Consider the following 72,089-nt stretch of genomic DNA (forward strand, 5'->3'; position numbering starts at 1 on the left):
TACAGTTATGAAGTAGCAACAATAATAATTTTATGGTTGGTGGTCACCACAACATGAGGAACTGTATTAAAGGGTTGTGGCATTAGGAAGGTTGAGAACCACTGGTGTAGAGTCATACTATTTATTAAAATCCAGATATTGGACCAGAATTGTAAGAAGCATAATAAATATCAATTCTTTGTTTTAAAATAATTACTACCATTAATCCTATAATTCCTCATAAGCCTGCAAGGTCAGTACATTTTGATACAATTATTTACAAAGACAGTTTCTCTAATCAAAAATATACCTTTCTTTTCAGAAAATATAATTCCAACACAAGATAAATTTTGAAAAACCGCCAGACACAAATGCATAAACTCTATTTTACATAATCTGTATTCTGTCTTCCCCCAAATCATATATATATATATATATTTGATTAATCCTCTCCAGAGGATATTTTTCCATTGATTTTTAGAGAGAGTGGAAGGGAGGAAGGGAGGAGGGATAGAGAGAGAGAGAGACATAGGTGTGAGAGAGACACATCGATCAGTTGCCTCCTGCACAGGCCCTAACAAGAGCCAGGGATCCAACCTGCAAGCCAGGTATATGCCCTTGACCTTGAATCAAACCCACAGCCCTTCAGTCCACGGGCCATACCGACCAGAGCTAAATCAAATATTTTTTAAAGTGAAAGTATATTTTCACAAACTTAATAATCACTCACTTAACCTTGTTTAATTAAATAAGATGATAAAGAAAAATATTTTAGATAAATAATTTTGGACCCAATAAAATGCTATGTTTCTCACTGTCTCTGTCTCTGTCCTTGTGTCTATGTCTTTCTCTCTCTCACTGTCTTCCTCTCTCGCTCTCTGTCACATGCACATGCACACATCATAAAAATGGCATAATTCTACCCTGTCAGCTGCAGTCCTTGCTTAAGACTAACATTCTAGGGAAATAGCAATGAATGTAAACAGTCATGGTTCAGTGGTGGTACTATTACATTTTAATAATAGTGAAAACAAAATAATTTCAGAATAGAAAATAGAAGTAGTTGACTAAATTTTACTGTTTATTAAACAAACAATAAAATAACACTGTAGGTATATTTATAAGTATGGTCATATTTTTGATAATATGTTCAATAAAGACATCACACTACAGGATGAAATGCAAAGAATGATCAATTTAAAATAAACATGTGTATGTGTATATATATGAGTATGTGTATATATGAGAAGTTTCACTTACAATTGACAGTTGATAAGACTGTGTATGGTTACATGTAATTATTTGTATTACTGATTATGTTTTGTAACTTTTCCAGTAGCAATTATATCTAACCAAACATGGACCATAATAATTATTTTTAGATTTTGTCTATAAAGATGTAGACTAACTAAATCCTTGAAAGAAATACATGACCAAAATTATAAAATATTCTAGTTAGGTAATGAAAATACATTTCAGTAATCAATATTTACTTGAATTAAAATCTGGTACCAATATTATTATACAAAAATTTACATGTTAATCAAAATGAAGTGACATTGTTTACCATACTTTCATATAAAGTAGCAGTACTAAGGTTTATCCTCAGAAATAACTTTTGATTTTTCTATATCCAATTTTTTCTTAGAATATATTTGTGGATTTTACTATATTTATATGTTCATATAGTAATTTTTAGTGTGTCTATGAAAGCATTTTAATGTTGATTTTATGTTTTATTAACATTCATTTTTTTCTGTGTTGCTAAATGTTCTAACTTATCAAAGGAGCAAGTTAAGAAAAGCCTGAAAATTGAGATAAAAGTAAATTTAAAATAGTAACATTAATCTGATGATTTGTAGAAACATGTGGAAATGAGGTTTCATAATTTGCAGGACACTCAGATTGTTCAAAATTTGGGCTAGATAACAGAAAATACATTGTTTCAAACACAATTCCCTTTTTTATTACTCTAAACAATCTTTTATTAGTGAATAAAATAATAGTGATATATGTGTCTGGAAAGGGTTAACTGCTTTAACCATGACCAGATTTAAAAAAAAAAACTTTTTTGAGACTATTATTGACATAAAAATATATGTACATATTTCATGTATAAAACTTGATGAGTTTGAAGATATGTACACACCTGTGAAACCATCATCATAATCTATGCCATAAATATATACTTCCTAAGTTTTTATTTTTAGCTGTATGATTTGTAAAAACTGAACAGCCTCCAAAGAGATTGGTGCCAACTATGTAATCTTTCTCCTTGGCAAATAACTATTAACAGTTCTGTACGAAGTGCTTTGTAGACATAAAGTCTTAACATTAAATTATTTAAAACCTTATTTATTTATATTGTTTGACTTTTTACTCATTGTTTCAGATGTGCTTGTACTAAATTTTATTTTAATTTAATAATTTGTTCAAGCAATTTTTCTCACATTCATTCTTTAGCAAGAAGTACTAAAAATGTATGTTGCTGGATATCACTCCGTAACATTGCATTTTTATTGTGGAAGATTTTTTTCCCTAAAGAACCTATTATACATAACTTCCAACTAATTTCTTCATCTGTAGCATTTTTATCATATACAGGTACCAATTAACTATAGGTACAATTAAATTCTTAAACAATTTATGGCAAATGTTATTTGTATCTTTTTGTAACTCAAGGCAATATAATTTTGAAAAGTAAATAAATATGTTGTGACCTCTTAGGTTCCTTTCAGCTGTAAACATTATCCTTTCTATAGTATAAACACTAAGGTGTTGGCAAAGGTTGAGAAAAAGATGTACAAAGTTTGGGGAAATTTGCTATTTTTTTTTAAATCAGTTGACATATTTTTCAAAACTGTTAGAATATTTTAAGTTAGAGTAAGTCTTAACAATAATATGAGTTATCCCCAGTCTGCCATTGACCTCTAACATCATGCCATTTTCTAGTTCTCTTGGGGTTTCCATAACTATTTCCTAGAGGAGTGGGGGTCCAATACCTTAGGCAAAAGTCATCCACACACAAAAAACTGCTGTGGCTGTTACAGCACTGCTCTAGAATTCCCTCCAGGTACAATTAATTGGGTGAACCCTTAAAAAATGCTATTCTGATAACTGAATTTTTTTAGGGTTGATAAAAAGTGAGAGTGATGTTTTTTCACCACAAAGAGTATGTAATGAATAAAAAGATAATTATTGCTTCAAGGTATTCACTTAATTTTTTTTTTTTTTTTTACTTTTCTAATCCATTTACATCAATGTGACCAATCCATATGTTTAATATTAGATATTTAGTATATATCTTGGACAATGTTTTCCAAGATATAAACTGAAGTTCTATTCAAATAAATAATGATAAAGCTTTTGTTTTGCAGATCATTTTTAAAACAGCTTCCTCTTTCAGGCCCTTGGGATGATTCTCAGGTAATTTATTCTGCTCATCAAGGCTACTGAAAGACATTGATGTCTTTAATTCCTAAATGGCTTTTTCAGCAACAAATTGAACAACTTTTTGCCTATTTTGGAGTAAGGCCCATTTTATAATAGCATAAATTTGATGTATATTTTATGAGATGATCTTTCAGAAAAGCTCAGATTTTCAAATATATATGTAGAACAAAGAGAAAAATATTTACAAAGTCTTAATAGAGTAGAATAATTAATGTTTCTGGTATTTTTATTATGGTTTAATGACAACTATTAATAAATAAGATTATCATGAGTATAAAAATAAATGCTTTGTTTCTCATTTATAATAACATATTTATTTTTCTGTTTTGAAATATAGTCATCCAAGGATTAAGGTATTTCCAAAAGTCCCCTTTGGGTTTAAGAAAACCAAAGACACCAATGAAAAGAAAATGAAAGTAATATACGATTAATATGTTTTTATTTAGATAAAAAAAGATTATAACTTTTTCATTTTACTTGTGATTTCTTCAGCTATGTAATTTAGTCTCAAAGCAATTAATTATTAAAATTTAAAATAAATTGTGTGGATAAACACAGAATTAGTGCTTATTGAATGTGGCTTCCTCATTTGTATTTTACACTCTTTCTATTTTTTTTCCATAATTATGTCATTCTTATTAATCATCTGGTAACTATTTTACTTGATTTTTTTTTTTTTGCCTGTACTTAAAATCTAATTTTAACAATTGATGTGTGGGTTCTATTTATTTACCCCTCTGCTTACCACATATTACCTTCTTTACTTTCTCTATTACCTATCTTTGTTAATAAAAACATCTTTTCATACAGTTACTGTTGTGTATATTTTTAAACATATCTTTATTGTTGAATGTATTACAGATGTTCCTCATTTTTCCCCCATTGTCCCCCTCCTCCCCACTCCCGCCCCTCTCCTGCCTTTCCCCACACTGTTGTCTGTGTCCATTGGTTATGCATATACACATATAAGTTCTTTGGTTTATTTCTTCCAACCTCCTAATCCCCCCTTCCCTTCCCTTTGAGGTTTGTCAGTCTATCAACCAATTTGTACTTCTTAATCCCTTCACCTTTTTCATCCATTCCCCCAACCCCCCTCCCATCTGGCAACCAACAAAATATTCTCTGTATCTATAAGTCTGTTTCTGTTCTGCTTGTTCATTTTGTTTGTACATTCAGTTGTCAATAAATATGTATTCATTGCCATTTTGTTTGTTCATATTTTTTATCTATTTCTTCAAGAAGAACCTTCAACATTTCATATAATAATGGTTTGGTGGTGATGAACTCCTTTAGCTTTTCCTTGTCTGGGCAACTCTCTATATGGCCATCAATTCTAAATGTCAGCTTTGCAAGATAGCATAATCTTGGTTGTACGTTCTTGCTTTTCATCACTCTGAATATTTCTTGCCACTTTCTTCTGGCCTGCAAAGCTTCTTTTGCGAAATCAGCTGACCATCCTATGGGAACTCCCTTGTAGGTAACTAACTGCTTTTCTCTTGCTGCTTTTAAGATTCTTTCTTTGTATTTAACCTTTGGCATTTTGATGATGAAGTGTCTTGGTATGGGCCTCTTGGGGTTCATCTTGTTTGGGATTCTTTGTGCTTCCTGGACTTGTATGTCTGTTTCCTTCACCAAGTTAGGGAGTTTCCTGTTATTATTGCCTCAAATATGTTTTTGATTTCTTGTTCTTTTTCTTCTCCTTCTGGCACCCCCAAGATGCAAATGTTGGCACACTTTGTCCCAGAGGCTCCTTGCATTATCCTCATACTATACAAAGAGATTTTGGCTTAGACAAGATACAGTTTTATTTCACTCTCATATAGAAGTTGAGAAGTTGCTAGTCCAGGTTAGTAAAGAAGCTCTGCTCTATATGATCATTCATGCTCAAGTTGAGGGGTGGGTGTTCTTCCTTTGCATGGTTAATCAGGGATCTCCATCACATTGGTTGTTCAGGCTATAGGAAGAGAGAGTGAAAGTACAGGCAGGCAATTTTATTTTAACAAGACACCAAAAATGTTAAATAATATTCCCTTTGCATTCTATTTATTAGATATTAGTCAAAGAGCCACACAATGTTATGTACAAGAAGGTGCACAATAGCCTTGAGGGATATTACATTAGCTATCTGCTATGTCAAGTTAGATATTTTTGAGTAATAAAATGTTGATTCTCTTTTAATTTAAACATTGAATAAACTATTTTAATTATTCCTACCTACATGTTAAATTAAATATTTCTCATCTTTTCTTTGAACCTTCGTGCACTGTTGGTGGGATTGTAAATTGGTAGAGCCACTATATACAACCGTATGGAGAATCTTCAAAAATTAAAAAATAAAACTACCATATGACCATATTAATTAATAATATTAATTTCACTTTTGAGAATATAACCAAAGGACATAAAAACACTAGCTTGAAAAAATATTTGTACCCTTGTGTTTATTTACAATAACCAAGACATGAGAACAACCATCAATAGGTAAATGAATAAAAAGTTTGCTATATATTTATACAATGGAATATTATTCAGGCTTTAAAAATGAAAATCCTACCATTTGCAACATGGATGGACCTTAAAGTCATTCTGTATTATGCTAAGTAAAATAAATCAGACAGAGACAAATGTTGTACCATCTTATTTATATGTGGAATAATAATAATAATAATAATAAAACAAAATCTCAAACTCATAGAAAAAAAAAGATCAGACTTAGACTCGTGGTTAACCAAAAGTGGAGGTTTCAAGATTTCAGTTGTAAAATAATAAGTACTAAGGATATGAAGTATAACATGATGGCTATAACACTGCTGTATGATATATAGGAACATTCTTAAGGCAGTAAATCATAAGTATTCTTATCACAAGAGAGAGTTATCTTCTTTTTTTTATTCCATCTGTATGAGATGACAGATGTTAGCTAAATCTACTGTGGTAAACATTTTACAAAATATTAAATCAAACCATCTTGCTGTATACCTCAAACTTATACACTAATGTATGTCAAATATTTGTCAGTAAAACTAGAAAATAAATTAATGCCAACCTTTTCTATTATATCCAGTAAAAATAGCTTTTAAAAATGGCAGAAATTGCATATAGTAAGTGCTTAAAACAATGTTTGTTGTTATTTTTATGATAATGATTACATGATGTTGCTCAAAAAAGGGCAAAAGGAAACAACTATTTATTTAATATATAGTGGGCCATGGCAATTCAATAATCTTGTTGCAAGAAATCTAAAAAAAAGCTGGAAAAATGACAAAATATATAGCTTGTAAAGGTGTGAGAAAGCAGTAAGAATCAGATGAATCAAAATTCCACAGTTGACTGAACTATTCAGAGAAGGTTGGTGATCAGTAGATATTTTTCCTGGGATATTTGTTCACTCGGTGCCGATGTTTTGACAGTCAGTGGAAATTTGTCCTCTGAAAGAAAAATGAGGAAAACTCTCAGTGGTCTTGTGGGATTACAGTTAAATATTAAAAGATTAAAAGGCCTCAAACACACAGCCATATTTCCGCAATGGATCTTCACTGAATTCTGGGGTTGCATAGAAGACTGAACCATTAGGCCATAATAACGGTAATATTTCAAAAGTCTTTCAGTGTTCAGGAAACAAAATGGATGGTGGCCTGACTCAAGGACACAGCCAATTTTGCCTTGAAGTTTTTGCCACATCTTGAAAGTATATCAGACACAAGTTATAAAGCTCTGAAGGTCTGATATGCAAAGAGCTTGGATATTATCACCCCTGACAGCAACAACAAAAAAGCTGTAAAATACAGATGTCAAATTGCAATGTTGTACCCCTGAAACTTATATAATAGTATAAACCAATGTTATATCAATATTTTAAAAGGAAAAATCTGTACAAATAGAAATCAACAAATCTTTTCAGATCTATCAGAGAATTGAAGTCACAAGGCAAGCTATCACTCCCAAAAAAGGCTGCACTAACACAATCACAGCTTACTGGAGACAGAGTCATTACTGGAGCATGGCAGGACTGGTTAGTTTGTATTATGTGTTATTGAGTCAGTTCAAAGTCCTTGCTTTCCTATGAGTGAGTGATGTCTACAATGCCCTGTCTTCAACAGCCCTGTTCACTCTCTGTAGACTTCTGTTATGGAGTCAATCCATCCTTATTTTGTCTTCCTCTTTTCCTGCCACTTCTATTTTCCCCAACATTGTTGTTTTTTCTCAGAGCCCTGTCCTCTCATGACGTGCCTCAAATAGGAGAGCTTCAGTTTTGTAATTTTGCCTCCATTGATGTTCCAGGATTAATTTGCTCTAAAACCCATTCTTGTTCATTTTTCTGGTGGTCCAGGTTGCCCATAGAGCTCTTCTCCAAGACCATATTTCAAAAGAATATATTGTTTTGCTATCAGCCTTCTTCATGTCTGGCTTTCACAACCATACGTGATAACCGGGAATATGAGAGTATGGATGATCTTAGCCTTGGTTTCTAAGGACACACCTTTGCTCTTGGTGATTTTTCCTAGTTCTCCCATTGCTGACCTTCTGAGTATTAAAGGAGAATTTTAGGGTTTAAATACTTTAAAACTTAAACAGTTAGCCAGACCAGTGGCACAGTGGATTGAGCGTCGCCCCATGTACTATGAGGTCACTGGTTTGATTCTCGGTCAGGGCACATGCCCAGGTTGCAGGCTTGATCCCTAAAATGAGGCAACTGATTAATTGTCAGTGATTGAGCATGAACTAGCTTGAGAGATTAAAAACCCTGGGGTTCAGCCTTGTTTGATGGGGGGCACAAATTTGAATTTTATCTTAAGGACTCCCACCAAATTGTCTGGATAAAGATTAGAGAAAATCTTTTTGTTCTTCCAGCAAGGAGGTGAAGGGGAAGAAGCCAGTTTAAAATATACTCAGAGCCTTCTCTGCTTTATAAACTATTTTGTAAGAACATAATTAACTTCAGTTTTACAAGAGCCTAAATGGCAAGGATGTGGAGGAGCAGAAATCATAAATCATTGAAAAGGAAATGAGCTACCAAGCCACAAAAAAGCATGGCAGAAACATAAATAAATATTGTTAAGTGAAAAAATTTAGTTTGACAAGTCAACATACTATATGATTCCAAAAATATGATATTATGGAAAAAAGAAACACTATAGCAACAGTAAAAATGTCAGTGTTTACCAGTAGTTTAGGAAGAGGGAAGAAGATAAATAGGTGGACACAGAAAATTCTTAGGGCAGTGAAATTATTTTCTGTGTGATACTGTAGTGTTGGATAGATGATATAATATATTTGTCAAAACCCAAACAACTGTACAATACAAAAAGTGATACCTAATGTAATCCATGGACTTTAATTAATCTACAGACAGTAAACTTTATTCATCAATTATAACAAATTTATCACATTAATGAAAGACATCAATAAGGGAAATACCGTGCATAGAGGTGACAGGTGGTATATGATAGCTCTAATTTCTGCTCAATTTTTCTGTGAATCTAAAACTGCTTTAAAACAATAAAATCTATTAATTAATCAAAAACAAAACAAGACAACACAAAAAAACCTCTGAACAAAAGAACTGAATTGCCATCAATCTTTCAATGGTGAGGATAAAAGACCCACAAGGCTCACTGTAAAAACTCTAAAAGAGCAATGCCCTAGAAACAGAGATGAACCAGACACACTTTAAATATTAACAAAGATAATGCAGTCACGATCCCTCACAACCCTTGGTTGGATGAATTGCTTAGCACCCAATTCCACCGCCTAACATAGGAAAACAAATACAATCTCAGGTGCAAGATTGAATTATCTGGAGGCTTTACAGTTGTTATATGCGCAATAACCAGGTATCATAAAAATTACTTGACATGCAAAATTAAGAATATATGACTAATAGTGAAGAAAAATCAATTACTAAATATATCCGATTGTTATTTATATAGATGGTGTTTTGTTTTGTTTTTAACACTCTTTAACTGCTCTTTCTGCTTTGTCTTTTATTTTAGAATTTGTGACCCCAAAGTAATTCCTTTGTCAATATTTTCAGGGAGAGATTATATCAAGAACTTAATGTTCAACATTCAAGGAGCTATTAAGTTACCTTTTTATCTGTCAGTGTACCCTGTGATAACCACTGAATGTCTGTGAAAGCCTTCAAGTTTAGTTTTCCTTTATCTTCTAAAAGATTGCTACATCCAGTGGGTTTCTCTCAGCATCTTCACCGGTTCTTAAAATCTGTTTAGTGCTTGCTTACCCTGTTACTAAAAACTGGATGTTGCATTTCATATATGTTCAGCACTGGCCTGATTTCTATAAATGAAAAAAAGACAAAGAACTAAATAATTATCAATTTGAATTTAGATATTACATTTAGCCTGAAAATACCAATTGTTGTGCACAGGTATTGAAGGTTATACTCCTGTGTCCATCAGTACTTTAAGATTTGAGGACCTTTGCACCTATTAGCTGCCCTTCAATTTAAGGAGTTATAGTTCTCTTTGTCCTATTTTGGCTTTCTTTTGCCCATAGAATTGTGTTACTACAAATCTCACTTGTTTTGAATCTGGTCAAGAATACCCAAAAATCTCTCTCTCGATGTTTCTATCTCTCTCTTCTTCTCCCTACCTCTCCTCTCTCCAAAATCAATAAAGAAAAAAAAGTTAAAAAAAAGAATACCAAAAAATATAAAAAGATACTATTTCTTTTGCCTATTAAATTGAAAGGGATTAGAACTTTCAGCACTACTTGATAAATCATTGCTTCCAAAAAGAAATAGACTAAGACATAAGATATTTATTACCTAATAAAACAATTTAGCCATTTCCAAATTACTACTTTGATGATATTCTTTTCACATAAGCTTGTGTTAATTTTTTTCAAATTATTTTATAATCTATAAGATTATTACATTGGCTTTTAAGTTTATTTGGTAAATGTGAAGAATTACATTGCCCAGTTTTCAAAATTTCGAACCAACAATGCCTTATTGAAATAAATAACACCCAGTCTTGATAAATTATTCTCTTTAGATATCTCTGGATTAAATTCGTTAATATTTTAATGTGTTTTGTGTCCAAATTTATTACAGATATCAATGTACAATTATTATTTCTAGAAATGTTCTGGCAAAGTTTTGCTGTCAGACCCTTGGCTAGCCAAACATAATAGTTGGGAAGAGGTTTTCCTTTCTATAGTCTCAGGAAGAATTGCTATAATAAGTTATAATTATTTAAATATTGGGAAGAATATCCTGGTAAAACTATCTGGCCCAGAAGATATTTGTTGGAAAGGTTTTTATTGTAAGTCTAAGGTATTCAGGTTTTATACATCTTCTTATAGTAAAGTTTATATTTTTCAAGGTATTTGTTTTTTATCCTCACCTGAAGACACTTTTGCATTCCTCTTCAGATAGCGCAAGAGGGAGAGAGGGAGGAAGAGAGAGAGAGAAACATCAATGTGAGAGAGACACGTCGAGTGGCTGCCACCCACAACACGCCAACCGGGGCCAGGAACAAGCTGCAACCGAGGTACGTGCACTTAGCGAGAGCCGAACCCAGGACTCTTTGGTCCACGGGCTGACACTCTAACTGCTAAACCAAACCAGCCAGGGCACATCAGTATTTTTTACTAAGAATTTTGGATTCAATTCCCTGAGTTAGGTAAAGCAGATATTTTATATAGTTGAATACATTTTTATGTTAAATTTTTATAATATACTCTTATTTTATATATAAGGTTTGAAAAATATATTGTAATGACACTTGTTACACTGCTGATATTGATAATTTGTGTTATCTGATATCTGTTTTTTATGGATTATTTGCCACTTCTTTCTCAATATCATTAGCCATTTTCAAAAACCAGTTTGTCTTTATGATTTTCTTTTTTTTTTTTTTTATGAATTTTTATTTATTTTTTTGTTACAGATATTTAACCTTTTTACCCCATTGGCACCCCCCACCATACCCCCCATCCACCCTGTCCCCGGATTAGTTGTCCATGTCCATTGGTCATGCATACATGCATATAAGTTCTGTGGTTTATCTCTTCCAACCCCCCCCACCCCCCATCCCCTCTTCTGAGGGATGTCAGTCTGTGCCCTACTTCCATGTGTATGGGTCTACTGTATTCCTCAGACTGTTATGTTCATTATATTCCGTATATAAGTGAGATCATGTGGTATTTGTCTTTTTCTGCTTGGCTTCTTTCACTTAGGATAATACTTTCCAGGTCCCTCCATGTCGTCTCAAAGGATAAGAGATCTTTCTTTCTTACCGCTGCATAGTACTCCATTGTGTATATGTACCACAGCTTTTTTATCCATTCATCTCCTGGTGGACACTTGGGCTGTTCCCAGATCTTAGCTATTGTAAATAGTGCTGCTATGAATATGGGGGTACATATATTCTTTCTGATTGGTGTTTCAGGCTTCTTAGGGTATATTCCCAGCAGTGGGATCACTGGGTCAAATGGAAGTTCAATTTTTAATTGTTTGAGGTAACACCATATTGTTTTCCATAGTGGCTGCACCAGTCTGCATTCCCACCAGCAGTGTACTAGAGTCCCCTTTTCTCCACACCCTCGCCAACACATGTTGTTTGATGATTTGTTGATGGCGGCCATTCTGACAGGTGTGAGGTGATACCTCATTGTTGTTTTAATTTGCATTTCTCTGATGATTAGTGATGTGGAGCATTTCTTCATATGTCTCTTGGCCATTTGTATGTCCTGTTTGGAGAGGTGTCTATTCAGCTCCTCTGCCCATTTTTTAATTGGGTTCTCTGTCTTCCTTTTGTGGAGTTGTATGAGCACTCTATATATATTGGAAATTAACCCCTTATCTGATACATCATTGGCAATGATGTTCTCCCATACAGTGGGTTGCCTTTCCATTTTGATGATTGTTTCTTTTGCTGTGCAGAAGCTTTTTAGTTTGATGTAGTCCCATGTGTTCATTTTCTCCTTTATTTCTGTTGCCTTAGGTGATGTATCAGTGAAAATTCTGCTCCGTATGATGTCCAAAATTTTGTTGCCTACATTTTCTTCTAGAATTTTTATGGATTCACGGGTCACATTTAAGACTTTTATCCATTTCGAGTTTATTTTTGTGTATGGTGTAAGTTGATGGTCTAGTTTCATTTTTTTGCATGTAGCTGTCCAATTTTCCCAACACCATTTATTAAAGAGGCTGTCTTTATTCCACTGTATGCTCTTGCCACCTTTGTCAAATATTAATTGAGCGTATTGCCTTGGGTCCATTTCTGGGTTTTCAGTTCTGTTCCACTGGTCTATATGCCTGTTCTTGTGCCAGTACCAGGCTGTTTTGGTTACAGTCGCTTTGTAGTATAACCTAATATCTGGTATTGTGATCCCACCTACTTTGTTCTTCTTTTTCAAGATTGCTGTGGCCATTCGGGGTCTTTTTTGGTTCCATATGAACTTTTGAAGCATTTGTCCTAGTTCTATGAAATATGTCATTGGTATTTTGATGGGGATTGCATTGAATCTATAGATTGCTTTGGGTAGTATGGACATTTTAATGATGTTAATTCTTCCAATCCATGAACAGGGTATGTGCTTCCACTTTTTTATATCTTCCTCTATTTCTTTTTTCAATGACTTGTAGTTTTCTGCAAATAGGTCCTTTACTTCTTTGGTTAAGTTTATTCCTAGGTATCGTAATTTTTTTGGAGCGATGGTAAATGGGATTGTTTTTTTCAGTTTCTCTTTCTGTGAGTTCATCATTGATGTACAAGAATGCCTTCGATTTCTTGACGTTAATTTTGTATCCTGCTACTTTGCCAAATTCATTTATTAAGTCTAATAGATTTTTGATGGAGTCTTTAGTGTTTTCTATGTACAATATCATGTCATCTGCAAATAATGACAGTTTCACTTCCTCCTTTCCAATTTGGATCCCTTTTATTTTTTCTTCATGTCTGATTGCTGTGGCTAAGACTTCCAGTACAATGTTAAATAAGAGTGGCGAAAGTGGACATCCCTGTCTTGTTGCTGTTCTTAATGGAAATGTTTTTGGTTTCTGTCCATTGAGTATGATGTTGGCTGTAGATTTTTCATATATGGCTTTTATTATGTCGAGATATGATCCCTCTATTCCTACATTGCTGAGCGTTTTTATCAGAAATGGATGTTGGATTTTGTCAAATGCTTTTTCAGCATCTATTGATATGATCATGTGGTTTTTATTCTTCATTTTGTTTATGTGGTGTATCATGTTTATTGATTTGCGAATATTGTACCAGCCTTGCATCCCTGGAATGAATCCCACTTGGTCATGGTGAATAATTTTTTTGATGTATTTCTGGATCCGATTGGCTAATATTTGTTCAGGATTTTGGCGTCTATGTTCATCAGGGATATTGGCCTGTAGTTTTCTTTCTTCGTAGTGTCTTTTTCTGGTTTTGGAATTAGAATTATGCTGGCCTCATAGAACGTGTTTGGAAGTCTTCCTTCTTCTTGAATTTTTTGAAATAGTTTGAGGAGAATGGGTGTTAGTTCTTTTTTGAATGTTCGGTAAAACTCCCCCGTGAAACCATCTGGGCCTGGGCTTTTGTTTGCTGGGAGAGTCTTGATTACTTCTTCAATTTCCTTAGTTGTTATTGGTCTGTTCAAGTTTTCTATCTCTTCCGGGAATAGTTTTGGGAGACTGTGTGTTTCTAGAAATTTGTCCATTTCGCTTAGGTTGTCGAATTTGTTGCCATATAGTTGTTCGTAGTAGTTGTTAACGATCTTTTGTATTTCCGTGGTGTTGCTTGTTACTTCTCCTCTTTCATTTCTGATTTTGTGTATTTGGATTCTCTCTCTTTGTTTCTTGGTGAGTCTAGCTAAGGGTCCATCAATCTTGTTTATCTTTTCCAAAAACCAGCTCTTTGTTTCATTGATCCTTTGAATTGTTTTTTTGGTCTCTATGTCATTTATTTCTGCTCTGATCTTTACTATTTCCTTCCTTCTACTTGCTCTGGGGTTTTCTTTTTGTTTGCTTTCTAATTCTTTAAGTTGTGAGGTTAGACAGTCAATTAGAAATTTTTCTTGTTTTTTGAGGTAGGCCTGTAGTGCTATGAACTTCCCTCTCAGAACTGCTTTCGCTACATCCCATAGATTTTGTGTTGTTGTGTCTTCATTTTCTTTGGTTTCCAGGAAGTTTTTAATTTCTTCCTTGATCTCGTCGGTGACCCATTCATTGTTTAATAGCATGCTATTTAGCCTCCATGTGTTGAAATGTCTTTGCATGTTCTTGTTGCAATTGATTTCTAGTTTCATGCCATTGTGATCTGAGAAGATGCTTGATATGATTTCAATCTTCTTGAACTTGTAGAGATTTAGTTTGTGTCCTATCATGTGGTCTATCTTTGAAAAGGTCCCATGTGCACTTGAGAAGAATGTGTATTCTGTAGTTTTGGGGTGTAATTTTCTGTAGATATCTATTAAATCCATTTGGTCTAGTGCTTAATTTAGAGTCTCTGTTTCCTTGCTAATTTTTTGCCTAGAGGATCTATCCAGTGCTGTCAACGGGGTGTTGAAGTCCCCTGCTATGATTGTATTGTTGTCGATTTCTCCTTGGAAGTCCTCCAGAAGATTTTTAATATATTTTGTTGCTCCTATATTGGTTGCATATATGTTTATCAAGGTTATATCTTCCTGTTGGATAGATCCTTTCAATATTATGTAGTGGCCGTCTTTGTCTCTAGTTATGGTCTTCATTTTGAAATCTATTTTATCAGATATGAGAATTGCTACCCCAGCTTTTTTTTGCTTTCCATTTGCTTGGAAAATTTTTTTCCATCCCTTCACTTTCAACCTATGTGAGTCTTTTGTTGAGAGGTGGGTCTCTTGTAAACAACATATAGATGAGTCATGCTTTCTTATCCAATCAGCTACTCTGTGTCTCTTTATGGGAGCATTCAATCCATTTACGTTTAAGGTGATTATTGATATGTACTTATTTATTGCCATTTTTGTTTAGTGTGGTTCTATTTTTCTTCCCATTTCTACGGCTAATTACAGCAGTCCTTTTAACATTTCTTGCAGTGCTGGTTTGGTGCTAATGTATTCCCTTAGCGTTTTTTTGTCTGGGAAGCTCTTTATTTGATCTTCTATTTTGAATGATAGCCTTGCTGGGTAGAGTAGTCTTGGATTCTGATTCTTGTTTTTCATGACTTTGATTACTTCATGCCATTCTCTTCTGGCCTGTAGTGGTTCTTGTGAGAAGTCAACTGAGAGCCTTATGGGGTTCCCTTTGTAGGTAACCTGTTGCTTATCTCTTGCTGCTTTTAGGATTCTCTCTTTGTCTTTAATTTGTGGCATTTTAATTACTATGTGTCTTGGTGTGGGCCTGTTTGGGTTCTTCTTACTTGGGACTCTCTGTGCTTCTTGAACTTGAATGCCTTCTTCCTTCACCAAATTAGGGAAGTTTTCTCTCACTATTTTTTTGAATATATTCTCTATCCCTTGCTCATTTTCTTCTTCTTCGGGGACTCCTATGATGCGAATATTATTACGTTTCCAGTTGTCCCATAGTTCTCTTAAGCTGTCTTTTTGTTTTTTAATAGTTTTTTCCTTTTGTTTTTCTGATTGGTTGATTTTTTCTACCCTGTCTTCTAATTCACTGATCCGGTCCTCAGCTTCCCCTACTCTGCTTTTTAAACCTTCCAATGTGTTTTTCATTTCTGATATGTCATTTTTTATCTCTTCTTGTTGATTTTTAATTTCCAATTGGCTTATTTTCAGTGTCTCTATGTCCTTACTCATGCTGTTCAGCTTCCTCAAGATCATGGCTCTGAATTCTAGCTCTGTTAACATGCCTAATTGCTCCACATTGATCTCATCTTCGGTGGAGGTGTCTTGCTCTTTCATTTGGCTTCTGTTTCTGTGTTTCACCATTTTGGCTATCACTGTGGGCTTTGGAGCCTGTCAGGTTCTCCCAGTGGGTGTTGGTGTTCTGCTGTTTGTGGCTTCCTCTCCTGTGTTTAGATGAGCGAGGGAGGACCCACGTTGAACACCACTGTCAAGTCTTACTTTCCTGGTTAAAGTTGCCAGCCCTAGAAAGGTACTGATATCCTCTAGCTTTTTGCCTGGAGGCCAGCAGTGTAGGTTACTTGATGAGTTTTGGGTTGTCAGTTGATTGAAAAACTCCCTCTGGTGCTCAGCCAAGGGGCTTTCACGAGGGTGGGGCAGATGCTGGTTGTTAGTGAGCCTCAATTAGCACTTCAATGGCCCACAGGGTGGGGTTGGATCTCCGAGGGAGGGGCTGCTGCCTCTCCTCATTGCCCTGGGAAGGAGCAATGTGGCCACTGTCCTCCATGGCTGCACTCAGCCAAAGCTCTGAGCGCCCTCCAAACCCCGAGTGTCCCGACTCAGTTCCAGTCCAGTCCGCCCTCCCTCTGCCGGAGCCCAAGGTGAGTGGCTGTGGCTGTTTCAGCCTCTGTCCCGGCTGCACTGTGGAGCGCCTGGGAGTGTAAACTGAGGGCGCCGCTCCCAGCTGAGGCGCTGCCGAGCTGCCGACCGTGGGCTCCCAACCCCGTCTCGCGCCTTCGCAAGCCTACGGGGGTCGAGTCGGTGTCCCTCGTTGTATGGTCCTCGCAAGCTGCTTTTCTGTTGGTTTTTCCCGTCGATTTGTCTGTGTTATAGTTTTAATTCCAGTTTGGTTCTGGGATACGGTCTGTGTAGCTCTGTTCACTCCGCCGCCATCTCTCTGTCCTATGATTTTCTTTATTGTTGTGTTTATATTTGTTAATTTTGCTCTTATTTTTAGTATTTCCTCATCTTTACTTTGGTTTTAATTACTCTTCTACATTTTTCTTTAGCTTTTGAGTTAGAAGGTTAAATAATTGATATTCTTTCTTTTTTTTTTCAGTAAACTTTAAAGCATTTATTTCAACTTGACTCTCTTATTATATTTCTTAGAATAAGAATATATATTTTTTTCACCAATAAATACTAAATGCTTAATTGATTTTCAATATTCTTTTTTTCTCTCTCTCTAATATATGGCTTTGGATCCATGTGTACTTGGAAGAATGCGTATTATACTGCTTTCAGGTGAATGCTCCGAAGACATCAGTGAAATCCATTTGATCTAGCGTGTGATTTAAGGCCACCATCTCCTTGTTGATTTTCTGTATTGAAAATCTATCCATTGATGTCAAAGGAGTGTTAAAATCACCTGCTATGATTGTATTACTGTCAATCTCTTCCTTTATGTCTATCAAGATTTGCTTTATGTATTTAGATTTAGGTGCTCGTATATTGGGTATATAAATGTTTATAAGTTTTATATCCTCTTGTTGAATTGATCCTTTGGTCATTATGTAATGTCTTTCTTTATCTCTTATTATAGCTTTTGTTTTAAAATCTTTTTATCCGATATAAATATTGTTACCTCAGTTTTTATTTAAATCTTTTTATTTTCATAAAATATTTCTTTCTATTCCTTTACTTTTAGTCTACGTGTATCTTTCATTCTGAGTGGGTTGCTTAAAGACAGAATATGTATGGGTCTTGTTTTATTATCCATTCAGCTACCCTATGCCTTTTAATTGGAGCATTTAACGTATTTACATTTAAAGTGATTACTGATAGGTACCTATTTATTGCCATTTTATTTTTTAAACTATGCTCCTTTGGCTCCTCCTCCTCCCCCATTTTCTTCATCTTCTTCTTCAAGCAAGCCCTTTAACATTTCTTGTAATAGTAATTTGATGGTAACAAACTCCTTTAGCTTTTTCTTGCCTGGGAAGTTCTTTATTTCTCCTTTCATCTTAAATGATAGTTTTGCTGTGTAAAGTGCCCCTGGTTTAAGGTCCTCGCTTTTCATCACTTTGAATATTTCATGCCAATTCCTTCTGGCCTGAAATATTTCTGTTGAGAAATCAACTGACAGTTTTATGGAAATTCCCTTGTAGGTGACTAACTGCCTTTGTTTTGCAGCTTATAAGATTGTCTCTTTCCCTTTAATGTGTGCCTTTTTTTTTTTTTTTATAAGCCTCACCTGAGGATATTTTTTCCACTGCTTTTTTTTTTTTTAATCCTCACCCGAGGACATTTTTTTTTTTCATCTTTTGTTCAGATAGAGTGGGAGAGGGAGGGAGAGAGAGAAAGAGAGAGAGAGAAACATTGACGTGAAAGGGACACATCGAGTGGTTGCCACCCACACAATCCAACCAGGGCCGGGGACAAACTGCAACTGAGGTATGTGCCCTTAGCGGGAACTGAACCGGGGTCTCTCTGGACCACAGGCCAACACTCTAACCGCTCAGCCAAACTGGCCAGGGCTCTCCACTGCTTTTTAGAGAGTGAAAGAGAGGGAGAGGGGGAGAGAGAGAGAGAGAGAGAGAGAGAGAGAGAGAGAGAGAGAGAGAGAGAGAAACATTGATGTGAGAGAGACACATAGACTGGTTGGCTCCCAACCAGGGCTCGGAATCAAACCTACAACACAGTTATGTGCCCTTGTTGGGGAATCAAACCTGTGACACCTCGGTGTGACAGCTGATGCTCTAACCACTGAGCACACTGGCCAGAACAACCTTTGCCATTTTAATTATGATGTGTCTTTATGTGGGCCTCTTTGGGTCCATCTTTTAAGGATTCTATGCGCTTCCTGGACTTGTGTGTCTTTTTCCTTCGCCATGTTAGGGAATTTTACAGTCATCATTTCTTCAAAAAGGATTTATTTATTTATTTATTTATTTATTTATTTATTTATTTTAGAAACGAATGGAGAGGGAGAGAGAAATTAAAACACCAATAATATAGAACATTGATTAGCTGTCTCCTGCATGTCCCCCACTGGGAATTTGGCCTACAACCTGGGCATATTCCCTGACCGGAAATCAAATTGGCAATCTTTTGGTGCATGGGTCAATGCTCAACCTCTGAGCCACACTGGTTGAGTATTCAAATAGGTTCTTGATCCCTTATGCTCATTTCTCCTTATGGTACCCCTATGATGTAGATGTTGTTGTGCTTCACCTTGTTCCAGAGGTCCCTTGAACTATCCTCATTTTTAAAAAATCATATTTCTTTTTGCTGCTGTGTTTGGGTATTTTGTTCTACTTTGTCTTCCAAATCACTGATTTGATTCTCTGCTTCATCCAGTCTATTTATTCCTTCCATTGAAATATTTTCTTTCAGATATTGCATTCTTTATTTCTGACTAATTCTTTTTTATGGTTTCTATATATTTTTTCAGGCTGTTGAGTATCCTTATAAGCATTACTTTAAACTCTATATCTGAAAAATTGCTTGCCTCCATTTCATTTAGTTCTTCTAGAGAATTCTTTTGTTCTTTCATTTGGGGCCTGTTTCTTTGTCTCCCCATCTTGGCTTCCTCTTTGTGGTTGTTTCTATGTATTAGGTAGATCTGCTATGACTCCCAGTCTTGGTCGTGTGGACTTATGTAGTAGGTTTCCTGTGGGACCCAATGGTGCAGTCTCTCTGATCACCTGAGCTGGTGCTCTAGGAATGTCCCTTGTATGCATAGGTGGGCTTTCCTTTTGTAATTGAGTCTTGATTGCTATTGGCCCATTTGTGTGTAATATTGACCCTCAGGCTGGCTTACTGTGAGACTCAACACCTCCACACAGCATGTGAGCTGCTGTGCTAATGGTGATCACACAAAGTGGAATTTGCCATTGTAGGGTCTGGTCCCTGCTGAGATCTCCCTTTGGATATATTGCTTATGCAGCCTATTGGATCCTGCTCTGTTATTGTCTGAAGATGGCTACTGAGTGTATTGGTTTTGGGCCTCTTAGGAGGGATTCTGGTGCAGGCCAATGACAGATGTTGCCTGTGACTGGCCCTGGGCAACCTGTTAGGAGCCATAAGCAGTCCACAGTTTGTGGCTTCCTCTGCTGGGCCTGGGTGCATACAGAAAGGACAAACTGTGCACCAAGGCCAGCTTTTACTAGCACTGGGCCTGAGGGTAAGTCAGCAAATGTCTCAAAGCACCCAGAGATCTGCCTCTTACTGTAGGTTGCCTGTTACTCTTAGTCACTGAAAGAGTTCTTGGCTGTATTCTTCAGCAGGTTGGGGATAGAGGGATTCCAGATGGTGGGGCTATTTCTTTCCCCCACGCTAATTCTGAATGCAGGGGAGTGCTCAGCCCATGGAAGATGGCTTCTGTGGTGTTGGGAAATGACTCACCACAGGGATCCTGGGGTTTGACCCTTCAGCTCTCTTCCCAGAGCCACCAACCCTAGACTCTCCTCACGAGACTCTAGTCCACTCTGCCCTCCTCCCACCAGAGCCAGGGTAAGTGACTGTGAACAAGATTTGTGTCTTGGCTCTTTAAGAGGGCGCCTATGTCTCTAGCTATCTCTCTCTGGTGAACATAAACCCCACTGTTTTGTACATTGGGATGTTATGTGCACTATTCTTCCTAGCTCTGGTGCTGTAGGCTGGGGAGCCTGGCTCTCAGCAGAAACTCCCCAAAGCTGTAATATCCCTTCAGAAATTCAGCTGTCAACTGTGGGAGTGGGGCTAGTCCTCCATGCCGTCACACTTACTATCAGTCTCAATGTGGCTTCTGTAAATCCTTGATTTTAAGGCTTCTCTCCAACTAGTCTTCAGTTGGTTATTCAAGAAAATTTTTCTATAATTTACGTATAATTCCAGTTTGGTCCAGTTAGTTAGTGTAGCTTCCACCTAATTCAAAGCTATCTTGGATCTTCTAGAATACTTAGAATTACAATGTGTGATGAAATTAAATAATAAACATTAATCATCAACGACTCCACGTTGAGCTTATGGAATCTTAGGTGTTCTGTGCACTTGGTATTTCTGATCCAAAAGATAAATCTTATTTCAGTATGGCCCTTTAAAAGGGATGGCAACCTTGACTTGAGCTCATCTGTGGCCTCTGAACCAGTCTCTGTGAGACACCGTTGGCTATAGTGTGTAGTCTTACTTTAATACAATTGCAACAATGTGTCTTTTTCCTGAGATGAATATCAGTTTTTTAAGTATTGCCATTTAGGATCCTGTATATCTTCTATAACAATTGAACCCTGACATTGTTAAAACAAATATGAATCTCAAATAAAAATTCTCTTTCAAAATTTTATTATTTCTATATGCATTTCTTTATTTTGGTTTTAGAATATGAATTTACAAAATTACCTTTATCAAAAGTAAACAAAAAATGTGTTTGCTTTAGAAATATTTTTTTCCACTAACTGTGGAATGAGAAATTTCATAATGTAAAGTAAAAATTTTCTTTGGGAAAATATTTAGACCATTTAAAAACAAAGTAACATTGTTCTTGCTAATTGTTGTGATAGAGGTCTCACACAAAGTATATTTGTCTTTAAAATACAACTTGGTTTAGATAGTTTTGAGGGGTATTTGATATAAGGTATAAAACCAATGTCAGAAGCAATGACAGATATATCACGCTGAATTTGAGTTTAGTTCATCTCTTCATACAATAACTATAAATAAGGAAATTATTTAGTTTGAATTTAAGCCTAAAAATCCCACTGAATGATGCATATTGCATTTTCTATCTTTTAAATTGTGATGTTACATATTGAGAAAAATAAGGCACATAAAATATGTAGAGTAAAAGTATCTTGCATTATAATATTTGGCAATGGACACCTTTCTAAAATTCTCTATGTATTAAGAAAAGTTGAGCAATGTTTATGATAAAAATTGATAGCTATATCTAACCCCTAAACTTCAGATAATTTATTTTTCACTCTAGTTAAGAATTACAATTCAGGAATTAAGACCTCATCATATTCTAGGGTGCCAGAGACCTTCTCTTTTAGCCAATAGATAAAGAAAGTATGACTGAAAGATATTCTTTCCTAACCACATTTTCATGAATGTTATACACAGTACTTCTGTTTGCATAACAACTGCAGCAACTATTCGACTCCAACTACATGCAAAGCAAGCTAAAAATGTAATCTCTAATCAGGTCAAGCATTCTCTTTCCATTACACTATTGAATGAAATCCTATATCTTTAGTGCAGTGTTGGTCATCTGTTGGTGTCTATCTTAGCTACTATATAGCTCTATGAAGCCAACTTGCAATATTTAGTATCTTTACTATGTTGTGTTTTCCAAAGTATATTCCAAGGACGCCTACATTATAAAATATTTCATGAGTTAAAATAATTTCAATAGTGTTTAGAAAATCATCTAAGGAATAGGAATCTAATTAAAGATTTTCTATTCATATTGATATATATCAACCCTAAAAGGGCTTACACTTAAAATACTTTTGGCTTTATTTCAGTCATCATTTCCAAAACATATTTTATAAGTTTTGAAAATTCCAACAAAGAAATTACTGAAATTGAACTTTGTATTTCTTAAACATTCTACATGTTCATTGATATGTAATTTATATACATGAAAACAGCAAATAGTTAAATTGTTTGATTTAATAAATTTGGACTAGTTGTATACCCATGAAATCATGACAGTGTACATATCAAGCTTCTTTGTAATACCCCCTTCCTTTAACAACCACCAATTGAATTCTGGCAAAATAAATTGTGTTTTGAAGAGTTCAATATAAATGGAATCATTTAATAAGTAACTTTTTGGCCTGCTTTCTTTTATGCATCATAATTATTTTGAGATATATTTATGCTGTGGCACATAAGAAAAATTAATTTTTTTGGTGAAGTATATGTTCAAAGCTTTTTCCAGTTTGTTGGGTTGCCTGCTTTCTTATTAATAGAGTTGTATAGTTTTTTTATATGTTCATGATACTAGTTCTTTATCAGATATATGAATTGCAGATATTTACCGTCATTTGTCATTTGTCCTTTTATTCTCTTAACAGTGGCATTTCCTTTGTTAGTGATATATTTTTATGACAAAATGCACTGGGACTCATAGCATTAATGTTCTGATTGTCATGTTGCATCATATGAACTCTGATGACATATGCAAACAAATTAAGGTAATAAGTATGTATACAGCTCACTGCTTTCAACTCATGCTACATGTTGTAAATTATAATACATTTAAACCAACAATTGGCCATTGGGTAATGTGTTCTCCTTTTTAAGAATGATTTAGTAGCCACACACCTTTTCTAAAGGTGATATATAGTGATTATTGCTTCTTTTAAAAGCTCTTTATTTTATCAAATACTCATTTAAATGGGTTTATGTGCACCTTATTATACATACTGCTATGAAAATTATTCAAATTAAAGTGAGGTAATAACCGCTAAAAATTTGAGGTGGCAAAGTCTTTGGACTTAGGAGGAAAAAAAGAGAAAATGTGCACTTTTATCTGCTTGCACTGTTAAAACAATTTTTCAAAGCCATTTCTCAATGGTTAGTTATAGAACATGAGAAAGAAAAATGAGTCACCATCATTTTAGAAGAATGCTTCCATTTTGACTTTCTACTTGAAGACATTTTCTAGCTTCTCTTTTCTCTGTTCATATTGAATCATAGAAAAATCTTTATAGAAAAACAATTTTTTCTTTTAGAATAGTGTCTTTATTTCTAAAAAACCAAAGTACTGTTTTATAAAATTGCTTTCTAGTGAATAAAGAAAGTAGAAAAGCAGGTGTGGAATATTTATTATTTTTGCAAAGTTTGTATATATGTTTTTATTTTTTTAGTAATAAGAATATGCTGGGATAGAAAATACATTTTTTATTCAGATCTTCCATTTATTTCTATTTTGTAATTTTTGTTATATGAATGCCCCCATTTTTTTCTGGAAAATAATATTCAAATAAAACTACTGAGAAAACAACTTAAAATACCTCAATATTTCCTTTGAAGCTCAAATATTTGCTTATAGTTACATTTTATGCTCACACCTGAATCTCCTTCACAGTGTCTTCGTGTTTGTGAAGAAAAGAACAGCAAATCTGAATTCAAATATCTGTCTTATGTACAAGGAATTTCAGAAAAAATTAGTTTTTTGATTGAATTAAAAGACTTTAAAGACAAGTTTTTTGAACATTTATATGGCTGTGCTAATTCTAAATTTTAGGTACCATGAATTTGAATATGGCCTATAAATGGCCAATAGCCTAAAGAAATATCTTAATGTTTATTTTATAAAATTATTCAGATCAGAGTCAGTCTTCTGTGAGCAAGTATTTTTTATGAGCAATGTAACACTGTAAAGACTAATGTCTAATTATCAAGATCAGCCTCAAATAGCATTCAAAACTATAGAAATATGAAAATCTACATTTTTCTCCTCCAAAAATACTTTTTTTAAAAACTTTTATTTGTCTTTATTTTATGCTGAATTTACTCCCAGGCCACAAGTTTTTGTTTCTTCAGTTTCTTCTGGGATGTCTTTTACTTCCGTGCAACCTCCTCTTCTGGTTTAGGAACAATCTGCTCTTTCTCACTGAGGATCATCTCAATGTGGCAGGGAGAGCTCATGTATGGGTTAATCCACCCTTGGGCTCTGTAAATTCTACGGTGCATCTTGGGAGCTTTGTTTACCTGGATGTGCTCAATAACCAGAGAATCTACATCTAAACCCTTCAGTTCGGCATTGCTCTCTGCATTTCTAAGCAAAAACTCAGCACTCTTTTTGGGCCACTGACCCTGTGTCCAGCCCCACTGTTTCGCCTGGGCACACCTACCAGCTCCACCATTGTAATGACGGAAAGGCACACATTGCTTCTGTAAAGTGACAGCCTTCAGATACTTGGTGGCTTTTCGAATATACATACCTCTGATGGCCTGGGCAGTTTCCCGAGTGTTCTTAAAGTGAACATGAAGATCTGAACCACTTGACTTGCATGGTTTTGTGGGGTTTTGTGGGTCAAGTGGTTAGCGAACCATTTTCAGAGGTCACCTCTGGCCACTCTCGGGAAAAGCCAAAAATACTTTTAAAAATATTTCTGATGTGTTATACCATGTAAGGGAAAATTTTATGTTCAAGAATTTTGCACCAGCTTATATCCCATTTTTTTCAAATGTTTTAACTCACTATCAATATTTTTGATAGTGCAATACAAAATATTTCATCAATTATATTGAAGTATGTATCCATTTTTGTTATTCAAACATAAACTGGATGATATATCTCATTTCAATGAATATATGAAATGATTTCTAATAAATGAGAGTTGTGCCTGCACATGTACATGTGTGGGTATACGTGGTCTTTACACATATGAAAGAAGTAAAGAGAAATAGAATGGTCTGTTTTATAATAATGTACTACATGTGTAATATTTTAACATAAAGGGCAATGAAGAAAGCTAAATTGTAGTTCTTTTACTTAATTCCTCTGTGACCTTGTACAACTTGATTTGCCTAGATATTTGTTTCATGTTGTAATATGCACTCATTTTTAAGATGTATGAGTTATGAATGATACTTTGAAACATATTTTGATCTTTGGGTAATTTAGTGCTGAAATCACAAATAAAGTAAGATCTTTATAATTAAGAAATCATCTATACAACAAAAGTCGCATGACTTCTTTGCTTTAAAAAAGAAACTGTACCAAATCTAAGAGCTGAGCTATATAAAGACTAAAAATGAATAAAAAATATGTATTCTTTGATGGAAACAAATCACAGGTGTTTTGTCTTTATGGTTTAAAATAATTATAAAAGTAAGAGTGTGTCAAAAGACAAAACAAATTTGAGTATTATGAAAAGTAGATGATTTTAATTTTGGATTACTTAATCAGATATATGTAAAAAACAGCACTTTTAACAATAGTTTCCATGTTTGCTTCACTTGGTATTCTCATCCACATATGAGCTGTGACCATTTAACCAGCACGGAATTAGAGAAGTGTGAGACTCTTGACCTTTAAAATTACTAATTACCATTAAATTGGCTTCAATCAACTTCAATGTAATTGAAGTAGCATGGTTCTCTGTGTAGGTGAATAGTGTATTGAATGCTTATTTTGTTATATCAAGCTGAAAATGTTAAATGATAAGCCAAAGTACTTCCTGGATCAATAGGAGACATGTCTCAATTATCAATGGTGAGACTTTTCAAATTGCATTGTTAATTTTTCTGTGTGTGGTATAGCTAACTATGCATGAGCTAATAGCCAACCAAAAAGAAAACCTTTGTGAAGACTGAGCTTGTCAGTGGGTAGTTGCAGGTAAGAGTAGTTCTAACCTTTTGAATGACTGCTTGTATTTTTAAAAAATGGATTTAGTCCAGCCAGTGTGGCTCAGTGGATTGAGCATCATCCCATGCACTAAGAGGCTGCCGGTTCTATTTCTAGTCAGGGCACATGCCTGGGTTGTGGGTTTGACCCCCCCAGTAGGGGGCATGCAAGAGGCAGGCAATTGATGTTCTTTCATCGATGTTTCTATCTCTCCCCCATCTTTTCTCTCTAAACAAAATCAATAAAAATATATTAAAAGTGGATTTAAATATTGATTACAGTATCATTAAATATCTAATTTCAGGTATACAAAAGATGGGTAGAATTTCATAATAAAATTTTTAATTGGTGTTTCTATGATTTTAATATACATTCAAAATTAGAGAGCTTGCCTATTAAAGACTGCAATATACAGAATGTGGCAGAATTTTTATTTTAGTCTATATCAATTTAACTGGGAATCGGATTAAATCTGTTTTATTTTACTATCTTCCAAATGTTCAAAGAAGCTTTAAGCAACTATAGATTTGCATATACCAATAATACTAAAATAAGGTATAAAATATAATAATTTTGAACTTAAATGCCTCTCAGTAAAATTATTCTTATATTTTAGGAGCTTTATTAAGATATAATTCACATATCACACTCATTTAAAGCACACAATTGAATGTTTTCTTTTGAAATATGTTTTTATTGATATTACAGAAAGAGGGAAAGGGATCAAGCCCACAACCCTGGCATATGCATTAACTGGGAATCAAACCCTCAACTTCTTGGGACACTCAACCAAGCCACACCAGCCAGGCCAAAATTGAATGTTTGTTTGTTTATTTATTTTAGAAAATTCACAAGCTTTTGAAACCACAACCAAATTTAATTTTAGAACATTCCCCCTACCATGCAAAAAGGTGTATACCCATCAGCAGTCACACCTCATCGCCTACACCCCTCTTCCAGCCTTAGGTAACTTGTAAGTTACCCTTACTGGCAAGTTGTAATATACTTCTTGTCCCTATAAATTTGCCTGTTCTGGATATTTCAAAAATTAAATCATATAGTAAGTGGTTTTTGCATCTGGTTTATTTATCTTAGCATAATGAGTTCAAGATTCATGTGTGTCATAAAATGTATCATGCCCTAGCCAGTTTGGCTTAGCAGTTAGAGTGATGGCCTGTGGACCTAAGGGTCAAGGTTTTGATTCCCAGTCAAGGGCATGTACCTGGGTTGCAGGTTTGATCTTTGGCCCTGGTTGGGATCATGCAGGAGGCAACCAAGTGATGTGTCTCTCTCACATCTATGCTTCTCTCTCTCCCCTATCCCTCCCTTCCACTCTATCTAAAAAAATCAATAGAAAAATATCCTCAGGTAAGGATCAACAGCAACAACAACAAAAAACGTGTTAGAACTTCATTCCTTTTTATTGGTGAAGAATATTCTATTGTATAAATAGATCACATTTAAAAAAATCAATTTATCAGTTGATTAACTATTTAGTTGTGTCAGTTTTTGGTTGTCATAAAAAATGTGGCTATGAATTTTTAGGTACAAGTTTTTATATAAATATGTTTTCTTATCTTGTCTATTTACCTAAGTAAAATGTCCCAGATTATTTGCAAAGGCAGCTATACCACTTTACTTTATAACTAACTATGTATGAAGTTCTCAGTTTCTCCCCATACTTGCCAAGTTCATTTTTTATAATAAAATTCAATTAATAATGCAAATGCCTTGCTTAACCCATATGTTTTTCAGCACTGCTGAATATTATTGTAACATCAGCCAAGTTTCCTGATAAATATACATCAGGAAGTTTTCATGATAAAGATTGGACATGATGTTATATATTGGCCCAGATTATCTTTAAGATAGAATTGAAATGCTTGAGGAAGAATAAGAATTCATGCACTTAGCTGCATTCATTTTTATCCACAGAAAATATTTTGTAAAAATAAACCCATTTATATTTTGACTTTGAAAGATTTACTATTTGGCCTAATATGTAAATATATTATAACACAATGAAGTTTTGTTTCTTATAGCTCCAGTGGAATGGTGATATCTCTTTTCCCCCCAAATTGAGAGATAAATATTCTATAGCAAGTACCATGTCTTTTTATTTTGTTTTATTTTATTTATTTATTTATCCTCACCAGAGGACATTTTTGCACTTATCTTCAGATAGAGCAGGAGGGAGAGAAGAAGAAAGAGAGAGAAAGAAAACCAATGTGAGAGAGACACATATCTAGTGGCTGCCACCCACACGACCCCAACTGGGGCCGGGGACAAACCACAACCAAGGTACATGCCCTTAGAGGGAACCGAACCCGAGACTCTCTGGTCCATGGGCCAACACTCTAACCCCTGAGCCAAACCAGCCATGGCATGTCTTTTTACTTTAAATTCTGGCTATTTTATGCCTATTATAATAAATTAAATAGATGTATATAAATTTTGTGTAATGTAAGGACTATTAAGTATTAGTGATGAAATTAAATGGGACTAAGGGACATTTTTATAAACAAGTGCCATTAACAAAAAATGTCATAACCAAATGTAACTTTCAATGTTTATTATTTTTGTTATATAACAGAAAGTATTTTATTATACATTTTATTATTTTATTACACTATCTTTTGTTTACTATTTGTTTCATGTAATAGTCTGAAGATTTTTAAGAGTAGAATACTATACTTTGTGGTATTGTACTAAATCATCCATTTGGTTGACCATCAACCTTCATTAAGTATATTTTGCCTGCCAACCTCTTTTAATGTATAGAAAAGAATGGATGGTTTAACTTAAGTAAAGAGTAGGGAAAATAACAATAAATACTTCACAGATAATATTTTAGTTCACCTTTCTTTTCAACCACAAATTCATTATTTGTATTATGTGGGTAATAGTAAAATAGTAAATTACCTTATAATATGGGTATATATCTGAATAGATAAAACAGTTTTTCAAAATGTACTTTTAAGGTTACTGTCCATAATAATATAATAATTTTGTTGCATTTTAAATTAATACCCTTTCTGCATTTCATGCATATTTATATAATTTATCCTCTAAATTTAATCCTAAATTCAGATATTGTCCACAATTTAATGCACATTTTATATATATTTTGAACAATTCATAACAGTTATAATTTTGGTAAGCAAGAATATGCATACACATGTAGTTAGACACTATATTATATTTAGAGTCAACATTTCCATTTTTTATAATTGGCATAATACTATTTAAAATTTCATAGTTTTATACCACCCAACCATCTCCACAAGGGACACACTCAAGGAATGGACTCAGTGGGTATTAGAACCCTGCTGAAGTAAGTCTTGCTCTGTGTAGTGGGCCCCTGCACAGCTGATCATCCAAGGTAGTCACAGCCAGTCCTTGCAGCTGACCATCCTGAGTAAAACCCTTCCACTTGATTGAGTCCCAACAGCAATCAAGACTCAATTACAAACAAAGGGTGTAAAGTCCACATGAGGGGTGAACCTCAAGGGCCCAGTTGGGTGACCAGGGAGGTGTGCCACTGGGCCCTACAGGATACCTACTATAATAGGCCACTCTAGAAAGCCTAGGAGACATAACAAATCTACCTAATACATAGAAACAAACACAAGGAGGCAGCCAAAATGAGGAGACAAAGAAATATGTCATGAATGAAAGAACAGAACAAAACTCCAGGAAAAGAACTAATTAAAATGGAGAGAAGCATCTAACAGATGCAGAGTTCAAAACACTGCTTATAAGGTTGCTCAAGGAACTTAGTGAGGACCTCAAAAGCATATTAAAGGACCAGTCAGAAATGAAGGAAGCACTAACTGAAATAAAGAATAATTTACAGGAAATCAATAGTAGAGTAGGTGAAGCCAAAAAGGAAACCACTGATTTGGAATATAAGAAAGCAAAAAACACCTAATCAAAACAGCAAATTAAAATAAAAAATCCAAAATGAGGATAGTATAAAGAGCCTGTGGGACAACATCAAACATACCAACATTCACATCATGGGAGTGCCAAAAGGAGAAGAGAGAGAGCAAGAAATTGAAAACCTATTTGAAAAAATAATAACAGAAAAGTTTCCTAACTTGGTGAAAGAAACATACATATGAGTCCAGAAGCACAGAGAGTTCCAAACAAGATGAACCCAAAGAGGTCCACACCAAGACACCTCATCATCAAAATGCCAAAGGTTAAAGGCAAAGAGAGAATCTTAAAAGCAGCAAGAGAAAAGCAGTTATTAACCAACAACGGAGTTCCCATAAGGCTATCAGCTGATTTCTCAAAGGAAACTTTGCAGACCAGAAGGGAGTGGCAAGAAATATTCAGAGTGATGAAAAGCAAAGACCTACAACAAATATAACACTACCTGCAAAGCTGTCATTTAGAATCGATGGCCCTATAAAGAATTTTCCAGACAAGAAAAAGCTAAAGGACTTAATCACCACCAAACCAGTATTACATGAAATGTTGATGAGCCTACTTGAAGAAGAAAAGATAAAAAATATGAACAAACAAAATGGCAATAAATATATATCAACAATCGAATCTACAAACAAAATGAGCAAGCAGAATAGAAACAGACTCATGGATACAGAGAACTTTTGTTGGTTGCCAGATGAGAGGGGGGTTGGGTGAAAAAGATGAAGGAATCAAGGAGTACAAGTTGGTGGTTAGACTTATGAACCTCAGAGGGAAGCAGGGAGGTGAGATGGGAAGAGAGAAACCAAATCACTTATATGCATATATGCATAACCAATAGACACAGAAAATAGTGTGGGGAAAGCAGGAGGGGGGTGGGAGTGGGGAGGAAGGGGAAAAGCAAGAGGAAAAGGAGGGACATTTGTAATACATTCAACAATAAAGATAAGTTTAAAAAGGGGAGAAAATTTAAAAAATAAAATTTCATAGTTTTAAAATATTATTTACAGTAAAATAGTGTCTTTCAGAGGCTATTCAGAACTTCAAGGAAGGTTTTGATGGCCATTGAGAATCACCATGAATACAAAAACAATGGAGTATGGGTAATTCTTTACAGCAAGGAATGATACAGAAGACACTTAAGTTAAATAAGCTTTAACCTATCTTTCTCTTATCCTTTTATAACAAAGGAGAAGTTGTCTTGTAGCTGCTTCCAAATTTCCTATTTTGAAAATTATAAAATATGAAATTTGAAATTTACCCTGTGATTTTAACAATGTAATGTAAAATATACAATCCTAAAATAATTAATAAACATTAGTATTTAAGAGTTAAAATATATTTCCAGATTATTTACATGTATCTAAAATCCAATTAATACTTTACTCTAAAATTAGTGCTGATACTCTATATTTAAATTATTAGCAATATTTAACATTATCTGAAATTTCTCCCAGCCACCTTTCAATGAATGAGTTTGTCTAGACAAGACTGCAAATATACTGTGTCACTTTGTCATAGGGTCCATGACATTAAAATCTCAGAAAATGATAGACTTGAAAGAGAGAGCAAGTGTCAGATATTTCTTACTGCAATACTTTCCTCAGAACGTTGGGGGAATGTAAGAAGAAATAATTAACAACATCCCCTAAGAATGCAAGGATTTTTGTTTTAATATTTTTAAACATATTTTGTTAAGAAACAAAAAAAATTGAAGATGTGATTGTGGAATAATGTCAATATTTTCCATGTCAGTTTATGAATATTTGTTAGTTTGAAAGCCTCTTGGGAATTCCCAGAGGTAATCTGAAACCAGCCTCATACACAAAGGGCAGAAAGACACCCAAAAAGGTAGACCACTCCAGATGGGTAGGTGACAGTTTTAATAAGCAAGGGACCATACTTATGAGGTTCGTCTTGTGTGGTGACAACATGAGTACATCTTTGCACATTCCCTGAAAATCTTAAAAATCTTAATAGAGGCCTTAACTGGGTTCAGTATTGTGTACTTTCCAGGTGGTCTCAGTAAGACATTGCTTTGTCAAGTCTATGTCCTTGAAAACGGCTCCCACTGTGGGAATGACAAGCGGTCATGTCCTCTTGATTACCTCCTCCAATAATCTAAATCAAAAACATTGGGAGAATGAGAAGAAAATGCACAAACTATATTTTGGAAAACTAGAAGGAAGTACAAAAATACAAAATAGATTTTTTTTAAAAAAGTTTCAGAAAGCAGGGAAAACCAGAGATGTCAAAAGTATGATGCTAAAAGATAACTGCACAACTTTCGATCATAAAAGACCTGTCAAAGCTAAATGGTATATATACAGATGCAAAACCCATACCCCTTATTTGTAATAGCAAGAGTGGAATGTCAAGGCTAACAGCAGGTGCTTCCTAGATCCAGGCAGAACTGCACAGGTATCAAGCCACATTAGCATAAATTAACCTTTCACAGTGGCTATATGGCAGAGAACAAATGTTCCATTTTTAAAAACCCATAGCTTCTTTCTCCAATTGGTAAGGAGATATAACAGTTAAACAAATTCACATAAAAAAAAAGAGTTTTGGAGACTAGTTATATAGCCTTGAACAGTATTCTGTGTGTTCACTTACAAAATAAACTAACTCTAAATCAAAGATGAGCAATGAAATAGAAACAAGGAAAATATGTGCACAAAATAGAGAAAATTGGAGCATTAACAGAAAGGCATGTGCTAAGAAACTAGCCCCACCCCTCTCCAAATATTGCTACTGATTCAATGAAAATAATTACTATTTATTTTTCACACTTAAATGAAAAGATGTTAAGACTGAAGAGAAAAATGAAGTGATGACACATCTTAGCAGAGTGTAGAAAAGATGTGGAAGCAATAAGTAAAATATTACAAAATAAAAATGTTTCAGGTATATAAGAAAAATAGGTAATGATGAAAACAGTAAAAAAATTTTAAAAATAATAGCAAGATGGAAGAGCAATAAAGAATAGAAATAAAAAATATGTAAAAAGTATGTATTTAAATAATTGATTCAACATCCCTACAACTGTGTTTCCCAAAGAAGAAAAAATTTAAATAAAGTTGATCAAATATTTAAGAAGACAATACAATAAGTTTTTATTTAAAAAAGATTTAGAAACATTTGATGAGCAAAGTGCTTTTCAGGAAAAAGCAATTTAGAATGATATTTACAAAGAAATATCCTGTTAAAATTATTGGATATCTATGTAAAGGATCCATTTGCAGTCAGGCAAAAACACAATGTCATTTACTAATAAGATTTTTGTATTTCTCCAGTTGTCCAGGGCAGTGCCTGTCTAGTCCTATTATCCCAGGTTCCAACATTTAACAGACTTGGCAATTTCAATGAATTACTGTTACCCAGACTCCAGTGTTTTCCCTTGGGTTTGCCTCCCTGTGCACAGGCAAGGAGCTTATGCTGAAAAGCCCCCACTAGACAGTGGTTACAGATTACATAGTGCAAAATCACAAGACATTGGGGGGGGGGGAGAATTTGAGGTTGTGCTGGGAACCAATTGGGTGGAGGTGAGGTAAAGATAATGAATCATTTCTTCAGTTCTCAAGGACAGTTGTGACGCTTTTCCCACATTCCTCTGTCTGGCTTCATTGGCTTCAAGGAAAAGTAGATGGGGGACATTCCCCTTAGGGCTCAGAAACTGTAACATAACTTATGTCATGATGCTATCTTTAGCCTATCAGAGGTCTGGACCATGTAATTGTCAGTCAGGTCTGGGCTACTGTCTTCTGCTGCTTTGGGGATTGCTTTTTAACCAGGGAAAGGGTTAGGTGTCTGAGGGATATAAAAATAGAGAGGGATATGATTTCTGGAACAAGTATTTAAAACTAAATTTAATCAAAGTCATAATGACCCTCAATTTCTTTATTACTATTTCAATTACTATTATGATTATTACTGCTATTATTACTTTTAAGGGTTGCCTTAAAATAAATCAGAATGGGTTACATAAACCTTTATTTTGGCTTCTAGAGTCTGTCATGATCTTCCTAATAGTGCATGAAATACTTGTGCAGGGAGCATGGAGTTCTCACTTTAACAGGTGATTAAAACAGGAAAACCAGCAGGAAAATCCATTTCTCTGACCCTTTGCAGATACAATGTAAGTGCCATCTCCTTCAGCACAGCATGCACAGGTCCTGCTGGTGAAACGCCGCGCACTCCACAGAGGCTACAGACAGCAAACTCCTGGTCTGTGTACGTTTCATACAATTATTTCTCTCTGTTCTTTCATGGCCACTTGATGTAGCAGTCAATTGTGCAGATTGTGACTGTGTGTGTGTGTGTGTGTGTGTGTGTGTATGTTTATTGGTTGCTCACTCTTTTATTTTGCAATTAGCCATATGTTATCAGTGAGCTGATACAATGAAGTGTGTATTTATTCAAAAACTAAGAACTAAATTTCCATTGTCCAACTAAGTTGTTGGTGAACATGTAATTTATACAATATGTTTGCCATTCTTTACCTCTATTTCCAATATTTACCATTGAGAGCCAACAGTGATATCACTAACCATATGAAAATCAGAAGACAGGAATGTGCTGAGGAAGAATCAGCATCTAGTTCAAAAGACAGTAGTTACTTTGAGAGGACTGTGTCAGAAAATGATGACAGAATGGGGGGATCGCTATTGTAATTCACATCTCAAAAGGAGATTAAGCAGTTTAGTCCTAATTATTATATAATTAAGATGAAAAGTAGTGATGGGACCCAAAGTATAGTATTGCTTAGAAAAACAGTACAAGTATTTTTTAAATATGGAAAGAGTACATGGGGTGAAACAGTTATCATTGCTTCCTTTGAAACCCATCCTTCTCCTACTGGTATCAAGTGTGTGTGAACACCGTTTAAAGCACGTTAGCAGAAATGTATTTTCTCAAGTTCTGGAGTCTTGTGGTCCAAGTTCAAGGAGCCAGCAGGGCTGGTTTCTCATGTGGTCTCTGTGTCTGACCTGTAGATGACTGCCTCCTCACTGAGTCTCCGGGACCTTTCCTTTGTTTCCAAGTGGGAAGAGAGACAGAGATCTCTGGTGTCTTTTCCTCTTTCTATAAGGACACCAGTCATATGGGATTAAGACCCCACTCTTATGACCTTATTTAACTTTAACTCCTTAAAATTCTTATTTATTTATTATTGATTTTAGAGAGAGATGAAGGGAGAGGGAGAGACAGAGAGAAACATCAATGTGAAACAGAAACATCAATCCATTGCCTCCTATATGTGCCCTGACCGGGGATCGAACACTCAATCTGGGTGTGTGCCCTGACAGAGAATCGAACCCATGACCCTTCAGTGCACAGGACAATGCTTCAACCAACTGAACCATGCCGGCCAGGGCTAAAGTCCTTATCTTAAAATATAGACTTGTTGCAGGTTAGAACTTTAGTATATAAGTTTGAAGGGGACATAATTCAGTCTATAATAGTAGACTTTTTTTTTTTACACACAAACGTGACACTTTTACAATATCCTTTTTAAAATGTTTTTTGTTTTGTTTTTTTTCTTAGAGAGAAAGGAAGAGAGAAAAACATCGATTGGCTGCCTCCTGCACGAGGAAACCTAGGCATGTGGCCTGACCAGGAATCAAACCCAGACCTCTCAGTCCATGGGACAATGCTCAATCCACTGAGCCATGCCAGCCAGACACAATATCCTTTCAAGGAAAAATGAATATGGTGGGAAGACGATGACTGAGATTCTTAGTGGCTTTGCCCATGAGATGAAGGCATTAGTAAAGACAGAGTGGTACAGTGGGTGAAGCTGTCTACAATGTCCATGGGATGAGCTGTGTAAAAGGGCAAACACATAAGTAACCAACCATTGTGAAGAACATTAGCAACTTATTTATTTATTACATTTATCTTCAGATAGAGTGGGAGGGAGAGGGGGGAAGAGAGAGAGAAACATTAGAAACAACGATGTGAGAGAGACACATCGAGTGGTTGCCAGGCTGGGGACAAACCGCAACCAAGGTACGTGCCCTTAGCGGGAATCGAACCCAGGACTCTCTGGTCCGCGGGCTGATGCTCTAACCGCTGAGAAAACTGGCCAGGCAAACATCAGCAATTTAAATGTCAATGAAAAGTTTTTACTTTATAAATTCTCCTACTCTGAAAATGTATTATTTGTTTTTTATATTAAGAAACAGATACGACCCATGTATATACATACTGGTGCTATATGAAAATTATATTTTTGATTCAAAAATTTTCAGAGATAATTATCAACTTAAAATTTGATAGTGTCTTAGAGTTTTTTAAAAATTTAAATAACATTATTTACTGCACAACAGTGTTCTGATTTTACCACTTAGTGAATAATTCTTAATATATTTCACACACCAACACATCTGAGGATTATACTAATACCTCTTCTCTAGGAGTGTCAGAAACAGTTTGGCAGGGTAAGAAGGGAAGAGAGAAGGCTCATCTAAAGTTCTTTCAAATAAAAGGAAAAGAAAGATTTGCAAAGGTGATTGTAATATGATTACTCTTGGTTAAAAAAACAAACAAACATCTTCTTAATGTTTGCTAATTTTAATAAAATTTTTAAAATTATTTTCCTTTTATTTTTTTAACAAACCTCTGTAAGCTAGAAGGGAAACATCTCCTTTGCTTTCTGATTAATTCCCTCAATTTCTTGTGTGTGTTTGATTTTCTTGAGAACTAAAGCCTCTTTCTAGTATCAGGTAATATATTACCATTGTTAGATTTATCATCTTGTAAGTCATGATACACATACTTCAACTTGAACACATACAGCTCTTTACCCACCACTTATGATATTACTTTAATTGCTCTATGTTCATTTTCTGCTTCTGCAACTCAACTACTATTACTTGTTACCTAAGCCAGGGGAGGTAGGTGTTCATAACCCCAAAGTATGTGCTTACTGCAAAAATTAAGTTCAGTTAAAAATATTGTGAACTTAATGGTGATGGAAAAAACAAATTGTGAACTAACATGAAAAACAAATGAAAAGTATAAAGTTCTCAAAGCAACTAATTTTTTAAAGAACACATCCAGATTACTGGCTTCTCCAGAGATAAATGGAATGATCAAAATAAGTTAATCTACACAGAATGAAATACCTAAGCATTTGATTAAATTAAATGTCTTCCATTTTACTTAAGCTATAGAAAGAGATTTTACAGTGCCTAAAGTGTATTATGTTAAGAGAAGCAAAGTAAATTTGTGAGATTTATATATTGCATTATTACCAACACTTCTGTTCATCATTTATTTGCTCAAATGCAAACTCATAAGTTGTCTAAGAAATCCATGTCAGGAATTCTGTGACCAAATGAGGCCAGATAATTAATGAAATTATTGTTTGGCTAATAGTCATTTAACATTCATCAGTATAATGATACCTATGGATCTGTCACTAATGATGACTGGAAGAGAATCCAACATGAATTTGGGGTGTTTGTTCTTTGAACAATTGCTGATTCACTTGAAAACTATACAATATTAGGAAACCTTGACCCACGCTATAAAGTTCAAATAAAAATAGAAAAGTAGATTAGCTTTGTCTTTGATTCCCTGGGTCACCTCTCAGGGTCACCTGCCTCAAGTCTCCTAATAAACCTGTCCTCCTATAGCGCAAGTGATGGATTTCTGGTAGTTGTTCAGTTCTTCCCGTTAAGAGGTTAGCTGATAATTTGTTAGGTTGTTTTGAAACTATGCGGTGGTATTAGGGTTTATTGTCTCCCAGAATTGAAGAATGAGTTCATGGACCAAGAGTAAGCAATAGGAAAGTTTATTTGAAAAATAGAGTCCCTGCAGCGGGGAGGGGACCCAAGTGGGTTGGCCATGGGGTTCTGTTGTCTAGGGGTAGATAAATACTTTGCTAGCCTCTGATTGGTCCTTTCAAAGAATTCTGCCTTAGCAACATTCATACTTTTCAAAGCTTGTATTTTCCACCTGACTGGGTTCAGCCCTAGGTCATCTATAGGGGTCTTAGTAGCTTCTGTTGTAACCCAGGAGATCGACCACACTCAGACTCAATTTTTCAGTTTTTGGGGATGTTTTATTACCTGCGCAGGGACTGCAGCCAACCTACACAGAGAACTGCAGCCCCAAGCTCAGGGGGAGGGTTGCTTATATAGGGCAGGGGTCATTCAAGAGTTTAGCAGAGCAAGCAAGCTGCTTGTACAGAAGCGGAGGCAGTTAGCAATAAGCAGGAGGGAATGGAGGTGGGAGGGAGCTGAGGCGAAAGGGAACTGGGTGAACTGGGTCAGCATACATCTGTCCTGCTTTTCATTCCATTATCCAAGTTTTAGAAACTAACAAATTCGAAATGGATATCAGCGGTCAGTCAGGTGCAATACACACATGTTGAACAGTTACAGTTTTATGGGGTAAAGGGAGCTTCAGTTTCTCCCTATCAGTTTCTTTACAGAGCATGCAGGACACTCTGGCCTTGGGGCCGTTTCTGTCCTCCCTTTTCCTGAAGGATGTTGCTTTTCAAATTCCCAGTGAAGGTCAAACTCTGGTTAATTTTTATGGGGCTAAAGCCCTCTATAACATTCCCCATTGTTCATCTTGCTGTCTCTGAGGTTGTTAATTAGGGCAGCTTAAAGACAAGTTGGATTCTAAGGACAGTGAGCTACAACAGCTTCCATTTTTATGATAATTTCAACTTCTCCCAGACTATTAGAGAGGAGGAGGGGAAACACCCTTGGAGCAACCCTATGCTTGCTTTTGGTTTCTCCAGATCCAATCATTCAGCAGTCCTTTTGCCTTGCTCCCAGAAACCAGTAGGTATATTAATTGGAATAGGTCAGAATCACCAGCACTATATTCTTTAACAGTAAATAAAATTCCTTTGCAAACCTCAAAAAAGGAACTACACAATCAATAGTTGTTCCCCTCTTGCCTGAAACCAGCCTTTCTGGTTTTGTTATGTAATTGACCTGTGCACCTTCCAGGGAGCTTCTAAGTTGCATTTCTATCAATGGGGCTGGAAGTTTCTGGCCTGAGAGGCACTATCTCCCATGTTAATTTTAATTTTATTTTGAGATCTGTAGAGTTCCAATAAACCTACAGGTATGCTGTGTACTGGGTTGCCTGCCTGTGTGCTGAGCCCCAGGTCATTGCAAACTTCCCCCATGTCTCAGCCTTTCCTTCTCTTGTAACCTGCCTCTGTCTAGCTCCTCAGTTTCACCCAACAGATGTTATTAGAGGATATGTGAAACTCAAGAGACTTCAAATCTAGAGGGACAAGATTTTTTTTTTTTTGTAAAATTTCAAGACGTGTCATGGGGTATTTATGCCTGGCTGCAAATCCTTCATTAGGCTCTCATATGCATTTGTCAAGTCAGAGCTATTTCACTTGTGTTTTAAAAAATCTCTTCTGTTGTAATGGAAAAAACTCTGACGGACACCGGAGGAAGCAAAGAGGTTCCTTTATTCACGCATGCGGACCCAGAGGAGGCAGTCTCCAAATTCTGGGCCCCTGAGTTGGAGGGTACGCCTAGCTTTGTAGCGGACTGGGCAGGGCGTCATTCTTTGGCGTGAAAGCGGTAAGCAGCTTCCAGAAGCAGAAGAGAAAAGGTTATGTTATTCCCTGAGTGTTCGTTTTTCTAAAATGGTGGCTTACTTCCTCTATCACTGTAATTGAGAATATTTATATAAAAACAGTTAACATTTATTGAGCAGTACCACTTGTCATTATTTGTTCTAGACACTTTACTTCTACTAAGTCATAATTCCTCAAAATAATCCTATAATATGGGCATTTTTACAATCCTCTGTTCATATCTGAAAAATAAACAAACAAAACACTGAGGGATAAAGAGGTCAAGCTATTCAGGATTCAAAAGTCATGGTGCCTGTAATTCAACTTGAGTGCCTATAGCTCTTTTAAATATAGCTTATGGTATTATTTTAGATACTCTGCTCTTAACTCTGGTCATATTTTGAAGTATTTTAGATATTCTGTTCTTAAATATTGTTATATGGTCTCCAAATACATATATAAATGTATATATTTTTAAATGCTTTTATTGATTTTTTTTAGAGAGAGGGAGGGAGAGAGAGAGAGAAACATTGATGTGAGAGAGAAACATCAATCTGCTGCCTCCTGCACACTCCCTACTGGGGATCAAGCTCAGAACCCCAGCATGTGCTCTGACTGGAAATTGAACCAGAGACTCAGTCCATGGCACATCCATCAATCCACTGAGCCACACTGACTGGGAAAAAAATGTGTTTCTGTTGTATGTATTTATGCATGTGTTATGAGCACGGAGGCTTCCTAGAAAGGAGCCACTCACACATGTTTGTGTCTTTCCACAATGCCAGGTTTTTTAGGGAAGATCTCTCCCATAAGCCAATATTTGTACGTTCAGGTTACACATGGAGAGGGGAAGCTAAAGTGACAGAAGCAAGCAGAGCAAGTGTATTGTGAGAAGTCCAGGTCACTGCTGGCTTGTGAGTGGAGGCTGGATCTTTAGTCACAAGCCAGGTGGCTATAGTGGCCCGAAGCGTCAGGTGAAACAGAAGTCCTGTTGAGCTCCAAGTGTGAGACATTGTACAACCAAACTCCAGCATTGAATGGCTAAGTATAGTCCCACTCATTTTGGTATCCAGATAGAGCTTTTTACTGAATGTCCAGACTGGTGATTTTGGGCATTCCGGGCCCCTCCCAAGGACATTCAGTTAACACCACATTACCTCAGTCTTGGGCATATTGTGACCTGACATAACTTATGGCTTACAGTGATTCCATAGTGGATGTCAAAATATGTCCAACAAGTCTGTTCTGTTATTGTTGTATACAACATGTTATTTATATATTTACGTATTTATTTTCAGAGGCTTAATTAACAAATAAAACTGGTGTAGTGAAGGTATTCAATGTGATGAAATGATATCCCTATACATTGTGAAAGGATTTTCTTCCCTCATTGAGTTAATTAACACATCCATCACCTCACATATTTACCTTTTTTTGGTGAAAACATTTAAGTTCTATTCTTTTAGCAAATTTTAATTACACAATGCAGTGTTATCATGTTATACATTAGATCTTCAGACCTTATTCATCTTATAATTGAAAGTTTATTTCTTTTTATAACCTCTCACTGTTTTTCCCACCAGCCAGCCAGACCCTGGCAACCACTTTTCTACTTTCTGTTTCTGAGTTTAAACTTTTATGTTTCAGATTTTACATATAAGTGAGATCATGAAGTACTTGTCTTTGTCTAGTTTATTCCACTTAGCATAATGCCTTCTGTTATAACTCAGTGCCATTGACCCAAACTCCCAGAGGCCTTCACGACAACCAAAGGGGTTGTCAGTTTACTCATTTACTGAAGAACATTCTTCACTAACTAATCCCTAAGTAATCGCTAACCCCGGGGTAATAACTAACCCTTGAGTAATCCTGGGGTCGGCGCCAGGGATAATCTATTGAAAACATCTTGACCTTTGAGATGTCTGGGAAACTGAGTAACAGGTAATTAACTAACTGCTAAATTCCGCTTCTGTAACATGCTTGCTTACACATAGCACCCCCCTTACAAAATCCTATGAAAAGGAGCCATTTTAGCTCTCCGGGGCCACAGTTACTCCTGTGTGGGACATACTGCAGGTGCCTGCGGACTTAGCTCAATAAACTCCTTTTGTTAAACCCCATCTCGGCGTCTGAGTTTGGTCGATCTCCTGGGTTACAATATTTGGAGGCCCCAGCGAGATCACCTCGAGGTCCCCTCTAAGAGGGGTCGACCTCCTCAGGCACAAGGCGAGGCGCCTCCATCCTCGCCTCTACAAATTTGATCTTCTGACTGCGGCCAGATTCGGCTTAGGGTCTTCGCGCCATGTGGTCTTGGTAAGTGGATCGATCCATTTGTTTCTTTGTGTCTTTGGCTCCGGAGCATTTGGCGAGGCTGTACAGGCGGGACGCCGCGCACTGTCTGCCTCTAATCAGAGTCTGACTTCTGATTTTGGAAGCCTAGGTGCTTCACTTTGAAGGTGTGTGTGTTCCGTGAGGGTATGAGACTAGTCTCAGTGATTGTTCTTGTTTGTCTTCTGATTTCGTGTTCTTGTATGTTCAGCCTCTCTTTCTGCTCTAACTGTTTCACTTTCAGGAGAGACGCCATGGGTCAAGGACCACCCAGGACACCGACCCCACTTGAATGTCTGCTCTCTAACTTTTCCGATTTTCTCAAAAGGTCCTGTAATTATGGGAAGCCAGCAGACCCCGGCTTCCTGAGGATGCTATGTGAACTAGAGTGGCCAACCTTTGGGGTGGAAGGGCCCTCGGAGGGGAGTTTTGACCCTAACCTCCTCTTCGCCATGCGTTCGGTTGTTTATAGGGTCCCTCACCCAGATCAACGGGTATACATAGATGTCTGGATTGACACAGTATTAGACAAGCCTCCCTATATAACAAAATGTGGAAGGGAGGAGCCCCAAAAGGGAATGAAAGCTAAGGTAGGAAACCATACCATCATAGTTGCAGCCCCAAAGGAGCGACCATGGGGGGCAACCAAGGAGAGCTAATCAGAGTCCCCTGGGAAAGCACCCAAACCCCGGTTATATCCGGTCCTCCCAGGGGATCCTGAGGAATCGCTCCTGGAAGTAATGACACCCCCACCCTATGCAGGAAACGCCTTGGGCGGGAAGGCGAGGGCACCCTCAGGCGAGCCTCAGGCAAGAGCCCCAGGCCCGGCTGACAACAACGCCAGACTTCTGAGTCCCTCACATACACGGGACGGCACCCCTTATCAACCAGCCTGGGAACCGGACACCTCAGTCCCGATGCTCCCATTACGAGAGGTGCCCGCTGCGCCCGGCTCTATGGGCCCGGCATGAATGATCTATGTCCCTTTTTCAACTAGCGATTTATATAATTGGAAACAACAAAACCCCCCTTTCTCGGAGCAACCACAAGCTCTGATAAGTTTATTGGAGTCTGTATTCCGGACCCACCAACCCACTTGGGACGATTGTCAACAGATTTTACAAACTTTGTTCACCTCAGAGGAGAGGGAGAGGATACGCGCTGAGGCAATTAAGGCTGTGGTCGGGGATGATGCTGGCCCCAAGGGCTTAGATGATGAACTGCCTCAACGACCCCCAGAATGGGATCCAAACACTGGGGAGGGGATGCAGAGGTTACACACTTATCACCAAAACCTCCTCAGGGGTCTAAGGGGCGCTGCTAAGAAACCCACCAATTTAGCAAAAGTAGCAGCCACTATGCAAGGGAAGGACGAATCTCCCACGGCCTTTTTAGAAAGATTATTAGAGGCCTACAGAACTTATATCCCCTTAGACCCGGATGCAGATGGGAATAGACGGATGGTCAACATGGCCTTCGTCTCACAGTCAACCCCAGACATCAGAAAGAAACTGCAGAAATTAGAAGGCTTTGAGGGAAAGAATAGAAGTGAATTACTTGAAATAGCTCAGAAAGTTTTTCAGAACTGGGAGGATCCCATTAAGGAGCAAACTAGGCAACTGTCTCGAATCTTGCTGGCAACCCCTAACAAGGGACCACTAGCCACCTATAAGGGGAATAAAGAACCATCTAAAGATAGACCCCAACTTAAGAAAAATCAATGCGCCTTCTGCAAGACTATGGGACACTGGAATAAAGATTGCCCCAAGCTAATGGGAAGAAAAGCACAAGAAACCCCTGCACACTTACTCCTAGAGACTGAGGAAGATTAGGGGGGTCAGGGTTCCATCAATTTAGGCCCCCAGGAACCCATGTTAACCCTGATGGTTGAGGGAAAACAAACTGACTTCCTTGTCGACATGGGGGCCACCTATTCGGTCCTGCAGCAGGCCTCTGGAAAGCTCTCCTCCCAAAAGACATCGATTATAGGGGCAACAGGAAAGCCAAAAGCATACCCATGGACCAAAGCCAGAATCACTGATCTCGGGAAGGGCACTATTACTCACTCCTTCCTTGTAATGCCCGACTGCCCCTACCCATTGCTTGGCAGAGACCTGCTGCGAAAGCTGAAAGCATCTATAACTTTTCAAGACAATAGCACAACTCTAAGCTTAGGGAACCAACAACCTTCCACTATCATGGTTACAGTACCCCTTTCTGAGGAATATCTCCTTCAAGAGGAAATGCCACCTCCCACTGGGGAAAGTAACTCACAGGATGTCTTGACTAAATTAGCCATACAGATTCCTGAAGTTTGGGCTGAAACAAACCCACCGGGGCTAGCCTCTCACCAGCCCCCTATCATTGTGCAATTGGCCAGCACTGCTACTCTCATTCAAGTAAGACAATACCCAATTCCCCAAAAGGCCAAGGAAGGGATTGCCAAACATATTAAGAGGCTGAGAGATGCAGGCATTTTAATTCCATGTCAGTCCCCCTGGAACACCCCATTGTTGCCCGTGAAGAAACCGGGAACGGAAGATTATAGGCCAGTTCAGGATTTGCGGGAGGTAAACAAAAGGGTTGAGTCTATCCACCCTACTGTGCCTAACCCATATACCCTCCTGAGTCTTTTACCTCCAGACAAGGTTTACTACTCAGTCCTGGACCTCAAAGATGCCTTCTTCACCCTGCCGCTTGCTGCGAAGAGCCAACCCATCTTTGCCTTTGAATGGACAGACCCTGAGGGGGTTTCTCAGGCCAGCTTACCTGGACCAGACTCCCTCGGGGCTTCAAGAACTCTCCCACCATTTTTGATGAAGCCCTGAGCCGGGACCTCCTCAACTTCCGAGACAGCCACCCACAGGTAACCCTGCTCCAATATGTAGATGACCTACTCCTAGCTGCCCGGACCTCCGATGAATGCCTTGCTGCCACCCGAGCCCTTCTCATTGAGTAAGGCAAACTTGGGTACCGGGTATCCATGAGAAAAGCCCAAATCTGTGTCAAGAAAGCCACCTACTTGGGTTACCATTTAGAGGAAGGGAAACGCACCTTATCCTCAGGAAGAATCCAAGCAATCCTTGGGATCCCAAAGCCAACCACCAAAAGGCAGATACGAGAATTTCTAGGCACAGTTGGATATTGCAGACTGTGGATTCTAGGGTTTGCAGAAATTGCAAGACCCCTCTATTCATGTACGGGGGGAAAGGAACCTGATTTAACTTGGACTGAAAGGGAAGAAGAGGCTTTTGAAAGACTTAAACAGGCGCTTGCCTCAGCCCCTGCCCTTGCCTTGCCAGATACCACCAAACCTTTCCAGCTTTTTGTTGCAGAACGCAAAGGCATAGCAAAAGGAGTCCTAACCCAGACTCTGGGACCATGGAAACGCCCAATTGCTTATCTCTCCAAACAGCTTGACCCTGTTGCTGCAGGCTGGCTGTCCTGCATGAGAGCAATAGCTGCAACTGCTCTCCTTGTCAAGGAGGCGCAGAAGCTGACCTTAGGCCAGGACCTCCAAATCATCGGAGGCCACACCACTGAAGCCTTACTCAGGTATCCTCCTGACAGATGGATTTCCAACGCTCGCCTCACTCAATATCAGGTACTATTATTGAACCCACCACAGATTACCTTCTCCAAGTCTACTGCCCTCAGCCCAGCTACCTTACTCCCCGACGGGAATCAAGGAGAACTGCTCCACGATTGCCACTCGTTACTAGACTCCATAGAGGGAACCAGACCGGACCGCAAAGACGAGCAAATAGCCAACTCTGACTATGACCTCTATACTGACGGCAGCAGTTTCATCAAGGATGGAACTCGGTATGCCGGGGCAGCAGTAGTCACCAACTGGGCTCAGGCCTTGCCCCACGGAACTTCTGCACAGAAAGCAGAACTGATTGCCCTGACACAGGCACTCAACTGGGCAAAAGGCAAGAGGGTCAACATCTACACTGACAGCCGCTATGCCTTTGCAACTGCTCATGTGCATGGAGCCCTATACCGAGAAAGGGGGCTCCTCACATCAGCTGGGAAAGAAATTAAAAATAGAGAAGAAATACTCAATCTCTTAGCAGCCATCTGGCAACCTAAGGCTGTGGCCATTGTTCACTGCAGAGGGCACGAAACCAAGCCTAGTCAGACAAAAGAAGGAAATGACCTAGCAGACAGGACTGCTAAACAAATTGCCCTAACTGAGGTAAAACCTATGGAAATACTCCCTGCTCTTCCCCTTCGGGAATTGCCCTCCTCGCCATCCTACAATGAAGAGGAGCTCAACCTGGGAAGGAAGTTAAATTGTTCAACAGAGAAGGGGAACTGGCATCGGCTCCCCGATGGAAGACTACTTCTCCCCAAAGCCTTGGGAATTGCTCTCATTAGAGATCTCCACTATAGTACTCACCTAGGCACATCAAAATTAGTCTCTCTAGTCAGCAGACACTTCTATATTCCAGATCTCAAGACTATAGCCACTTCGGAGGTTACCTGATGTTCTGCCTGTGCACAGGTAAATCCAGGGCCTCCCAGATCCCATGGACTTGGGGTCCGAATCAGAGGGCATGAACCAGGTGAGCACTGGGAACTTGATTTTACTGAGATCTCAACCAGCAAATTTGGATTTAAGTACTTACTAGTTTTTGTTGACACCTACTCAGGATGACTGAGGCTTTTGCCACAAGGCATGAGACTGCTAACGTAGTTGCCAAACATCTCCTAACTGGGATCATTCCTAGGTTTGGCCTGCCCTTAGTACTGGGGTCAGACAATGGGCCGGCTTTCATAGCCAAAATTTCCAAATTAATAGCAGAAGCTCTCAGAATAGGCTGGAAATTACATTGTGCCTATAGACCCCAAAGCTCAGGTCAGGTAGAGAGAATGAATAGAACTCTTAAGGAGACTCTTACCAAACTTAAGATTGAAACCGGTGATAATTGGGTAAACCTCTTGCCACTTGCTCTGTTGTGCACCCGATACACCCCATATCTCAAGAACCTTACCCCTTATGAAATCCTCTATGGGAGACCACCACCTGTTATCCCTAAGATTCACTATGACCACATAGGCGAATTATCTAAACAGGGGCTTCTCAAGTCTTTGCAGGCCATCAAAGTCATCAGAAGAGAAGCCCGCCTCTCAGCCAAGGAAAGAAAACAACCCACTGAAGCGGAACCACCCCCACTGGACATTGAGCCTGGTGACTGGATTTGGATCAAGAAGTTTAACAAGGAAACCCTCGAACCTACCTGGGATGGGCCCCACTTGGTAATTCTGACAACCCCCACAGCCTTTAAGGTGTCTAATAAGAGACCGTGGATTCACCACACCCAGGTAAAGAAAGCACACTCTGATCAGATCCCAAAGAAATGGGCTCTTTTCAAGGATCCCACAGACCCTCTAAAACTCAAGTTTACTGCATCCTCTTGAGTTTGTTGTGGGTCCCTACCTTCTGCAGCATTCCAACTAAACATACCTGGGTCCTCACCGAGACTAGAGATGGCTCTAGGCTAGCCATCAATGAGACCTTCCAAACCTCCCAGGTAACCCTTAAGACTGACTTTTCACAATTCTTCGATGACAACCTCTGTCATGGAGAATTTGGTTCCCGTCACACAACCCAACCAATAACTCGCTTTGGCTCAGCAAGTAAAACTTCAGTCTGTAACCTGGGACACCTTAACCATGTCCTATGGAGCACTCAGCATTATGGTTGTCCTGAGAACCCATTCCCCAGGCATATGAGGACTATATGTGGTGGACCGGGAGAATTTTATTGTAAGGTCTGGGGTTGTGAAACCCTAGCCCTTGGATGGTCACCAGGGGGCGGCAATGATGATGATATAACTCTCCTGCGGGACCCCACACCCCATACCCACAAGGGACAAGATGGAATAGACCCTACTTGCAAGAACCAAACTTGTAACCCCACCACTATTACTATAAAACAGCCTCTAAACTCAACCTGGCTTACTGGAAAAACATGGGGATTGAGACTATATCTTGCTGGATACAACATTGGTACTTTATTCACCATCCAGCGACTTCCCTGGGTTCCTTCTCGGAGGGACCCGCCTAAACCTGCCGGGGGTCTATCCCCACAGCTTCCCATCGGACCAAACCACATTCTCAATCCAGTAACACCCACAGAGTCTCTAGAGAGCCGGAATAGGGCAACAGCTCCAGCTTTTGGGGCCCCTCAGGTGCCAACGCCACACCCCCTCAATTCCTTTAGCAACTCGCTTCTAACCATGTTAGATTCTGTTTTCTTCCTCTTAAATAGTTCTCAACCTAACACCGCCGAAGACTGCTGGCTCTGTGTAGATCCAGCACCACCCTACTATGTTGGTATTGGGGCAAATGCCACGGGTACTCTAGCCCCCATGAACCAAACTTTTAGTGACTCAGACTCACCTGGGGAAGGAACCCTTGCCAACTGTGCCCGAGCCGGCAAGCTCACCCTAGGAGATCTTTAAGGACAGGGGACCTGCTTCATCCTTGGAAACCTTGACCTCCAAGCTTCGCCATACAAGGACAACTGCCTGACCAACACCTCTCTGCCAGCCGAAGGCTCAACCCCATGGACTCTGATTGCACCTAGCAGGACTTGGTTTGCATGCTTATCAGGTATCCACCATTGCATTAGCCCGGGGAATCATTCAGATCTTTGTGTTGTTATCTATATAGTTCCCCAGGTATACCTATATGCAGGGATCACAGGTGCAGCCCATTTTCTAGCCTCAGACTATCATACTAGACTCCAGAAACGTGTACCCATTCTGATCCCTGTACTGGCTACCCTGGGTATTGCCGGCTCCACTGCCCTAGGGGCGACAGCCCTTATTAAGAATGACCTTGCCCTTTGTGAGCTGTCAGCCACGTTTTCCCGCGATGTTGAATTACTCCAGACCCAAGTCAAATACCTTGAAAAACAGGTTGACTCCCTACCCGAAGTGGCCCTCCAAAATTGCAGAGGTCTAGATCTGCTCTTCCTCAAACAGGGAGGCTTCTGTGCTGCCCTAGGAGAGACCTGTTGTTTCTATGCTAACCACTCAGGTATCATCAGACAATCTATGCAAGAGCTGCAAAAGCGATTACGAGATAGAGAGAGAGAAGAACATACCTCTACCTCATGGTAGGAGAGTATGTTCAATTGGTCTCCCTGGCTGACCACCCTCCTCACAGCTCTGGTGGGTCCGCTCCTCCTCTTGTTCATAGCCTTAGCCTGCGGACCTGTCATCCTTAACAGAATCACTGCATTTGTCAAGGAGCGGGTCCAATCAATTAAGCTTATGGTACTAGCCCAACAGCAACATTACCAACGCTTACCCCTAATCCATGACTAATATAAATCAAGGATTTGATTAATTCACCAGAAGAAGTGGGGAATGTTATAACTCAGTGCCATTGACCCAAACTCCCAGAGGCCTTCAGGACAACCAAAGGGGTTGTCAGTTTACTCATTTACTGAAGAACATTCTTCACTAACTAATCCCTAAGTAGTCGCTAACCCTGGGGTAATAACTAACCCTTGAGTAATCCTGGGGTCGGCGCCAGGGATAATCTATTGAAAACATCTTGACCTTTGAGATGTCTGGGAAACTGAGTAACAGGTAATTAACTAACTGCTAAATTCCGCTTCTGTAACATGCTTGCTTACACATAGCACCCCCCTTACAAAATCCTATGAAAAGGAGCCATTTTAGCTCTCCGGGGCCACAGTTACTCCTGTGTGGGACATACTGCAGGTGCCTGCGGATTTAACTCAATAAACTCCTTTTGTTAAACCCCATCTCGGCGTCTGAGTTTGGTCGATCTCCTGGATTACAACACTTCCAGATTCATCTATGTTGTTGCAAATACAAGGATTTTCTTCTGTGTTAATGTGTTAAAAGATTGGCATAAATAAAATGTTTTAACAGAACAATATTAATTAAAAATGATGTACATTTTCTAAACAGCATTTAAGTCTTCTAATTTCTGTGGAATTATATGCAAACACCGCTTAGAACAAAGAATTATATTTAGTTTCATTGTTATGTACATTGGACTAATCAAGAACTTTCTGTTCTGGCTAACAAAAAGTAAATTAGAATCATTATTGATATAGTATTAACAAAGGAACCCAATAAATCCATGCATTTTTCATTGTATGTATGTTTTTGAAGCTCAACAGATAAGTAAATGGCAGGAGAATTTAGTTTCCTGCTTTATCAATACTAGAGTGGAATTTAAATAAGCTTTGAAGCTTGAAATAAAATTGAATTGAGGGTAATCAATTAGGCTATTGGGAGGACAAACAAAGTCACTTTAAAGGAAGGAAGAATTAACTATTGTTTACTCTAGTCATTTTGGTTTATTCAACAGAGTTTTTCTTTAATATCCAAATCTATATTATAAATCTGTGCATAATCATTTAAATTCTATGCTAATAAAATGAAAACACATTTTTTACTTTGCATTTTTTTACTATGCACTCATCAGAAATAATAAAAAAAAAAGAATCGATAAGAAAGAGATTGGAATTCGTATATTAGAAGTTTAATCTTTTAAAAATCCTTAAAAATATGTACATTTATTTTTTATATTTACTAATGATATTACCAAAGCTTTATTATTGTTGGCTAAATGTAGCTGAAAGTCAAGGACACATAAATCATTTGCTTTACTTTTTTAAAGAGATTAAATTTGACTTTTGATTGATCTCTCATGGATTCTTGTAATAAAGAACAATCTTTTTTTTCTATATTATCTACATTCTATGTAGTGTTAACAATTGTATGTAGTGTTTATAATATTCTATATTACTTAACTTTGGTTTTATCTAACAGTTAAATAAAAAAACAACTATTTTTTTTAATGTCAACTATCCATATTTTATATAGTGTTAACTGTAATTTTATTTAGCAGTTTTCTACACTTGTTATCTTGCAGCAAAAGGCCCATTGCCTTCGTAATTTTTCTTTAGCTTCTTTGATCAGGACATAGAAAGTGACGTAGTTTATGAGGATACTACTACTTCAGCTGAAGAGTTGCACGTTAGAGGGCAAATGGCTTCAATTTCTGTGTTCTCATAGCATTTATTGGGAGCATGTATACCATATAATGATGGAATGGGCTGTTAGACATAGCTTAATATTGATATTGTTGAATTGGCCATGTTCAGGGGTTCCTTTCTCTGCTTTATGTCATTAAAATAATTAAAATATAACATTACTTAATAAGTATATTTCTAAATAATAAATTGTGATAAAAGAAGAACATTTGAAACTACAGAATAAAATATAATACATCTTTATAATCACGTCTCACTTTTGTTCTATTTCTTTCCATTTGTGCACAATTTTTGTTTTACTAAGATATTATAGCAGATACTATTGCTAACTGATTTCTAAAGGTAACAACTACAGGTGCTTTGGGTGAAACCCACTCTAATTTTCACAATAGGCTTCTTGAGAACATCTATTAGCTTGTCGTTACTTTAGTTTTATGTCTCTATTGATCTCATTTCATCTGCTTATGTTTCTAGAATTTCTAACGTTTCTGCACATTATAACAAACTCTTTCTGATTTACAAAACAACATTGTATTTAATATTTTGTTAAAACAATTTTGAGTAGATGGTTATGGCTTATCATACTTTTTTCAATGTAAGTATAGTGTTTTCTTAAACATAGCTATAAATACATAGAAAATACATACACAAGTTAAACCACTTAGATCCACAAGTAATATTTCCAATATGTAGTTTTTCAATAAACTTTGTCAAATTCATTATTCAACAGTCATTGTGTACTTACTATGGACTAGACTCAAATGATTTAGTAGTAAAGTAAAGGCAGTTTTTCTGTCTGGCCAGTGTGGCTCAGTGGTTGAGTGTTGACCCATGCACCAAGAGGTTGCAGGTTTGATTCCTGTTCAATACACATGCCCAGGTTGTGGGCCCAATACCTAGTGGGGAGCATGCAGGAGGTGGCCAATTGATGTTCTCTCTCATTGATATTTCTACCTTTCTCTCTCTCTCTCTTACTTACTCTTTCTCTAAAATCAATAAAGAAAACAAAACTTTTTTAATTAAAAAAATAAAAGCAGTTTTTCCGCTTTAATAACCATATATACTCTAAAATGGGGAAGCTAGGTAAGTAAAAAACAAGTCAATGACCAGGATAATTTTAAACAACTCTATGTTATTAAACTGGAAATAACTATGTAATGGTTAAAGCAAACAAAATGGGGTAGAGTAAGAAAGAATACAACAACAAAAGAGCCAGTGAAAATGAAAATTTGGGGGAAAAAGAAGAAAATAAATGGAATCTTCAATATTAATATTCTATTATTAGAAAATAATAATTTAACTTATTTTTTTATGACTTTAGGTGTCACAACTAATTAGAAAGCTTTAATTGCATGCGGAGAGGTTGACATCCCTTTAAACTTTATCTTAACAGTGAAGTTTATAAAGAAGTTTTGAAAATTTTCATCATGTACATGCAAATTGGAACTATGAATGGTAGGGCTATTAATATATTGGCATTAGAAGTGTATATTTGCTAAATTAATATTGAAAGTAAGTCTCTCGCAAAAAAATAACAACAGAAAATACTGTATGTGCTTGAATTTCGTTGTATAGGGTTACATAGGAGTATGTAACTAACTGCTAAGAAGGACCCTCTACACATTATGAGACATACTTTCATGGTAGTTTTTGCCTTACTTGAATCCTAAATGAATGAAAGGAGCCAGCATCGTGAAACACAGTAGGATAAGGACATTGGGTTTACTGAATGGCAAGTGGAAATGGACTAAGACATGGTCTCTGTTGTTTTAAGAAGAGTTAAGAAGTACAAATTGGTAGTGAACAAAATAGTCACAGGGATATAAGGAAAACATAGGGAATATAGTCAATCACCTTGTAAAAACTGTATGTCCTCCAGTTGGAATACTGGAAATATTGAGGGGAACACTATGTAAAATATATGATTGTCTAACCATTAAACTGTACACCTGAAATCAATACAGAATTAAATGGGGGGAAAAAAAGAAGAATATTATTAAAGAGAATTTGAGAAGGCATAGTGAGTGAGAAGGGATTAGCAGTCTCTATCAAAATTTGGATAGAGATTTTGGCCATGTATCATGGGAAACAATTAGAAAGAATCAAAATTGAGAAGTAAGTGGTATGATTTTCTTTGTGCAGAACTATTCTAGATGCAGTAGGGTGGGTTTTGAGAAAGAAACAAGTAGCCTGAACAGGTCACTGGTATCCCCAGGGAATCGACAATGTCCACTGGTGGTTTCTGGGAAGCTGGTTGCTGGGGTTCCTGAGGCTCATGCATCAGGATTGCAATGTCCAAAGCCCTGGACTGGTGCCATTTTAGCCCCAGCTGCAGATTTCTTCTCTAAGTCTGAGGCCTGATTGTTGAGGTGCACAGTCTTTGGCTATTGGTTGAATATTCTACTCTTTGTGGCAATCCAGTTGTTTCAGGGCTGCAGAGGTAATGCTGGTGGCAAGAAGAGTTGTGCTCCCCACCTCCCATCCTGTGGTGTAATGCATAGAAAATGTAAAATCTGGAAAAGAATACTGGTTTCTGCTGGTAGGATGTATTAAAAGCAAAGAACAATGACCTCATTTAAAGAGTTTTTGTTCAACCATTAGCTGACCACTAACCTGAGCTGAGACTTCAATGGCTACACATGACAACAAATACAAACTTTACAGTATTAGTTGAGAAAAGTCACTAAAATAAAAAGCTAACAACAACAAAAACCCAGGGAGGGAAAAGAATCTTATTTCCAGAATTATCATATAAGTTTATTTAAAATGCGTAGTTTTCAATAACAACAAAATGAGATATGCAAATAAAGCAGAACACACAGCTCTTATACAGAGATAATGTAGTTAATGGATTCAGGGGAGAACCATTTTTGAAAATCAAGAACAGAAGTAGAGAAACCAATTTAGGTAATATTCACCTTCACCATTTATCATGAATAGCTCTGCTTATTATCATATGGATATGATATAATTTACTCTCACTCCTTTATTGTTAAAACAGTGTTTTCTTTTCAGATTTCACACTCTCCATACCAATGTGGAGAAAATTTATATATAAATAATTTTAAAAATTTATTACTTTGGGATTAGTGATTCAAAACTGAATTGTTTCTTATAGAGTTTGAACTTCTAATGTTTTGTATACTCATTGGCAAATTCATTGCCCAAAAGATTTAGCAAAATGTGCTTCCCAAAGTTGTGCATAAGATTGCCATCTCTCTTTATTTTATAATAATTTATTTTAATATATTTAAAAATTAACATGTAACTTATCCTAAATGTCATTTTATCTTAAGGACAAATAAACACACTTACTTGACTATATTTCATCTTTTGTACATTATTTATCATGCCCTTTGCCATCACTACATTATCCATGTTAATGACTTTTTTTTCACTTTTTAATTTTTAGTACACACTGCATAATATACTGCATAACCTTCTAGCAAGGGTAGATAAGCATAATTGAGTTATTTTTCATCAATTAGGAGAATACTCCCTTAACCAATGTTCTCCAAACCCTTTGACACATAGTAAGGATTAACTCCAGAGACCCGTTTATCTCTTTCAATCAAAGTCCACTGATAAGAATAACATGCAACCTTTTATTCCTTGCCCCCATTACTGAACCTGTGGACGTGTGTGGTGGCGATTCCAAGGATAAGTAAGCATGTGCCCATAATAGCGAGTCTGGGGAGAATCTCTAACCGCATTGCAGCAAGGTTGTGAAGGCCAGAAAAATGTCTTCCAGGTCCTTAAAAGTGACCGGCTTCAACCCCTTCTCGCTAAGCCGCTATGTTAATGATTTTAACTGATTTAGCAAGGGACATCTCAATATTTTTCATTTTAAAATGACCTTATTTTACGGAAATGTACTTTTCAATTTTTTTCTTGATGTTTGGTATATAGAAATTTATATAATTTTAAGAATAATTAATTTCCTTTTATTTTCTGACTTTACCTTTATACTTGTATTTGAGTAGTCTGTTGTTGCATAACAAATCTCTCCAAATTTAGAGGCTCACCATTCTGTGGGTCAGGCTCAGCATGGCTGGTCCTTCTGTTCACATGATGTGACTTGTGAGGCTGCTGTTAGATAGTGACTTGGCTGAAGGTGGTTAACAAAAGGCTACTCAAGTTTGACAGCTATTGTCTGCTCCACATGATCTCACATAGTACACAGCTAGTCCAGACATCTTTAAATGATGGTTTCAGGAATGTAAAAGAAAGAGTAGCCCGGCTGGTGTGGCTCAGTGGTTGAGCATTGACCACTGCACTAAGAGGTCAGCGGTTCAATTCCCGGTGGGGACATATGCCCAGGTTGTGGGCCAAATCCCCAGTGGGGGGCATGCAGGAGGCAGCCAATTGATATTCTCTCTCATAGATGTTTCTCTCTCTCTCCCTCTCCCTTCCTTTTTTAAAAATCAATAAAGAAAAAAAAATTAAAAAAAAAAACAGAGTATGAGCTCTTCTGAAGGTTCTGCTTGCCTGTTGTTTGATAATAACCCTCATGCCAAAACAAAAAACATGGCCAGGGCCACAGTGTGGTCTACAGTATGGTTAACATTCACCCATCATTTTTCCTAATTGGCTTTTCTGAAGAATGAGAAACTAATATTAGATATATAAATTCCCACTACTTCTCTCCTTTAAATTGTTACAGCTTTCCATAGAGAGCTGTTTCACTGAAAATTGATGTCATTAAATCAATCATAATTTTGAATTAAGGCTAATATTAAAATCAACTACTTGTTTTTTCTGATAAATTTGTTTCAATGTATATGTGATAGCTTCCAGTTTAGAGGCTCACATCTCTTTCTTCCCACATTCAACTAAGAGAGTTTCAAAGGTATGTCCCTGAAGCCCCTTTTTTATTGAGTTCTGAAAAGTGAATTTATATGTACTTTTAAAGATACATTTCCCAACACACTCTCCATGTGTTCAACTCTTAGTAGTGTTACTATTTTTGTAAAGTATTTTAGTTTTTAACTTTGATGTATTTGGTGCTGTAGTAGGAAGAGCTCGTTTCAATTAGTGGGGATATTCACCTACCGTATTTTGTATTCAATTGTTTCTGTTCTTTACTTCCTCAAAAGTTCTTCATAAAATTTTAAGAGAAGATATAATCAAATATATTGCACTAGGTCCATTTCAATTTTGATATCTACCAAACATTAAAAAATACACACATGCGCCCTGGCCGGTTTGGCTCAGCGGTTAGAGCGTCAGCCTGCGGTCCGGAGAGACCCGGGTTCGGTTCCCGCTAAGGGCACGTACCTCGGTTGCAGTTTGTCCCCGGCCCTGGTTGGGTCGTGTGGATGGCAACCACTCGATGTGTCGCTTTCACGTCGATGTTTCTCTCTCTCTCTCCCTCCCACTCTATCTGAACAAAATATCGAAAAATGTCCTCGGGTGAGGATTAAAAAAAAAAAAAATACACACATGCGCACGCTCTGGCCAGTATGGTTCAGTGGTTAGATCACCGGTGCTTGGACCGAGGAGTCCCAGGTTCAATTCCCACTGAAGTAAGGGCATGTACTTCGGTTGCAGTTTGTCCCCGGTCCCGGTTGGGGTTGTGTGGGTGGCAACCAATTGATTTGTCTCTCTCATGTTGATATTTCTATCTCTCTCTCTTTCCCTTCCTCTCTCTCTCCTACTCTATCTGAAGATAAATGCAAAATATCCTCAGGTGAGAATTAAAACAAACAAAAAACCACACACACAAAAAAGAAAACAAAACAAAACACCTGAGGGTGATAGTTTCCTTATAGCCCTAAGCGATGTTTCCTCAGGCAAAATTTGACTTAATGCACATGATTGTTGATTTCATCGAAAGTAAAAAACAAATTAACCCTCTAAAGGAACACATGTTGAACACATATTTCCTGTAAGGTCATTCAAAATTGATTGATTATTATGTTTATAAATTGGCCAGATCATTGATAAATGCTTGTGTAAAATCTAGTGGAAAAAAGTTGAGTTTTGATAGGAGGCACTTAGGGAGATTTTCTATCATCTCTTGTGGGCTAAACTTAAATTTAAATTCTAAACAAAAACTGTATAAAACTAACTAATACTAGTAGAGATATTTTTTTTCTATTTTGTGCTGGTAGAACTATGCAAAACTGGAATAGTTAGTGTAACTCAAATATTTTAATAAAATAGTGTGAATTATTTTTGTTGCAGAAGTTGCTTGTTCAAGCATTTCGTGAAGGGTCATTATGACATCAAATAATGAGACTTGTAGTTACTTTGGTGTTTATTTTTATTTGATTGAATAAATAGATATTTATTTTGATTCTAAACAGATAAACCTTGAGATTCTATATTAAATTCAAATTAAAACACCGTGTACAATTTTAATGTAAACCTGAAATTAATAAATGATATATGGATTTTCTTTCCAAGTAATTTATTTACTGATGTTCCAAAGACAAACTGTACCTATGTTCAATATTCATTTCTAAATTTATATATAGTAATCTTCTGGAGGTGACATGGAAACTTATTAACTAGTTATATTTTCTCTTATAGTTTGCAATTTTTAATTAATTTGATTTGCATGATGAAATTTAAATTACAAATTATCAGAGAATATATTAAGTAGATAATTATTGTTGAGATCTAGGCTCATTTTGTTTGGATATTTCTAAACAACAAAATTAATATTTTTGTAAAATGTCATTTACTAATGAAAGGCAGTTTTTCTTTAAATTGCTACAATCTTTTGATGGCCTAATATATTTTAGGAGTTGATATTATACATATCACTAATTAATTAATTTTTTTATCTCCAGAACACATGCATCATATATTCATTTGTTTCTCTTTATCGCGTTTTCTTTTTTAAATAAAAAATTTTGCCCTGGCCGGTTTGGCTCAGCGGTTGGAGCATCGGCCTGCGGTACAGAGAGACCTGGGTTCAGTTCCCGCTAAGGGCACGTACCTCGGATGCAGTTTGTCCCCGGCCCTGGTTGGTCGTGCGGGTGGCAGCCACTCGATGTGTCCCTTTCACATCGATGTTTCTCTCTCTCTCTTCCTCTCTCTCCCTCCCGCTCTATCTGAACAAAAAGTGGAAAAATGTCCTCGGGTGAGGATAAAAAAAAAAAAATTTTTTTTCTTTATTAATTTTAGAGAGAGAGGAAGGAAGAGAGAGATAGAAACATTGATGAGAGAAAACATCCATTGACTGTCTCTTGCATACCCCCCGCTGGGGATCTGGCCCACAACCTGGACATGTGCCTTGGCTGGGAATTGAACTGGCGACCTCTTGGTGCATAAGTTGATGCTCAAACACTGAGCCACAGTAGCTGGGCTCTTTATCATGTTTTCTTTTTTTATCTTCACCTGAGGACTTTTTGCATTTATCTTCATATAGAGTGGGAGAGAGAGAGGGAGGAAGAGAGAGAGAGAAACATCAATGTGAGAGAGACACATCGAGTGGTTGGTTGCCACCCACATGACCCCAACTGGGGCTGGGGACAAACTGCATCCGAGGTACGTGCCCTTAGCAGAAACTGACTCTCCAGACTCTCCGGTCCACAGTCTGATGCTCTAACTGCTGAGCCAAACCAGCCAGGGCTATTATGTTTTCTTAATACAAAGTACACTTTTTGTGAAATTTTTACCCTATATACATAGGCTTACAGAAGTTTGCAACTTGATGACATTGCATGTTTGCTAAATTTGTTGATTGTTTTACACAGGAAATTGTGTGTGCAAATACCTTGATTAGATTCACATTCTTGAGCTAAGTTCTGAAAATTTATCATTGAAAAAGTAAATTTACATTTAAATGTATTACTGGTACACCTACAAGTTAAAATTCAATTCAATCCTGTCAACAAAAATTAAGCTTATATATTCAAAAGTTTAATCTGATAGAGTGACAATCAAGTATGATGTATATGACTTTGAATTTGAAGTTAGTTAATGTTTTTTGAATAGGCAGATAATTATAAGTTACAGACTGAAGGCTGAGGAACTTTAATGCTGTTACATAAAACATTCTAAATTAAGTTTCCCAGGTCTGTGATGAAAAGCTGCATCTGACTAGTTTTTGAATAAAGTAAAGGAAGTGAAGAGAGAGACATAAAATTATCAGGAATGAAGACAGGGGTGATGAATAAGTGGTGACTAAGTTGTAGGATTTCAGGTTAGTATTTCCACTAAGTGATATATTTTCTGTTTTTAAAATATTATAAATTATTTTAAAATGTATATTCTTTTTGTATTGCTATATCATCAAATCTTTCAGACAGGGAAAGATCTAAAATTATTTGTAAAATAATGAAAACTTATAAGAAATGTATTTGACAATGTATTCTTATTTATACTTTACACACAAGCTTACAAAAATGAGTAAACTATGTAACTATAAAAAGGTCTTTTATAAAAATTTAGTCAAAACTGTTCATTAGATTGACTGGCCATTTGACAGAAGTGGTTTTGTTAAATTGTTAACCAATAGAAATACTCCTACTTTATGTTAAAGAAGACAACTATCAAAGAATAACAACAACAACAAATGACATAAAAACAAATCACTGAAGGAATTTTTGAAATTTAGGCTAAATTTATACACTATATTTTAGAAACTGTGCCTTTATTTAATCTCATAGCCTTACTTAGATTTCATGCAAATTTATTGATTAGCATTAGTTTTGTTTTCTGAATCAAATGCTTATATTCAAGTATTTTGAAATATGTTAAAGGAAATGACACTGGCTTGGGAAAGACCAATAAATGTGGCAGAGCCAATGAAAGCATTCTGTCTTAAAAGAATTTTTTTTGGTAGGATAATTATGCTTCTCCAAGTCAAGTTCAGGGGACGTGGTTAGAGGAAGCATTTGAAATGTTAAATTGAATCAGTTAATTAAAGAGAAAATAAATAATGCCAAGATATTAGGACAGGATTTACAAGTTATTCTTGGATTTTAACTTTATAGAGTGAGCTGTGTAATAATGTGGACTGTATTTGAAAACTAAACTTCAATCTGTCTTAAAATTAAATATAAAGATGGAATGTGCATACTACCTGTTATGATTGGGATGCTCATTCTACCTCTAACCTCAGCACTCAGTACACAATGCATTTTGCTCTTTGGTTATAAGAATGTTTCAGTGTTCACAGTTAATTTAGTTGACTATTCTCATTGCCTTGTTACTCTCATTCTCTTTTATGTGATTTAAAAAATTCTCAGTTTGAGCCTTGGCTGGTTTGGCTCAGTGGTTAGAGCATTGGCCCGGGGACCAGAGAGACCCAGGTTTGGTTCTTGCTAAGGGCATATACCTTGGTTGCAGTTTGTCCCCAGCCCCGGTTGGGGTTGTGTGGGTGGCAACCAGTCGATGTGTCTCTCTCACATCAATCTCTCTCTCTCTCTCTTCTATCCTCTCTCCCTCCCACGCTATCTGAGGATAAATGCAAAAACTGTTCTTGGGTGAGGAAAAAAAAAAAAAAAAATTCTCACTTTGAAAGCTTTTGTGTTACTTCATTTGTAAATGCAATACTTTTAAAAATATATAATTATATGTCTGAGTAGGATTCTTTTTCCTTCCATCCTACTTTTCAAATTTGAAGAAAAACCCTATTTTGGCCTATACAACATTTATTAAATTAAACTGCAAATTAAGATAAAGAAAATAAAAATATGTATAAACATAAAAATACATAAATGCAACAATTTTAGCATATTTATGAGAATATATCCTTAAAATTGGGAAAATAAAACAGAAAAAGTGTACCTTTAGTTCATAACATAAGTCTCTACTCTTGGAGATCTGTCAAGGTAGGTTCTTTTTTTCCAGTGATTTTAGAGAGAGAGGAAGGGAGAAGGAGAGAGAGAAAGAAATACTGATGAGAGAGAAACATCCATTGGCTGCCTCCTACACTCTCTCTACCAGGGATCGAGCCCACAGCACAAGCATGTGCCCTGGCCAGAAATCGAACCTGTGATTTCTCAGTGCACCAGACAACACTCAACCAACTGAGCCAGGGCAAGGAAGGTTCTATGGAGCAAGAAGTACAGTGGGACTGGGACCATGTTGTCTGTGATAAGCAGCCAAATGGATAGTTCAGAAGTGGTGCTCTGGCAAGAAGGGGCATTCCTAGATAACATCGATGATTTGGAAATGATAAAATTAGGAACTATATGAATAACAAAGTGTGGGGGAGAAGTTCATATTATGATGTTAAAAATTATATTTTGAGTGGCATAAAAGTGTTTATTTCTAAGCAAAACGCAGAAAGAATAAAATCAAAGGAAGATAAATAGATAGACTGTAAAATGCAATATGAAAATAAAATATACTGTATGAATAAAGTGCACAATGGAAGCTGAATTAAGCAGAAAATAAACAGATAAAGCATAAAGATAGAAGTAGGTTAATATGATATAGATGAAAGATAAAGAATAATTACTTGAGTATCTGTATTGAATATTCTTCAAGGAAAAAAAAAAACCCACATAACAATAGTTGATAAATAATGGAGGAGGAATTTCCTGAGAAAAATTAAACCTAATGAATACAAATTGAAAATCTTAACAATTATCATGGGGAAAAAGTAACTGTTTTTTGTTTTGTACAAAAATCAAACCAAATAAGTCCTAGAATAAATAAATTTAATAATGAAGATAAATAAAATATAAAGTATTTTTGTCAAACTCATAATGTAAAACTCAGTAAATATACAAAAGTTAATTTTTTTGTTGCTATCTGTAACATGAATTTCCTAAACACAAGTGGATTATAAAATAACTGAGTTCATAGTATTCTAGTATGATCCTTTGTATTTCTGTGGCAATTTCTCCTCTTTCATCTCTGATTTTGTTTATTTGGGTCTTTTCTCTTCTTTCCTTAGTGAGTCTTTCCAGGGGTTTGTAAATTTTAAATCTTTTTTGAAGAACAAAATCTGTTGCATTAATATTTTGTATAGTCTTCTTATACTCTATTTTGTTCAATTCTGCTCTAATTTTTATTATTTCCCTTTTCTGCTAACTTTGGGCTGCTTTTGCTCTTTTTCAGTTCTTAAAATGTAGTGTCAGCTGCTTACTTGAGATTTTTTTGTTTGTTTCTTGAGATATGCCTATAATGATATAAACTTCCCTTTTATTATTGCTTTTGCTGCATTTCCGAAGTTGTGATATGTTGCGTTCTCATTTATCCATAAACAGATGGTTTCACTAGTGAATTCTACCAAACATTCAAAGAAGATTTGATATTTATCCTTCTCAAACTCTTCCATGAGGCCAATATAACCCTAATACCAAAGCCTGGCAAGGATAACACAAAAAAAGAAAACTACAGACCAATATCTCTGATGAATACAGATGCAAAAATTCTAAATAAAATACTAAAAAATATAGTACAATAATGCAGCATGTTCAAGTGGGGTTCATTCCAGAGACAAGAGGATGGTTCAATATATGCAAACCGATCAATGTAATACCATTTTAACAAAATAAAGCATAAAAATCATATGATCTTATCACTAGGTGCAGAAAAAGAGGTTGATAAGATATAGCATCCATTTATGATAAAAAAAAACACTAAATAAAATGCATATAGAAGGAAAATACCTCAACAGAATTAAGGCTACACATATGACAAACACTCTGCTAACATTATACTCAATGGTGAAAAACTGAAAGCTTTTTCTCTAAGATCAGAAATAAGGCAAGGATACCTACTCTCACCACTCTTGTTAAATATCACATTTAAGTCCTAGCCAGAGCAATCAGGCAAGAGAAATAAATAAAAGACATGTAAATTGAGAATGAAGAAATAAAAGTGTCACTTTTTTCAGATGACATAATTCTTTATATAGAAAATACTAGCAACTCCACACACACACACTATTAGAAACAATAAAAAAATATGGTAAAATTGCAAGATGCAAAATAAATGTACAAAAATCCACTGCATTCCTATATACTGACAATGAAACTTGAGAAAAAGAAATAATAAAAAACATTTTTTATGTAATTACAACAAAAAGAATAAAATACCTAGGAATAAACTTAACAAATGATGTTAAGGACCTATACACTGAAAATTACAAAGCATTATTAAAACAGGTTGAAAAAGACACAATGAAATGGAATGATATTGTACATTCATGGGTTGGAAGAATCAGCATAGTTAAAATGGCCATATTAGACAAAATACTATACAGATATAATAAAATATCCATTAGAATCCCAATGAATTAAAAAAATAGAACAAAAATTTTCAGATTTTTATGAAACCACAAATAAATAGCCAAATAAATACTGAGAAAAGAGAATGAAGCTGGACATATCACACAACATAACTTCAAATTATACTACAGAGCAACGATAATGAAAACAGCATGGTATTGGCAGAAAAACACACACAGACCAATGGAACAGAATTGAGAGTCCAGGACTAAAACCACATACACATTTGAAAATAATTATTGACAAAACTGCTGGTATAATGTAAACTGGTACAGCCACTATGGAAAACAATATGGAGTTCTCTCAAAAAATTAAGAATAGAGTTACCATATCACTAAAAAACCCTCTTTTGGGTGTCTATTCAAAAAATTTGAAAACTTTTTTTTCACAAAGATGTTGTACCCCTATGTTCATTGCAGCATTTTTCATGGTGGCCAAGACATGGAAACTACCAAAATTCTTTTTACAGAATGTTGTATATATATATATACAATAGAATACTACTCAGCCACGAGAGAAGATAAAATATAGCCATTTGTGACAATGAGGATGGACCTTGAGAATATCATGCTAACTGATAAAGTCAAAAAAAGCTAAGAACCATATGATTTTACTCATATGTAGGATATAAAACTGAAACTACACAGCAGTGTAATGGTCACCAGAGGAAACAGGGGTGAGGACGTAGTACAGCATAAAGGAGGCCAAACATATGGTGATATAAGATGATTTGACTTTGGGTGGTGGGTATCAATGTAATATATAGATCATGTATCATAGAAATGTACCCTTGAAACCTATATAATCTTATTAACTAATGCAACCCCAATAAATTTAATTAAAAACATAAAAATAACTATGTTCAAAAAACCATGCACATTCCAGTTGGTATTGAATAGGGAAAAAAAGCGCCTCAATCTTAACAAACATTAACCTAATAGCACAAAGCTGATTGATACAGCTTTCCTCCTTAGTTTAATAATGCATATATACACTGATGTAATAGACCTTATGCCCAGCTTTGTCTTTTATACAGTAATTTTTCAATCCTTTCAGTAAAGAGACAGCACATTGTGTGGACCATGGCCAACCTAGTTGAAGCAGAGATGCATTGTGACTATGAGAAAGTAAGGCCTCTAATCACACCCTTCATGTACTAATAACTTAGGGAAATGCTTATGGTTCAATCCTTTACCTTAGCACAAACTTAATACTGAATACTTATAAATATAGTATAATTACATAATTATAAATGTATTCTAATATTTTCAGGGCACATAAATGTATTATATTTCCTTGTATTCACCAAGATATTTAGTATTTGCTTTTTATCTTGTCTTTCTTTTGGAATTAATGCTTTCTTATACCTTTCTAGAATATGAACTCTCAGACTTGTTGAAAGCACCCAAAATGTAAATCATCCAGGAGAGTGATGGTGTGTTTTACGTAGTTGTATTCTTCAATGTGACTATCTATGTGTCTCACATAGTAGGTATTCAATAACTATTGATTCAATGAAAATTATTTGGGATCTATAAATACTGCATTTATAATCCATAATCTTTAAGTTATGTTAAATTTGTGAGCTAATATCATTATCAAACAATATATGATAAGATTAAAAATAGATCTTTATTATTATTTTATTGTAATTGATGTACAGGTAGTCATATTTTTGTATGTTTCTTGATCAATAAATCAATACGTTATCAGAGACTTTAGAGTATTTTTCTATTATATAATTATTATTACATATTCTGATTTAAAAAATTCTTTAGTGATTCATCTAGAGTGAGCTATTATTTTATACTAATAAACCAATCTTGTGCACATCTCCAATTACTTTCTGTGAATTTATTTCCAAATGTGTAATTTCCAAAATGAAGAGAAAATATTTAGTATTCTTCTCAAACCCAAAGTTAAGAAACAATATTATGTAATATTAATAAAAGCAGAAATCCTTTACTTGGTCCTTACATAAATGAAAAATATCTAATGTTTTTTTCAATAAACGCTATGAGAGGTATTGACTTAAAGTGGTTATGAAATACCATGTTACTGACTAGAAATCATTAATACTGATAAAATATCAAAAATTATAAGTCTCTATGGTGATCTTAAATGTGTTAATAAAAATATAATTAAAAAAAGACTTGGAATGAATGTTCATAGTTTGGGGTTGTTGACTTACAGATTTTTTTTTCGATATATTTAAACATTCTCACAGTTCCTAGTCAAACTGTATTAATATTATGTTATAAAATGAACCTCTAAAATAATTGTAATTCAATATTAGTAGCATTTTGACTCTTAAATTTCGAAATTAAAGTTTCTCAAATTAAATATGTTTGTATATTTTATTGTGGCCTGATACATTCAGCTTAACTTCAGGGAAAGTAGGTATAGCGTATGCAAGGTAGTCAGTATCTAGGAAGAATATGGTATCGGAAATTATTAAAGTTTAGAATTAGAAAGTGTCCTACATATAAAAATATATTAAAATTTTAAACCAGGAGCATTCTTTTCAGAGATATAGAGTGGAAAGATAGTTTGTTTAAAGATGCACTATCATGGTAGAAGTTCAGTTTTAAAGATGTAATGAACAATCAGACAGAAAAACTTTACTAACTGCTCTACCTATTCTTTAAGATAAAATCTATGCAGTTATAATGTTTTGAAAATTACACTTAAATATTAATATATATTAATAGTTATAAATTTAGTTAATATTTATTCATTATTCATATAATTTGAGATAAAATGAAATTTTATTAAACATTCATTAAATTATCTATATTATTTATATGTTAGGGAAATGCATATAGTTCAATACTTTACCTTAGCACAAACTTAAACAATACTGAATAATTATAAATACACCATAACATTTTCAGGACACTTAAATGCATTATATTTCCTTGTGTTTACCAATATACTTAACATTTTCTTTTTCCTTTGTCTTTCTTTTGGAATTAATGTTTTCTTACACCTTTCTAAAATATGAACTCTCAGACACATTGTAAGCACCCAAAATGTAAATTATCCAGAAGAGTGACATAGTGTATTCTCCAATGTGACTATCTATGTGTTTCATGTAGTAGGTTTTCAATAACTATTGATTCAGTACAAATTATTTGGGATCTATAAATTATGTACAAATTTATTTCATGCTTCCTACTTGAATGAAACAGATGAGGATATATTTCAAACAAGGCAGGTCAATTCCCTTTGTTCATTTGTAATCTCATTGTAGTTAATAGATCCTATAAGTCACTCTTCAGGGGTCAGTAACTTGGTTAAAATGACATTAACTCTTTCAGTATACAATGGAGTCTTGGTGTTTTGGAGATTGGGTTACCACAAGTCACTGGTCATCATAAAGTTTATTAAAGACACTGAACTGACACTTGAATAAGCAATATTTCATGTTAAGATACAGTGTAAGAGAAAACACAAAAGCCAATATTATACCAATAGTCCAAGATTTTTATTGAGAAAAATCTGTCAAATGTAAAAGAACAACAACAAAAAAAGAACTTATATGCCAAACTATTATTTTCTCACACTACGTTTTAGGGTATTTGAACTGGTTTAAAGTCAAAGCAAAAAATGCAAAATATCCTTTGCTTATCATTTAAGAAAAATATAGTCTTGTGATGAAATAAACTGGAAAAAGGGTAACAATTTAATCTTCTGTCTCCAAAGCACTGCAGTTTTATTTTCTTTCCTAAGAAAATTTCATTACATATAGAATACATAAAGTTCAGTAAAGGTGAAGCATATACATCACATTGCATCTGCCTAAGTGAAGAGAGAGAAATAAAAACTCTGCAGTTTGTTTGTTTTTATGTAACTTTAATATCATATTCTTGGTCTTGTGATCTAAAATAAATAAAAGCATATGAACATTATCCCCCAAGAGCTGAAGCTAACTTGTAAGTCAACATAAAAACATCTACTGCTATTTTAAGTTCACATGATAGCAACAGAATTTGATTTCCATATTAACTTTCAGGAATAAAATTCTGAATGTCTTTCTCCTTTGTTCCCTCTGCCTCACTCTTTCTTCTGTATTTATATGGGTGAATGAGCATAGGAAAATTAGACATTTAACAATTTAAGTTTTGGTCCTAGAAGTCAGGATACAAAAGTCAGTGTTTCACCACTTTCCTAGTTACATGAATAAACCTTCAGCAAAGCAGTAAAACTGTAGACCTTGGTTTTCCTCATATATAAAATTCAAAGATTTCATATCAATTTGATTTTATGACATTTTATTCATCAGCCTTCCCTGCATACATACTCCTTATTTATTTCAGATCCCATGATTTCCAATCTTAATAATTTCCATACAACTGACCTCATCTCCCTTAATGCCCTTCCTTTTGTCACAATTGCTTATAAATCACTAACTCTGGATGAACCCAACCATTTGTATTCTCCATATGTGCATAGCAGGGATCTGTAAAAATGTACAATCGAATTAATATTTTTGATCAACTCTTATTATCAGGCAGTTTTCAAGGCTCTGAGAACAGGAAAATAATAATGAGGCACACAGATTATAAATTAAGAAAATGGTAATTAAATAATGTAAGTGCTAAAGAAAAAAAATAAATAAAACAAGAAAAGAGAATGGGATTTGGTAGTGTGTTCAAAGAAGGCTTCATGAGAAGGCAACCTTTAAGTAAGACCTGAAGGAAGATCTGAAGAAAGTGAGGATGTTAGCTAGACAGGTAGGAAGTGCATGACTAGCAGAAGGAACAGCAAGTGCAAAATCCTAAAGCCAGATCAGGCTTGGCATGTCTTCAAGTTGCAAAAAGGAAGTTACTGTATTTACATTGGATCAAGAGAAATTATTATACATAATTAAAGTCACAGTGATTAATAAGATACAAGAGTCTTAGAAGTCATTTAAGAACACACACACACACGTAGCAAATGTTATGTGATTGTGGGGGTTGAGAAGTCTAAAATCTATAGGGCAAGCCAACAGGCTAGAAACTCAGGCAGGATTTGTTATATAAATGGGCCAAAAATGACCCCTGTGTTGTTTACTTAAGTTGTTTACTTCTTCATGGGAGACTAGGAATGTTAGCCCTGGAAGTACAAAAGGCCATCCTGCTATTCCATCAAACCACCTACTACAAGATGATGGGCAACACAGTGAGATCAGTGAGTCCCATGAGCATAGATAGACTCATTGTCACACTTTTTTTGCTGAATTCATCAGTGAATAAGGCATTCTGTATATAAATGATGGTAGTTTTGTGAGAAACATTCCATATAAGGAAGGTAAATTTGTATCCAGGGTAAGTTTCTATTTCAGTAATAATTTCTCTTCTATGATGGAAGTGATCCAACGTAATCAAACTACAAACCTGAAAGCTGGCTGATTACCCTAAGAAATGGTGCCATAAAGGGGGCTGTGTTGGTCTCTGCTGCTGGCTGATTGGGCACTCAGTAGTGACTATGGTTAGCTCAGCCTTGTTAAATGGTTGTTCACATTGCTGAAGCCATGCTTAACCTCCCACAGTGACCATTTTTGTTTATAAGCCTACTGGACAATAAAAGGAGTGGCTGGAGAAAGAGGCTGACTGATATCCACAGAATAGTTCATACTGTCCACTTTATTCAAATGCTCCTCTGCTGAGGGCACAATTTGGTGGGCATTAACATTGGTCAAGATATTATGTTTTTGCCCATTCTGACAAATATTTCCATAGACTTGTTCCCTAGTCCTCCTCATTATCAATTTTCAATTAGTTTCCTTCCAAGTTCCTGCACATCCAACCAAGCCATTTGGTCAGAACCAAGGAATACATATACAATTGCACATATAGCCACTTTTCCTTCCTAACAAAATGAAACATCAGGTACACTGCTCAAAGTTCTACCCACTAGGAGGAATTTCCTTCACCACCGTCTTTCAGGAGTGTCACAGAGAGGAACTGTGATGCTACAGCTCTCCACTGTCTGGTCCTGCCTGCTTATCACACAGAACTATCTGTAAACAAGTCCTGTGTTTTCTCTTAGTCACCTGACCACAGGAAACTCCCCTTTAGACCACAGGTGCAAGCTGGGAGAGGTAACGGAATGCAGCAGGAACGAAAACCATGGACATTTGGGATACTTCCTCAAATAACTTACATGTTTGTGCCTTAAGGGCCTGCAGTAGCCCAGTCTTGTATATGCCACTTAGAGTTGATGATGAAGCCATGCTGTGTATGTCCAGCTTTATTGCTTGTTGGATCAGGTGACATTCAATACTTGATATGCAGCTAAGATCACATGGTAACTTGGCAGTTCATGGTTGGTTAATCATTCTACTGAGGTGCAGAAGCCAAAAGTGGTTTCTCAAAAGGAGATTGGTTGTCTCTAGAGGATGACTTCACTTTGCTTCAAACTCATAAGGGTTTGTGCTGTGATTCAACCATACGGGTCACTTATTTATATTATATATATGTACATATGCTAAGTTTGAATGACAAACAAATGTGGCCAAATATAAACAGTAAGTGAATATGTTTACAGAGTATTTATAAAGTTTCTTGTACAACTGCAGCAACTCTGTTTTTAGGTTTGCATGTATATCGACATTTTTATTTGCTTTCTCTGCTCATTTCCATTCTATATGAAACTGTTATGTACTTTTAACTTAGTCTTCTTTCATGAACATAGTAAACACTTAATATATATGTGCCAAGTTTTTGGAAAGAAAGTAATTTAGACGTGGAGAAGTTTCATTTCAAGAAGGTTTTGTGTTTATCCTTCCATGGTATAGGCTACAAGACATGCTTTCCTGATAGTTATTCCTCTAATTTTTAAAAATCATATTTTAATTATTTCTTTTTTTTGGGGGGAGATTTAAGAGTTTTTTGTTTTTGTTTTTGTGTGTGTGGTTTTCTTTTTCTTCTTCTTTTTTTTTTAATAGTCTGTCTGGTCCCTGATGCTGCTACAGTTCTGAACATTGTTCAATTTTGAGCAGCTCCACCTCGAACACCAGGGTTGCACCACCTGGAATCTTTGGGGAGCTCCCCGCTCTCCATACCCCAGCTCTGATGGGATCACCAGCTTCCGCTTTTCCCCCTCACACATCCCCAGCAGCCCCTGGTCCCAGCCCTTGATGACCTGGCCGGTGCCCAGGGAGAAGACAAAGGGCTGGTTCTGGGGCAGACTGCTGTCAAACTCCGTCCCATCTTCCAGCTTCCCCGTGTAGTGCATGTGCAGGACATGCCCTTTGCGCGGTTTGATGGGGCAGTGGTCTACCCGCTTCTTGACCCCGATCTGTAGCTCCCGTTTGCCCTCGGCCCCCGCGGCCGTGGCTAGGGCACTCAGGCAGATGGACAGTACTGTCAGGACCCAGCTGAGTCTCACGTCTCTGCGGGAACAGATCCCGACTGACCAATCGACCTCCTCGGACCTCCTCGCCACGCCCCGGAGTCAACTCCAGTCGTGCCATCGCCTCTGCGCAGGCGCACTGCAGTCGCTACCAGCCGAGGCCACGCCGCCCGCCCTCATTGGGCCATGCAGAACCCGCTGCCACACGCCCGCTGGGGAGTTTAATTATTTCTTATCAGAGCTATAACATCTAATTAAGATGTCTTTGGGAAGTAGTTTTGTTCAACCTTTTAGTCTGCAAAATTTTTTATTTTATTTTTTCTTATATGGGCTAAGTCTTTCAAATATTAAGAAAATTTTAACATGGCTAGATAGACTACTCAGCACAGTAAAATTTGTTTTTGTTCTTTTTGGTATGTGCCCCTAGCAGGAATTGGACCCTAGACCCTCTGGTCCTCAGGCCGAGGCCCCAACCACTGAGCCAAACTGGCCAGGGCTTGTTTTTGTTCTTTATATTTTGTTTTTATTTGTTTTGTCCCTTTCAACTCCCACCCCAGTTTTCTGACAAAGCTTTGATGATTTTTTTGCTCAATAATTTTGATATTGGTTAAATCCAATATTTCCAAAGTGACATTCTTTATTTTTAAAAATACCTAGGGAGGTTAAAAATAGCTTTGAGAAATCATGGAACAGAATTATCAAACAACTACTATTTCTTACAATTTACTCTTTTTTGAGGGAGTTTTTCATCAAACCAATTTTTTTCATATAGGTGAGAAACAAACATCAATATTTCAAGTCTGTGGTATATAAAAAACACAAACATCAGTTGGTCTTTTCCTATAGGAGTAGATTATTCTACCAATTAATACATTGAGAATATGCAAAAACACAAATTTCAGATGCATTCAGCACCAATTCAAATGAAATAAAGTAAAATTCACATTAGCTCCATTTTTTATAATTTTATTTTATTTATTTATTTTTTAACTTATCTTTATTGTTGAATGTATTACAGATGTCCCTTCTTTTTTCCCCCATTAACCCTCTCTTCCCCACTCCTGCCCTCCTCCTGCCTTCTCCACACTATTGTTTGTGTCCATTGGTTATGCATATTTGAATTCAGTATTACAGTTTTAAAAAGTCTTTAAATGA

At 36.4% G+C, this 72,089-nt stretch overlaps 1 protein-coding gene and 3 pseudogenes across 1 annotated transcript; 1 reads left to right on the top strand and 3 right to left on the bottom strand.

The window, feature by feature from the left end:
* Positions 1-24,729: 24,729 nt before the first annotated feature.
* On the bottom strand, positions 24,730-25,224 carry LOC118617864 (annotated as a pseudogene).
* An 18,037-nt stretch (positions 25,225-43,261) lies between these two features.
* LOC118617001 lies at positions 43,262-47,768 on the top strand. The gene is given in 4 exon segments (XM_036242523.1): positions 43,262-43,864; positions 44,054-45,083; positions 45,086-46,464; positions 47,334-47,768. Coding segments are annotated over 4 exon segments (3,396 nt in total). The 5' UTR covers positions 43,262-43,312.
* A 6,025-nt stretch (positions 47,769-53,793) lies between these two features.
* LOC118617002 lies at positions 53,794-55,106 on the bottom strand (annotated as a pseudogene).
* A 15,442-nt stretch (positions 55,107-70,548) lies between these two features.
* LOC118617003 lies at positions 70,549-71,036 on the bottom strand (annotated as a pseudogene).
* Positions 71,037-72,089: the final 1,053 nt, after the last annotated feature.

The sequence above is a fragment of the Molossus molossus genome, unplaced genomic scaffold, assembly GCF_014108415.1.
Source record: "Molossus molossus isolate mMolMol1 unplaced genomic scaffold, mMolMol1.p scaffold_m16_p_5, whole genome shotgun sequence".
NCBI lineage: Eukaryota > Metazoa > Chordata > Mammalia > Chiroptera > Molossidae > Molossus > Molossus molossus.